Source organism: Phodopus roborovskii, unplaced genomic scaffold, assembly GCF_943737965.1.
Source record: "Phodopus roborovskii unplaced genomic scaffold, PHOROB, whole genome shotgun sequence".
NCBI lineage: Eukaryota > Metazoa > Chordata > Mammalia > Rodentia > Cricetidae > Phodopus > Phodopus roborovskii.
Genome location: NW_026125397.1, coordinates 10,618,873 through 10,690,961, shown reverse-complemented (window position 1 = coordinate 10,690,961; position 72,089 = coordinate 10,618,873). Strand labels below are relative to the sequence as shown.

Below are 72,089 nucleotides of genomic sequence, written 5' to 3'. Positions count from 1 at the left end.
TCTGAGTTTTGATGCTATTGCTTCACTCCTTTGGGGATCAAGGAGAGTCTGCTCTTAATGTTCTTCATGGTGTGATTCCTTCTCTGACTGTTGTTAGGAATTTTTAAACAGTTGAATAGTGATGCTCGTACATATTTTTAGTGATTTCTTATTAAATGTCCTGGATCTTTGGATTTATAGATTTTGTTAAATGTGGTGGGCCATGTTTATGACTGTTTTTCTAATCCCTCTTCCTTCACCTCTTTCCTCTAAAATTTCAAGTGAATGCACTTTCAATTACTGGATGCTGTGCTACTAGACACTGCCCTCTGATGAAGTTTCAAATCATTTTGCTTGCTCTGTGCTTCCTTTGTAGATCGTGTCCATACTGTTTGCATGCCTGTCAGGTTTCCTTCCAAGGTGCCTAATGGTCTTAATTCCATGTAGCATATTTTCCATCTCAGTTGAAATTTTCACCTGTAGAAATTCCATGTGGGTTGATCATACATAATTTATTTTACCAATCTTTACATGGCATGTTCCACCTCCATAAACATACAGGTCAGATTTGCAAGAGTAGTGCCTACATGATTACTGATCTTATAGGCGATCTTTCTGGATTCATTTCAATTAATTCATTTTCCCCTTAGCTATCCTCTTTGTGATAAAATTTTTCTCTTGATTGGAAATAAATACGGTGGGTTTTATACTATTGGTTATTCTCAGCTTTGACATTTCCTAAAATTGTGGTGGCTTTGTTCTGAAATGTAACTGGTAATGTGTAAACTATAAAACAGTTCAGATTCTGCTATCAATTGGGTATGTGCATAGAGTAAAATCTACACTTTCACATTGTGCGTCTGAGCCTCACAGTGCCCCAAGAATCAAGCAGCAAGTTCCACTTGTTCTCATCAGCAAAACTTCTACCAGTGAAAACCGAGTTTCCCTGCCGGCTGCACCCACACTGTCTTCAATTTAACATGTCTTCCCTCACTGTCAACCCAAGAATCATTCCAAGTAACCAATCACAATCTGCCTTGGGAACTAATAGGCACTGCCCCTCCAGCTGCCTGCATTTACAGTCCTTTTCATTGTCCTTATTCCCCATGTGACCCTTCTGTCATCCTCCATGGCATTCAGTGTGCACTCTGGGTATGCAGACATGTGACCAGCAAACTGCTACTCGCATCTTCTGCCTAATATCAGAATCAGTGTTTGGGGGGGGTGTCCCTCTTTCACCAACATAGTAGGTAAGAGGTGTTGTGTGAAAACTTAAAGACCCAGAGACTGATATCAGGGTTCAAGCTTCAAGCTGAAGATCAGAGAAGCAAAGCAGCCAAGCCAGTAGATCTTAAGTCTACCCAGCTGAAATGGCAATTCTGGTCCCCACATGTCCTCAGAGGCAAAAAAAAAAAAAAAAAAAAAAAAAAAAAAAAAAAAAAACAAAACCTCTCAGATCCTGGATCCTTGTGTCCTCCTTATATCCCTTTCTCCACCCAGCCATATCACTCCTGTCCTCCTGTCTCCACCACCCTGCTGGGATTAAAGGCCTGTGATAGCACGTGCTGAGATCACCTTTGTGCAGTTGTTTCTTTTAGGACTGGATCAATTTACATGGCCTTGACCTAACAGAGATCTGTCTAACTCTTAATCCTGAGTCCTGGGATTAAAGGTGTGTGCCTGGCTTCTATGGCTAACTAGTATGACTGCTTTGCTATTTTGAGCTCCAGTGGCTTTAATAAATCATAAGCAATATCCCCATGAAGAGGTCATAAGAATAGCAGCCAAGCCTGGCTGTCATGGCAAAGTCCTTTAATCCCAGCACTCAGGAAGCTGGCAGATCTCTGAGTTCAAGGCCAGCCTTGTCCACACAGTGAATTTCAGGGCAGCCAGGGCTATACAGAGCTCTCTCAACACAGCAAATAAATAAATAGCAGTCAAAGCATCTTCATTATATGCCCCACCCCACTTATATGGCACTCTTCTGAGAATTCTACCCCAGTGTATGTTGGCTATCGGGGTTTCATGTATCTGCTTCTAGGAATGAAGAAAATATCCATTCCTCGGCAATACCAGGAATTGTTCTGACAGCTCCCTGGTACTGCTTCACACTGTGGTGTTTTCCTTTCAAGGCAGCAGCTGCACTTTAAGCGACCAGTGTCCCAGTTGGCAACTGCAACTCCGCAGGTACCTGCCATGGTTGGGCTGCAAGGGACGCAGCCCTATCATGGCCACTAAAGGAAACTTTATCTAAATCTCAAACTTTCTATAGACTTAAGACTCAAAGGTTGAGGTGAAATTCTGCTAGCCCAGAAAGGCTAAGTAGCTATTAGCTAATCTCTCCTTGTTCTGTCCCCCCCCCCCAAAGGGCCATCCTTCTGCTCAGCCCCAACTTAAGAACCCTCACAATACTTAGTTCCTCCCCACCCCACTTCCTGTCAGCTAGTTGCTCACGCAACCTTCTGATCTCAGGTTAATCTTATTTAATCAAACAAATGTAACAAGTCTTTGCATCTTTAACAAAAGCAGTAAAATCAAATGTAACACACCTTTACACATTTAAAATAGTATCCAACAGCACTATGATCCTTAGGAAGCTATCCACTCACGGTGGGTAGCAGGTCACTTTTCAGCTCAAGACAAAGGATTCTGAAGAATATGCCACTCACTTTCTGTGACCTCTTCTCGTTAACCTATTGTAGAGGCTCTGATTAATGTAGTTTAGATTCTCCCATTGCTACTGATTCTGATTCTACAATTGATGCCACTGTCCACTGATGGGCCACTAATACACAGACATTTGGCTCTGGACAGCGGGAACCAGGCAGCTCCCACGTATCACTGGAGAGGTCCAAAAGTACATAATAATAAAATTAGAATTATGTGCTTATAATGCAATAGAGATTTAAAGCATTGTAGGGGATGATTGCCCATTGAAATGAAAAGTGAGACAAAATGGACAAGTTCTTTATAACATATCTATAACATACCCAAACAGACACCAAATGTAATAGGAGAGGAAATGAAGCATGAAGACAGAGACTAGTTTAAAATCTATGTGTTATTTATCAAAACAAAATAAACAGGCCTACGTGATCTGTAAGTAAATTTTACCAAGTTTTAAATAGGTCCTTAAAGTCTAGATCCCAGCACAGAAGCATCAGTATCACCTGGGTGTGTGTCATAAGCATTCTCGAGGCCTGATTTATACCTACTAAATTAGAAACCCTGAGTGTGCAGCTGATGAATATGCATAAGGATTCAGGCTGGAATCTGAGGATTACTATTTCAAGGAATGTATCAACCCAAATTTATACAAGCTATTTTAAAGGATAGAAAATAAAAGAAACCACCCTAGAGTTGTCTCATTTTAAGAAAATATAGCATCCATTCCAGAAACAGTCATAAAATACTATAAGGGAAAATAGTAAGCTGATGTTATACAGGTTATGAACCTTCTAAACCAAATATTAGCAAACATGGCCTCTAATGTTGTTGTGTGTTTATGAGTCTGCTTGCCTCTCTGTCAGTGTGCACCGCGACTGTTAGAAATGTCATAGGGAGTTTACTCATAAATCAGATTGGAGCTGTATGTATGAAAAGATATTTCTGTATCAGAAAATAAAGTACTGGTACAATAACCAATTAGAAGTGAAAAAAATCACCTAATAATCTTCATAAATACAAAAAACACTTTTATTCTGCAATGACCCATTTGTGATAGTAATATCAAACTCAGCAAATTAGTTCTATTCCAGTCATGCAGGGCTGCATAGTGAGACTCTGCCTCAAAATAAATTAATTCAGTAACTAAACAAAAGCTTTTTAGAGTAAACAAATGATATTAGTGGAAGAGGTGGCTTGATGGTTAAAAGCACATGCTGCTTTTACAGAGGACATGAGTAGGATTCCCAGCATCCAAGCTGGGAGGTCCACAATTGCCTGTAAATCCTTCTCCAGGGGACCCAATGCTCTCTATTGTCCTCCAGAAGCACCGAACTCATCCAAACCCACACATAACACACACACATGTAAACATAATTAAAAATAAAAATAAGCCTGTCATGGTGAAACACATCTTTAATCCCTGCACTTGGAAAGCAGAGTCAGGTGGATCTCATGAGTTCCAGACCAACCACTATACATAGTGCAATCCTGTGTAAATAATAATAATATAACTATTATTATTATTATTATTATTATTATTATTATTATTATAACACAGCCTTGAAACAAATAACAATTAGCATTGAAGATACAGACAAAAGAATACACTAACACACTAATTATGGGAATGTAATTTAGTCCAGAAATTATGGAAGTTGGTGTGGAGGTTTCTCACAAACCCAACAATAGATTTTCCATGTTCCCAAACTATAATATTCTTGGGGATTTATCTAAAGGATTCTAAATTAACATGTCACAGAGACATTTGTGTATCAAAGTTTATTTCAGTAGTTATGAAGCCAACCTAAGTATATAACAACAGAGGAATAATTTTAGCAAATGTGATGTATAAACAAATACTGGAAAGCTTTCAACCCTAAAAAAGAATGAATTTGTGTCATTTGCAGAAAAATGGATGCAACCAGAGGTAACCATACACTGCACAAATTAATTCAGTCTCAGAAAGACAAACATATGTGTTCTCTTGTTTGTGGCTCCTAGATTTATATAGATACAAAATGACATGTGTGTACATGAAGGGTGGCAGAAGCAAAACTCTGTAGGACAAAAAGGAAAGTGATGACCTAGAGCAGCAGAAAGAAGAGGCTTGGACAAAGGCTATGCTCAGTAAATTACACACCAGCATGAGAATGTTCTGTGTGACAAAGTACCGGGTACATTAAACGTACCCGATAAAGACTGAAAAGCTGTAAATTACAGTAATTTTGTAAAGAAGAGGCCACAAACATGAGAGAGGGGAGAATCACAGAAACAATTGTAGCAGAAAGAGAGAAGGATTGAAATGATATAAATACAATAATCATGTATGAAATTCTAAAACAAAAATTTTATTTAAAAAATAAATAGGATAAAAGCACCTATCATGAAGCAGGATGATATGAGTTTGATCCCTAGGATCCACAAGGTAGAAGGAGAAAACTCACATACACACACACACACACACACACACACACACACACACACACACACACACACACACACACACACACACACAAAATTAATTAATTAAATTATCAAAAATCAAAATATAAAGCCAGCAGGAAGTGTCTGCAATAACAGCAGATCTTTTCATAGTACATTTCATCTTCTTAAATTGCTTGGGAATACATCTAACAAAATGCAGTAGCATATGCACCCCAGTGACTTGGTATAATATGAATCCTAGGAAGGAACACAGGATGTTTGTGAAGAGAGTGACTCAACATAAAACTCTCATTTATTATAACAGATTTGGAAAAAAAAATACAGTAGGGGTGGCAGTGCAAATCTGTTACTCTGACACTTGGGAGGTGGTAAGAGGTGACTGTCATGTATATAAGGAAAAGTAGAATCACCATAACCCATCCTCAAAGCCACAAAATACGGCCCCCCTTCCACAAATGCACCCACCCAACTAAAAAACAAACAGCAGAAACCCAACCCAGACAATGGGGGATGGGAATAAGACAAACAAAAGGAAAAAAATCAGTCAAATTTACATTTTAACTCAGTGAGATTCTGCGCTAGATAGTTCAGGCACTTGCCAGCAAGCCTGATGACCTTTCAACCCAGAACCTGGACTCTGATGGTGGAAGGAAAGAACTAACTCTTCCACGTTATCATTAGATCTCCATGGAAACACAGTAGCACCACCCACACAAACCCCAAACATAAACACACACACACACACACACACACACACACACACACACATTAAAAACAAATGTAAAAACATTTAATTGAATTTCAAGTGAACTAAGAATAAATTTTCAGCATTTCTATCTCCCCGATGGAAATAGTTCCTCCTGGAAGAGGGAAGTGAGCCAGGAAGTAAGATCACTAAGAGGCTCAGGAAACTCACCAAACTTACAGGACTCACCAAGCTCACAATGTGATGTGACTCACAAAACCACTTCCCAAGGAGATGATAGCACTAAAAGGTTGATGGGACAGGTGCGATTCCATTCATTTACATTTGCAGATTCTGTTGAGTAACTTATGACTAACCCTCACCCCTGTTGCCCCTCACCCCTGCTCTTGTAAGTGTTACCTTCACCCATGCCCCTGGGAGTGGCCCCTCACCACCACCCTTGTAGGTGACCCCTCATCCACGCCCCTGTGAATGGCCCCTCACCACCGCCCTTGTAGGTGACCCTCATCCATGCCCCCTATACACAGTCACAGTGAACTCACTGATTCACAAAGGCAGACTTGGGTAGAATTGTTCCCTAAATTTATTTTTATTACTCTACCCAGAGCAAACAGACATTAATTTCCATCTTCCCAGGAAAAGTCACATAACATTAATGTATAATTCTATCTTGGTAGAGAACTAAAATTCAGCAACAGGAAATGTGGGGAAAGAATATATTTATATAAAATAAACTATCATTGGGATAAATTGTATCAGTTAGGATTTCTTAGGTGCAAAAGACAGAAATCAATCTAGGCCAAGAAGCAGAAAAAATAGGTAAAACTGAAGAATTTAGGCCCCTATATACAATCAGGAGCCGACATGTGTCTAGAGAGAAAAACCAGAGGACAATTACAACAGGCTGGAATAAATGCCAACTGTTTCTATACCATTCTCCACATTCCTTGTAAAATCTAGATTAGAGGGGAAAAAAATAGCACTGAATTGGTATAGTTAGGGCTATGTGTCCATTCCCTGACTGGAGAAAATGGGAACATTGTGTTTAACAATTTCATGCCTGTATTCGTAGGGAAGGGGCAGCCTTCCCAGTGTGAGTTTGGGGCACGATTTCAAAAGAAAGGGAAATGGATTTTTGGCAGACATAAACAGCAGATGTCCACTGCGTGACTGAAAAATACAGATTATATGAATCGTGCCAATGTACCACAGAGTTGCGATTGCATGTTTGGTGCAAGATCTTTGGTTTTTATTTATTTATTTATTTATTTATGATCTTTTGAAGTGAAAAGTTCTGTCAAGATGAGTCATTCTTGGAAATCATTAAAGGTGTGACACAAGATAAAGTAGGCACACGTCTTGATGAGGAAGATTTTCTTCCTCTTTGTGGTTGGAATAATTCTACTGAGATCAAGGTACTTATCGTTCTCAAGCTAACCCTGCTTGTAGTAACTTCTAAGAACTGTTCTGGAAAATGGTAACAACTAAGCCTCTAAAGCTTGCAATATCCATGACTGATTGTCATGTCTACTCAAGTCGAAGAAGGTACCTTCTCCTGAGTAGTCAGTATTTGGTTCACAGCTAAACAATGTCCATCCTTCCAAAACAAGAGGAAACATGTCCTCTCTGCCAAATGTATAGGCTACAACAATTAAACAAATAAAAAGTGACCCTGAATTAGGAAGGGGGGGCACATGGGAGGGTTTGGAAGAAGGAAAGGAAAGGGGGAAATTAGATAATTATATTTTAATATCAAAAACAAACAAAACAAAGTACTTTAAAAAATAAAAGCAAAAAAAAAAAAAAAAAAAGCAATAAAATGTCATTTGGCCTGCAGATGAAAGAGTTGCTTTGCTCAAGATCAAAATGTGTTTCTCCAGAGTGACCACAAAAGGATGTGTGCCCAACAAAAAAAACTGTCACAACAATCAACAGCTAAGATAGCAATGAGAAAACTACAGCTTCAGCGTGTTTATGCCTGTGACCCATGTGCACATTGAGTCTACCCTGGTTGCTTGCCTTTTTTTTAGTAGTGGGGGCTGGATCTGGGGCTCATGCGTTTTAGGCAAGCACTCTACTACTGAGCTATATTCTCTAAGCGCCCTTAGCTATGTTGCGGCAAGGCCGTACCACTGAGTCAGCCAGGCTGGAATTAGTAAGGCGTTCTCTAAAATTGTTAGCTGTCCCACAGCAATATCACTCTCTTGTCACTCTTACACAATGCTTCTTTCTATTATACACGCTCTTCTCGATGAAATTTACCCAAGAGTTCCTGAGATATTGTACATTTATTTTTAAATATATTGTGTTTATTAGGGTGTGTATGTGCACATGTGCCCCAGTGTCATTGTGGAAGTCAGAGAAAAACTCTGGGGAACTGATTCTCTTCCTTCACTGTATATTTGGGAGAGCCTACTTTCAATGTCCTTCCCTGATAATGAGATTGTAACTACCTTATACGTCATCCTAGAGCCCTCATCCAGTAGCTGATGGAAGCAGAAGCAGGCACCCACAGCTACACACTGAGCTGAACTCCTGGAATCCAGTTGCAGAGAAGGAGAAGTGATGAGCAAATGGGGTCAAGACCAGGCTGGAGAAACCCACAGAAACAGCTGACCTGAACAAGGGGGAGCTCATGGACCCCAGACTGATAGCTGGGAAACCAGCATAGGACTGACCCAGACATGGGAGGATGGGAGGGAAGGGAACTGGGATTGATAAGTAAAAGAAGAAAAAATATTAAATAAAAAGTTAAAAATAATAATGGGTTCTGGTGATCTGAACTTGAGTTCTTACACTTGTGCAAGCCTTAAGCCACTTAGGCATCTCTGAGCCTAGTTCCCTCTTGTAACAATGCTCTTGGTAGCTTGGTTTCTTCACTGGCACATACTGCGCACACAAACATCTCCCCAGAGAACTTACCTATTTACTTTGGACCTCCACTTGCAGGCAGCTGCATATTTCTCTGCCGCTAGTAACAAACAAATTTAGATACTTTCTAATCATATATATTCCCAGTGTCTGGTAGGAAGATTGGAAAGGTGTATAGGCCCATCTGGATTTGGTTTTTGTGGGTTTGTTTGTTTGTTTGTTTGTTTTTGCTCTTGTACTGCAAGGCAAAACTGTCCTCAAAAAGAACCTTTATTTACCACCCTCTGCCTGAATAATGGACATACATGTGATTAAAGTCATGGAAGAGACATCTGAAGCAGAGAAATGACAGGGAGAAGAACTATATGCCCTAATCTGCCCAACATAGAGCACTATACCAACTATGCCCCTTAGCAACTTAACTCTTCCCTTTGAACACAAATGGGGCCTGGACAATAGTTAGGGCTCTTGAGATACCTCCACTCATGTGTCATGTCAATCAGCCTTGGCAGACTTGTCTCTAGTCAGAATTAGACCTCAGTTCCAAATAAAGTTATCACGCTGATTTGCAACTGTGTAGGTCCTTATTTTCAACTCCTTGGATAAGTCATGAAGGGCCTGCAAGAACTCAAACCACATATACCACTTCTATGTGCTAAGACCAGTACCTGCGTTTATACATCTGAATAAAAGTATTCAGGTTTTCAAATATTTTTATTTTTCTACTGATGTCTATATTCAGGTTTTTGTTCCTCTGTTCTTTTTCTCTTTGTTTTTTGTTTTTTTTTTTTTTTTTTTGTAACTTTCATCATTTTTAGTAATAGTTATAACACTACAACCTTTTACTTGAGGTTAACTTTTGCCCCCATTTTAAAACTGTTAACGCAGTCTCTTCTTGCTCTTCCTGTTTTACTGTCATCCAAAACTATAATTGTGACGCGATGGTCGGCTCACAGTTTGACTTTAAACTTTGAAATAATAACTCTTTTCCTGTCAATACCTTGTGATTAATAACTAACTAGGTAAGATACACTGTGCTCAGACCGTCTGACCTGACAAACGTTTGATTTGCAAAATCTTTGTGCTTGAATTCCCTCCCTACCTCCCCGCTTCCCTCCCTGGATCACTCCTGCTTCTGTCTGTTTGGAGTGATTATTTCATGAACATGTAAATATATATTGTTCTATTGGTAACAGAACAGAGAGAGAGAGAGAGAGACAGAGAGAGACAGAGACAGAGACAGAGACAGAGAGAGAGGCCAGTGTCTCACGGTTCTTTGCATAACAGGCCCCTAATGACCTAAATCCTGCTACTAGCCAGCTATTGTAAAGGTTTCTACAACCTTTCAATCATACCAACCTAAAGCCTCAGCTTTAACACATGATGCTTAGAGGGACATTCCATATCTGAATTGTAGCACAGATGGCATGACCTCACATAACTGAGACACAAGATAAACAGCCTTTAAGAAGCTACAGCGAGGCCTCTTTTTTTGGTATGAGTTTCACCTTTAAGCTGGTTTTCCTCAGAGTTGAGATGTGAAGGAGTGAGCGGCAGATGTAACATACCAACTGAGAGTTTGTGTCGTACATTCTTGTTAAACGTTCTGCGGTTTCACTGTCAGCCCTTTCTTATCTCAAATGCTCGTGTCTTAACAATTATTAGCACATTGGGGAACACTCACTGGCTTTATTCATTTTATATGCTCCACTTTGAAATTCTTAGAATTTCAAAGATTCCCTAACAGAAATAAAGAAGGAAGATGTCACAGGATTCTACAGAGAAAAGAACCAGTGGGCATCCATTGCTGCAGAGAAAGAGATATGTTATGCAGCAATAGCTCATTGTGTTTGGGGACTAGAAAATTATACAATCTGTCATTTGCAAGCTGGAAGCCCAGGAAAATGTCATCTTAACCCAAGTGTCTGTGAACCAGAGAGTCCAGTGGTATCATAATATAAACATAAAAGCTAGAACTGTCCACCTGTTTGACAAAGTAATGAGTAGAGGTAATAGCTTACCTCTGGTTTATGGTAACAGGAAGGAAAAGTGAAGTTTGCATGTTTTAAGTGATCAAACTGCTGTGTTCATTAACAACAGCTCTTGTCCCAGGATACTTCATGTCCTTAGTGCCTTATGGTTGACTCATGCACATCCCTCTGCTGCCCTGGATTCTTCACTCAGCCATATTTGAACATAGATTCCCGTGTTGAATTTCAGATGTTCTCCAATGAAATTATTACCATGAGCACTTCTATGACTGGGTAAGAAAAAAGGCAAAAGACAATTATCACATTAGGTAAAAGAAAAATATGCTGGTTAATTATTACTGACAACAGACTAATATCATTTGATGACTATAAAGCAAGCAGCATCAAGCCATTGGGGTGGGGACCATGTTATGTATTGTCTTTGAGAGTAATACTTCAATTAAAAATGGAAAAGTTTGCTTTCCAAAATTCCCTCTTGCTTTGTTCCTTTTCATCTGCTAGCTCTAATGACTGGTGCATTCCTAAAACTGTTTTGTTCTGCTTCCAGACAAATGAGAAAGCCATGTCCACAGCTATCAGAGAATTGCTTGCATGTGTAACGGCATCTAGCTCACAGTTACTTGGTAATTGAAAGAGTTCCAGATCAGCACTCCTTTCAATAGTTAAAAGTTACAAAGGACCCTAAAGACATTTTATATGTGTGTCAATATTTACCATATAAGAAATCAAAATAAGCATGGTTTAAAATGTATTAGTTCACTTAAAATTCATGTTATTGCCATAAGTATATAAATAGTGTGTTGTGAAAGGCAAGTATATTTCCGAAACAAAGATAATTGAATAAGAAAAGTGGCACTATTTAACATTTTCCAAATCCTTTTATGCCTCACTTAATAGACACAGTCAAATTCTCACATCTGCTTCTGCATGTACTATTTTGCTACAACCCACATTATGTAAGTTCTGGGAAACCCTAGATACGTGACAGAACTGAACAAGGCCACTACAGTCTTCATATTATTAAACAAATGATTTTCCCCTTGTACACTCTCTACAGGTGTCAGAAGGAGTTCCAGGGTTCATTAGATAAAGTTTCTAAAACCATTGCTTTCCACAGGCACATACATCATTTTCTCCTGCACATTTTATATGTCTTTCAGGAAATAAGGTAGATTTTATTTTTATTTATTTATTTATTTATTTTTGGTTTTTTGAGACAGGGTTTCTCTGTATTGCTTTGGAGTCTGTCCTGAAACTTGCTCTGTAGACCAGGGTGGACTCAGACTTACAGAGATCCACCTGCCTCTGCCTCCTGAGCACTGAGTTTAAAGTCATGCACCACCAACATCAGGCTTTAAATTTTATTCTTAAATTGAACAATGTGAAAAAATGTGGCATTCAGGGGGAATATTATGGTGAAGAATGGTAACCAGGAGATGTGTGGTACTTATGAAAATCCTTCATGAACTGGTATGACGAAGTAAATTACAAATACAGGAGCTTCCTAGAAGCCAGCTGCATCTCCTTTATCTTTAATTCAGTGACACAAAACAGAATGCCAATGACAGGAACATTATCATAGAGATGTTTTCAACCTGTTAGGCTCTAATTTTATTCTTCAAGTAACTAATTTGAATGCTTCAGCCTTTAATAATGACTGGGAGCTAAATACATTAAAACACACTTCTGATGATGCTGGAAGATGCCATCTTGCATAATACAAAGACAGAAACTCACTGATATCCTTCAGAAAGTTGGAGATGTGGTAAATAGTATTTAATTAATTCAATGTTTGTAACTACAATAATTGATAAAGATAAGCTCCCTTTTTTCTGTTATGTATGCATGTATACCCACTCATAGGTATGTTTTCTCACATGAATACATGCATTTATTCACCCACTAGGCATTTTTGTGGGGAACTTCTCTAAACAATGGTAGGCATTATTCCTGGCAATTGGCATATGTGTTTGTTATGTCTCCTATTGATGAGATAACGTTTCCTAATAAAAAAAGGAACTTAAGGGAAAAAAAGGAGGATTGGCTCCCCGTGCTAGGGTAGAGTCCATCAGGCAGGGAAGTCATGGCAGCTGGAGCCAGTCCCATTGTATCCACAGTCAGGAGGCAGAAAAGGCTGATGCTTGGATCTCTCTCTTTTATTCAGACCAAGGCAGGCACCAGCTCATGAAATGGTACCACCCACATTTAGGACAGATCTTCCCACTTTAATTGTTTCCATGATGACTCAAAGTCCCAGATTAACCAGTATACCATACAAATCAAACAGATTCTTGCCCTTGTGAGTTCTATGCTGTGGCTCAGAGAAGAACTTAATAAGCATGGATAGGCTCAAGAACACATTTCTACTGAGGTGTGTGCTAAATGGTTGCCCTGGCCATGAGGTACATTGTAGGTACTTAAAAATGTTTCTGAATAAAATAGTTACATATAAGACAGCCAAGGTTTTCTCTATAGCTGCTACCTTTTTGTTTGTTTGTTTAAATGACTCCATTTTTAGCTTTATTCCATACTAGGAATGTTCTCAAGAAAATGTGATGGAGAGCATAAAGACCCACACACAGGATTTGGCTTTGGGGGGGTGTCTATTCACCTGCTTCCCTAGGTGATTTGTTCTAGAGCAACACCCCCAAATAATAGTGCCTTACATCCATTACATTAGTTGTACACATATTGCTGTGAGTATGAAAGGGGAAATGAAAGAGGATAGGGAATGTTAGTAAATAAATGATATGATTATTTAAAAGGAAGAGAGAGAACTGCAAAGATATTTTAGCAGAGAGGGCAAGAGCAAGAAATTATGGGAACTAGGGATCAAAGTGTGGGGAAGGAAGGTGGACCAGCCAGCAAAGAATGTGGCTGAGAATTTGTGTAGGGTATCAAGGGAGCAGGAAGCTGATTGAGAGGTCTGGGGGCTAATAAAGGAGGGTGAACACACAAAAGAAGGGTTTTTCATTTTGCTTTGTGTTGATAAGCCAAGGGGGATTGTGATCAGAAGAATAGTGTGACCTCACTTCTTTTCAATAGGGTTCGTTTAGAGATGATGTGATTAAAGTCGACATAATGAATAATAGGATATTGGGTGTATTTTGAAGGCACAAAGTGAATAATCTTGCGCACCGTTAAGATTTGTCACTCGAACTGGTTTAATTAACACTGATTGGCCAGTAGCCAGGCAAGAAGTATAGACTGGGCAGCCAAACTAACAATGATAGAAAGAAGGAGGGCAGAGTCAGGAGTTGCTAGCCAGATGCAGAGGAAGGAAGAGGTGAACATGCCTTGCTAGTAAAGGTATGGCCACATGACCGAGCATGAATAAGAAATACGGGCTAATTTAAAATGTAAGCATTAGCTATTAACAAGCCTGAGCTATTGGCTGGCATTTATAACTTATGTTCAGCCCCCAAGTGGTTATTTGGGAACTGTCCGGCGAGAGAAACATCCACTTACAGGAAAGAACCAGCAAATTGCAAGGAAAGAAAGACACTAAAGATGGGTTGGGACACAGATACATAGAAGCATTTATTGAAATGACAATGATTGTGGGCATGGGAGGAGTCTTAATTTGAAAGAGTATTTTAGATAGTTTCTGATGCTTCATTTCTGTCTCATGTGTTTCAGTAGGCCAACAGAACAGATCTCATTTGTAACATGAAAAATAAAAGACCCAGACACTGATATTGGGGTTGGAACTGAATATCAGAAAAGCAAAGCAGCTAGCCACTAGCCCTCATTTCTAGCTCAGGCTGAAAGGGCTGATCCATACACAGGCTCTTCACCAAGTCTCAGACTGTTGCCTCTCCTCAGTGTGGCTGGAGAATGAATGCCTCTCTGAGACTTTGCTTCTGTCTTATATACTTCCCTAATGTTGGGATTAAAGATGTGAGCTATAATTCTCTTTTAGACAGATTCACTCTTGTGTAGATCTGGGTGGCCTTGGACTCACAGAGGCATGTCTATCTCTTAATCCTGAGTCCTAAGATTAAAGGTGTGCACCACCACCTCCTAGCTTCTGGCTGCTGGGATTAAAGGTGAGTGTTTATGCCTGGCTTCTATGGTTTGTGGTTGACTTTGCTTTCTGAATCTTCAGTCAAGTTTTAATAAATCACAAATAACACATCACTATACCCCTGCCACTTGGATAATTTGTGCCTCACACATACCAAGGATGCTGAGACAGTATAAATAGTCCTTTTCCTAAGAGATGTAGGGACCAGGTGACATATGTATGTCCCGATTCTAGCTCTCTCAAACAAGAAGGATTTCTTTGTGGAAGTCATTTCCTAATCCAGAAAATGAGGAGCATGCATCCTCATGGAGTTTCTACCTCAATTCAAATCCCAGCTATGTGCCAGTTCTGTAAAATGGCAACAGCAAAAGGACCTAAGCAGATGATTGTGGGAGTGGAAGACTGTCGGAGTGGATGGCTGTAAAGCATGCAACCCAGAATGATGGGTAGTACTGCTTGCTACTGCTTCCTTCAAGCTTGGATCTTGAAGTAAGTAAGCATCGTTAACATTGCTATTCCTTTGCTATTCCTACATACATGGATTACAGTACCACAGGGATTAAAAATGATAGGATATGACAAGGAACTTAAAGCTTAAAGTTAGATGACATGTCTCTTAATATCTGTACAGTAAAGTTATAAGAAAAATAGTATTACTTAGAAGAAAACTTATTGAAGTAGTTCACACCAAAAGACTTTCACAGGTGTATGTGTTTCCCTAAAGAACCATAGTTATATGGAAAATCATGTAAACTGATTGGCTGACAAAAGTTTGTAATAGTGGTATAGGAAAATGCTTCAAACAAGAGCCAAATATTTGTCCCACCCCGACACAGACGCCATTTGCTCTTAATCCCTGAGTCATCTGATCTAATGTTTTCCTGACTGGAATATACAGTTGAAACCTAGCTGGCCAGTAACTTCTTTTATTTCCCCCATACCCAGTATGGTACTAGAGATTGGATCCAGATCCTCAAGCATGATAAGTAAACATCCTATCACTAGATAACTAGCTTGGTTTCAGTTATAAAAGCCAATGTTATAGCATCCAAACCTGTACAATACAGTTGCCCACCTACCCGATGTCCTATCCCTACCAAAATAACCTTCTCTTTTTGTGGCTATAAAAAGTTCATGTAACCAGGCGCTGATGGCTCACTCCTTTAACACCAACATTCGGGAGGCAGAGGCAGGCAGAATCTTTGAGTTCGAGACCAGACTGGGCTGCAGAGTGAGTGCCAGGATAGGCTGCTGCAAAGCTACACAGAGAAACCCTGTCTCGAAAAACCAAAAATAAATAAGTAAATAAATAAATGAAAGTTCATGTAATAATATTTCCTAGAACAACAGATTGAGTAGCCCCAATCCATGCTTGGGATTCACAGTTATTCACGGTTGTCTCTGTATGAATTCTTCCACGCTTCAGAGCAGAGGCTGTGCTTTGCAGCTATCACATAAACAACCCAAAACATTTTCAGCCCTGAGTTGAAACAGTTAATAAAATCTAAAAATGCAACATTGTTTCAAGCCCAATGCAACAGTTACAGGATGTAGAAATACTTTCAAAGATGAAGAGGCCCTGCTAATCTACCTTGTTTAACTACAAGTTGAGAATATTGTAAAAGACCATGTGAGGGTTGGAAATGAGCGATTAGATTCTGATGTTTAAAACTATATGCTTGCCATAAAACGAATCTGCAAAACTTACTCTATTCTTAAGTCGACTGATTTCTTCTAGCTTCCTGTGCTATTAGGGTACAAAAGACTTGTTGAGACCCCCCCCCCTACACGCCCCCTTCCCCATTTCCTAGCCATTTATGAATGAATAAATTGGAGCATTCCAGGGGACACTCCAGTCCACGCCGCGCCTTTGCTGATGTCTTCTTGACAAGGAACAAGCAGTTAAGGACACTTCAGAAGGAAACTTAAGGCTTGGCCCAAGGGGTTTCTTGGGGTCAGAAGGATGGATTTCGGGAGAGCGCCTCTTCCTGGTCCCAGACGTCTAGCTTCCTCCCGCGGGGCTCTCTGGTGGCACCCCACAATGTCAGAGCCAGGTGGTGACAAGGCACGCCACGCAACGGGCCCGGGGAGGACCGGCGACCAGAGGGCCGCCCCAGCGCAGCGCAGGGCGAAGCGAGGCGCGCGAGCAGAGCGCGGACTGCGGGCCGCGGGCGCCGCGCGCGCTCGCCCGGGGGGCGTGGCTTCCGCCGGCGCAGCCCCGCCCCTCGAGCGCCGGGCGGTCACGTGGCGGCCGCGCGCGTCCCCGTCCGCTGCGGGCTCGGAAGCCGAGGAGAAAAGGCTGCGAGGCGGCTGCGGCGGCGGCGGCGGCCGAGAGGTGGGCGCCGGGCGCCACCGGGGGGAAGCGCGGGTGTCCGAGGGCTGCGGGGCCTCGGCGGGCGGCGCTGCGACCGCGCCGGCTGCGGGGCGGCGCCTGGAGGCGGCGGCGGGCCGGGGCCGGTAGGACCGGGACGCCCTTGGCCAGCGCGGCCCGGACGGGCGCGCGGAGGGAGGCCGAGCTGGCGCAGCCCGGACCGTGACGGGCGCGGCCCCGGCCATTACTGCGCAGGCTGCCCGGCTCGGCCGGGCCTCGGTCGGCCACGGGCTGCATCCTGCCGGCCGCCCGGTGCTGCTGCTGCTGCTGCTCCTGCTGTTGCTGCGGCTGCTGCTCCTGCGAGCCTCTGGCTGCGTCTTGCCCAGCGCCCCGACCAGTCCCCTCCTCCTTTGCGCTGGCGGAAGCCGCCGAGTGTTCTTGTTTTGATGGCTACCAAAACCTGAAACTACCGGGAGGTGTCGGAGTACACGTCGGGGCCTCCCTGCCCGGGTGCATCTTGAGAGCCCCGGCTGTCGCTTTGTTCTGGTTGCTGGGTGTGGAGGTCTCTCCCTTACCCCCCACCCCATCGGAGAGCGCACGGGATCCTCGTTGTTGTGGCTGTCTTGTTTTCCTGAACGTGTGTTGTTTTTTTTTGTTTTGTTTTGTTTTGTTTTTTTTAAGAGAGAAAAGCTGGGTTGCGTTGTTTTTGGAGGATGTGGAAAAGGAACTATCCTCTAATTAGGTAAGAGATTCAGGACTGTAAGTTAGCCCATGCATTCTGACACTGTATTTTGGCTTTTCTCCGGGTGCTGTTTAAGCACTTCCTCGAGTTTTCAAAAATTTGGGTGTACTTTATTTCATTTTTAACAACAACAACAAAATACTAGAGAACTTAGGGAAGAAAGTCAAAGGAGATAGAAAAGGCTTTGTTCATTGATTGACATTTCAGGTGCCAGGGAGTGTTCACCCCCTCCTCTGTGTGTGTGTGTGTGTGTGTGTGTGTGTGTGTGTGTGTGTGTGTGTGTTGTGTGTGTCCTGTGTGCCTCTGTGTCTGCCTTGTTTTGCAAACGGGATATGTACCTGGAACTTGGGTATTGCAAGTCATTATATTGTCATCGAATTTGAGTGTATAGAACATTTCATTAAATGACCTGAATCAGACTTTTTAAAGGACATGGCATGTTGAAAACAAATGGGGAAAAAAAAAAAAAAAAGGCTCATATAAGCTATCAGCCACACTCCTGGGCGCTGTAAAAACACACGAAACTAGGTCATGTAAATCTCATTTTTTAAGAGAAAACTCAAGAGTTACTGTCGCACTAAAGAAGGACTTTTGGATGTGTTTGGGTCTCGGATATGGTAGACTGGATTTATGTCTCAAATGGGCCTGTGTGATGTAGGTGGAATGAAAACCCTTGTGCTTAAACGTTTGAAGGTTTCTGTGTTTTGCTGCTGAAGAACTGAGTAGAGTTGTAATCATGGGTAAACATTCCAAATAACTGGTCATTAGCCAAGAGGAATGCAAAAAGAAAAAGAAATTTCTTTTAGGAGACATGGCAAGTCATAAAGAGTCACTTTTGCTTTGTGTTGTTTTTTGTTTTTAAAGGAAGAAAATAATAGAAAGAATGTTTTCATGCTCATCTGTTTCTGACACATTTTCTGTTAGCCATATATGTGCTTGAAGGATTTAAGCAGTTGTTCCTTGTTCTTAAACATATTTTTCTGCAAGTATTAGAGATGGAAGGTACTGAATCTTTTTCTATCCTCCTGCCCAATTGGATTCTTGAGTGAATTTGTGGAACTGTTGACTGGTTTGGAAATGGTCATGTTGACAGTATAGGTTTACACTGGTGTACAACCTTCTTTGCTAATTTGTACATTCTCATTTACCTTGGTTAATTAATACAAAGCCTGTTGTTAAAGGCCTGGTAATTAAAACATTTAAAATTGTAGAATCACAGAGGGGAGGGTGTAGTAACAAAAGCAGATGGGTAGGGATGACTTGACCAAGGTCACACATCTAATTCATAAGAGGACTTTCTTATTTACATAATGGTTGCTGGCCATGGGGCATGTGCTTGATGAGATTAAAGTACCTGTCAGTATTTACATCTCATGAGTTATTGAAATAAATGCAAAACCTACTTCACAGAAGAGAAATTTAAACATTTACACTTAAATATGAAGACTGGATGATGCTGTTTACATTTAACTGAAGTGAGTTTTGACACAACATTTGTTTCCAAGTTCACTTAGACTTTTTTGAAAGCTGATTTGATGAAGTGCAAAAATTGATACATTATAATTGTTACATGACTGTGAATTTGGGAATCTTCCTTAAGAAATTTTAAGATGTGTATGTTAAATCCCGCCTTGACCTCTGCTCTCTTTTCTTGTGTTTATGATAGAAACCTATGTAGGTAAATGTGTGTAGAGAGCAAGGTTTGAAATAGTCTTCCTATCACTGACACCTTTTCTATACAGGATATCCTGTTTTGTGTATTTTGAATAAAGAGTAAATTCTGTTTCATTAAATCTCTACTAGGAAAAACAGAAAATGTTCAAGCATATATAATTTGATATTTATACTTTTAATTATAATGCTTTATATGCTCATGTTTTTCTTTTATTTTTTTTTAAAGGTCAGTATTTTATTCAAGTAAGTTATCTAGAGACAGTGGACTTTTAAAAAGTTTAATTGACTTGATATATGGAATTGCTATTAATCCTAAATCTTTACATCAGGAATTAACAGTGTATCCAAGTAATTGTAGTTTGAATTTCTTTAGTGGTAACACTTTTTAAATAATACAGTATGTCTTTATTTTTCAGTTTTTTTAATTAACTGGGATAATTGGTAAAGATCTACATTCATTACTTATCTGTAAACCTCTTTATAAATAAATTTATTTTACTACTTTTTTTCTCCACAATTGCTAAGGGGCAGATAACCTTGTTTCTCTTCTGTTTTCATGCTACTTTCTTAATTTGTATAAAGTTTGGTGTGTAAGTCAAAAATTATTGTAGGAGGGATTGTATATTTAAATCATAGGTTTGCTAAATTATTTCAAGCACATAGTTTAAAATCACCTGTTTCCTCCTTAAGAAATCCTCTTGATTAAAATAAAAACCTCTTTCTAACTTTAAATATACCTTGTTTGAAATAATGTGAAGTTGTTTTTTGCTGTCTTTATATGCCTCTTATGAGTGTTACTTGTATGCCCTGTTTTTTGCCTTTGACATTGTCGATTGCAAGATGGTAGTTGAGGGTCAGTTTTGCATTGTCACCCAAACCTGTCAAATTTGATCACAACAGAATATATACAGTTTGGTTTTTGTTGTTGTTGTTGTTTTAATCTGTGTTCAACAAAGTAAGCTGTCATATAGAGTTCATCCCTTCTGTTCATTGATTATTTTAACAGTTTGTCAGCTTCATCTTTTAAGGGAGGTTTGTTAATACTTATGGCGTTGTAGGTTCAATGTGGTGAGGATGGGAAAGACTCATGAGCCACTTAATACGTAGCAGCTCTGAGTTGTGCTGAATATAAACTCTGTATGGATTTCAGAGGATACACATGCAAATGTAAAGGATCTCATTAGTGATTTTATTGTGAACATATATTAAAGTGGTAGTACTATAGATATATTGATTATATAAAATAGATTTTAAAAATTAATTTAACCTGTTTCTTTTTATTGGCTTTAATGTAACTAGTAGAAAATTTGAAATTAGGTACTGGCTTGTTACAAGTCCTTTTTAGATAATGTAATTTTCCTAAGAGAAAGTTGTTTCTTTGTGGTACTTCCTTTTTCATTTTTCTTTGTCTTCTTAGAGAGAGGGTTGTTTGTTGTTTGTTTTCAGATAAAGCCTCATTATGTAGCTCAAGCTGGCCTGGAACTCCTGGCAGTCTTCCTGCTTTTGCCTTTCCAGGGCTAGGACAGCTTTTTTAAAAAGAAGATAGAGCATGCTTGAGTTTGAATCCCATTTCAATAGCTTTTAGACTTTGAGTAAGCCATATGCATTCTGAGTTTGTTGTTTCTTTGTAAGTTGTATAGTCCCAAGTCCAAGGCTGCTTTGGGGATGCATTGACAGAACCGATCTCCCAGTGCTTCACACACGAGTGTGCACACAAGGAACCAGGAGATCTGACTCTACTCTGGGATTCACATTGTCATTTGCAAGGAACCTTCTGGTAGTGCCAGTACTGGTCCTTTGGGACCTAGATTTCAGTAGGCATTTTAGTTCACTTTCCTCCTCCCAAATTTTACTATCCATTTGTCTCAATTTGTATCTGTGATATATAGAAATTGGAATAGTCATTATAACCTGCAAGGTTTTAGAAAAATATATGTACTGTGAATTCATATGGATACTATGGAAGACCTGTTTACATCTGTAAAGTTACCACATTTGGCTGAGGTCATGTTTGTTGATGGGATACTTGGACATAGTGTGTCTATGAGAGCCAAGGATTTTGAAAATAAAGGCATAATAGGAAGTAAAATAATTTTAATGATGCACTGAATAAATAAGGGTAATATTTTTGTTTATCTTATTGTTAAAGATCTGTGAAGCAAGATTGAGAATTGGTGAAAAGAATTCCTAAGAGTTGTATCCTCTATTCTTTAGGGCAGAATACAAATGAAAAAAGTATAAAAGTAAATGTATTTTAACTGTTTTGAAGAACAAGCACATTAATTTGTGGGAAATCATACTGGACTGCTCATTGTGGTCTCTTAGAAATACTTTTTCACTGCTAATCACTAGTACAGTAGATAGGTGTGGGAAAGGTGAGTGTCTTAGTAAAGGAAGGGATAGGATTGGGATGAGAAAGGGGCTTTGCCCATGGTGTTACTGAGTGGCTAGCTCTGTAAAAGACTACAACCTATTTAGTTGTCCAAATGGAGGAATTCTTGAAGATTTATTATGAGTTATTTTGAAGCTTCTTTGTTTTGGTTTACTTAAAGTACAGACCAGTCATAGAGATAAAATATTTATGGATAAGACTGTAATAGGTAAGTGAATAGACAGGAAGAGTTGTGATTTATTAAAGAGAAAATAAATAAATAAATACACAGAAAAAGTAAAGCATTGGAAATAGGAGCAAAATTTTTCTCTATCTCATTAGTAGGAAAAAAGTACTTTCAGTGACCTGCCAAGACTTTTATAAGAAATTTAACACCAAATGTTACACATGAGAATTTTACCATTCAGTCATGTATGTGTCCGGAATGTATGATTAAGATGACTCAGGTGATCCGTTCTGGTTTACACACTTGTAAGAAGGGAAGGACAGACAGCAAATATCCAGCAGTGGTTTTTGTACAGACACACAAATGTTAGAACGTAGGCAAAGTGAGTCATGGTCCAAAAACAAGAAGAGTGAGTGAGGCACAGAGTATCTGTGTCCTTTATTTTCCAAACTGAAGAAAGCACTCTTTCTCAGTAGACAAAGGACATAGATAGATCGCTGCCCCCTCCGGTCATCCCTACCTCTATTCCAAATCTTTGTCAGGAAAGGGCTCTTTGTTGCTGTTTGGCTGTCTGTTGTTGGGATTTACCTACATTCTGGAGAATCCTGCAGTAGGCATTAGCCAGGTGAATCATGTGCTTGTCAAATGATAGGAAGATGACAGGTTCTAGAGCTGGAGCTGTAGGACTAAGTTACACTGTAAGTTCTTTAAGGAAGTGTGCCTTCTTCTCAGATGAAACACAGTTATTTATGTGAACAAATGACTTAAGTATTATGGTCTTTAAACTAATTCCAGTTGAAGTCAACATTAAGTTAATTGGCAACTTACTAACCACTTGAGACATAAACTCTGTCCTGTCTTCATGATTCAGCAGGAAGTCTGTGCATACATTAATATTGCCAATCCTCATGATAAGTCCAATAGTAAAAGAATATATAAAATGCAGGAGAAAGAAGTGGTTTAGGTGTTCATTCCTGTGTAGTGCAGTGAACTTTGTCAAGCATTTTATAAGTTGGAGAAGAGGGAGACTCTTAAAGGCAGGACGATGAACAGAATTGCCAAGGACTGATTTTGTGTAACTACAGTAGGAATGTGGAAGGCTGGTTGTCATGGATAAATCTGAGGCAGTTATGTATTTAGGGCTCAGAGACCTAAAGTCTGTGTTTTCCTAAGCTTTGCCTTTATTGTATAGACTGGGACACTAAACTTGGGCTTCTAGTATCCGAGGAGCATGGCCAGTTCACTCAGAGGCATAGTGAATGTAAGGCCAGTTACATAGAAGTAGATCCCAGAATGTTCAGGATAGAAGTTGACAGACTTAGGCCTGACAGAATGTAGGACCAGAGAAGGTGTTAAGCATGTTTTCTTTTTCTCTGTGACCTTTAAGTGGCTAAGATGTGGAAACTGAAATGGCATAGTCCAAGGTTCATCTGAGATAGGTGTTTGTGTGGACCACAGAGGTGAATAAAAACGTGATGTTGCCAAACAAGGGTTCTGTTAAACAAGAACTTTCAGATGATTCTAGATTGGGCAGGAAAGGAAATGACATCAGGAATTGTATAAAGGAAAGAAGATGAGGAAGTGGCCAGAGGTCTCGTCTCCATTACTAAGAGCAGCTGTGGAAATGAGCAGTGACAGGGAGGACCAGCACTAGGGGTCTGAGAATGGGATTATGACTTCTGACTTTAGGTGACAATGCCAAGTGGTATTTTATTGCTAATAGGAAGTAAAGTTACTTAAATTTAGGAATTCAAATGTTAAAAATAAAGGTCAGTTTTATATTTTTTCAGACTCAGGTCATCAGCTTCTCTAGCCTAGAATCTACAGTGGGAGGGTCCCCTCAAGATGCTATGTACTTATTTCTGATGAAGGTATATTGGAGCAAGATTTAAGGACATCTGGGAAGGTGGGTTCTCGGGGATACTCTGGTAGGTCGGTGGTGCTGCCAGGAGCTAGCATGAAGAACATGCTTGTGGTGAAGTCACCACAGCCAACGGTAGACATCTCAAAACCAGCGGTGCTGGGACGGGAAGAAGTTTACCCTGACCTGCAGATGGGAGCTGATGGCACTGTGCGAAAATGGACAGTGTGTGTTTGTGTAGGCTGTGAGAGGGAAGCACACTGAGGACCCTACCATACCACTGAACATTTTGGCACCCGTGAAAGGCTGGTAGGAAGAATGGAAGAGTGGTACCCATGTTAGCTAAAGCCAGAGCAGAAGGAAGCACACAGTTCTTAGGAGTGCTGTTTAGCTAGTCACTTAGAAAATTCTTTGGCTTTGAAAGCACTTCTTTGTTTTCTTAAACTTGGTGAGGAAAGCTGGCTTCTATTTACATTTAACTTTGGCCACGAGAATCTTCGATAGGTTGTCACCTGTGAGAGGCTTAGGGAGCATAGAGACAGGATCCAAGTCTCCCCTCTCTTAGCGTTCTCACTGTGCACTTGCTCATTTCATCAGCAGTCACTGCGTGATTGTAAGGAAGCTTACCTTTGGAGTGGGCATTTTTCTATATGAGAGTTAGAGGCTGATGGTGTTTGTGGATTCCCTGGACAAGCAGCAGCTTGAGAGAACGTTGGCATAAAGGTTGTAAAGTTGGGTGTGCTTGTACATATAAATAGACCCTTTGGCTAATGTGCTAATACTGCCTGTGTAGGAAGGCACTGATGCTAACTCACTCTGGATTAAGGATGGCCTGTTGCCATTTTGACTTATTCATACAGAACTTGTTTATTTTACTTAAAGTATTTATTGTAATAGAATATAAAGAATTATCACATACTCCACTTTAACCATTTTTAAATGTAAAACTCAATATAGCTAGTTTTATTTGCAATGTTGTATAGCCATCCTTATATGTATTTTTAGAAATATTTCATGAATAATCCAGACACAAAATAATGTACTTTTGAGGCAGTAGCTGCCTATTTTCTCTTCCACCTGGTCATTAAGAACCCTTAAGTTGATCTCTATGAAGTTTGCTATTCATCCAGGACTGTAAAGAGTACTTCTCTCTTTGTGTCCAGCTTATATTCTTTCCAGGCTACATCCATATTGGATGAACATTATTTTTCTTTTATTCTGAATAGAACACTGTTAAATGCCATGTTTCCTTTATCCATTCATCTCCAAAGACACTTTGTGTCCACCTTTTGATTTATAATTCTATTATGAACTTTGCTATATGAATCTCTATGTGAGTCCTGGTTTTCTTTTGATTTGTATCTGGCAGTGGGATTACAGGGGTGTGTTATAATTATCAAACTTCTATAGGAGCGATATTCTCAAAGGTCTAATTTTTCTGTGTCCTCACCCACTCGTATTTCTTCTCTCCCTGTAGACACATGACTGTGGATATGATTTATATTCTACTAAGGACTACCAGTACTAAGCACCTTCCCATGTGCTCATTACTCCTCCCCCCCCCCAGTAAATTTTTTTTTTAATACCTGGTACTTATTTATTTTTTTCATTGAGATGTAAGAGTTCTTTAAGTAGTCTGAAAATTATGTCTTAATTTTCAAAATGGTCTTCTATAAGTTATCTATTTGTTTTGCTTTTTTACTGATAAGGTCTAATTTTTATATTCCTCTTGTTCCCTGTGCTGTTGGTGCTATGTTCTAATGCTTGAAGAATTTCCCTTCTGGTAACTTCCAAGACTTTGAGGATTTGATTATGATATTTTGGTCATGGATACACTTGGGGTTAAATTTTATATATTCTATGAAGTATGACTTGTAAATCTGGTTGTCCCAACATTTATTGAGGAATATTCTTTCCCTATTGAACAGGCTTGATACACTTTCTCAAAGGTCATTTGGCTATGTCTTTGTTTCTGCATTTAGTGAAAAGATTTATTTACATATTTTAATGTGTATGTATATCTGTGTACCAGTATGTGTATCATATACATGTAATGGCCTGTGGAGGTCAGAAGTGGGTATTGGGTGTCCTGGGAAGTGACATTATAGGTGGCTGTGAGCTGCTGTGTGGGTACTCAGATCCCAAAGCTGTGTCCTCTGCAAGTGCATTAAGTGCTCTTAATTGCCAAGCCATCTCTCCAGGATCATTTCTGGACCTTAATTTTATTTTATTGACATATTTCTGTGTATGTATCTTAGTGTCCAGATATATAGTAAGTTGTATAATTTGGAGGTGGTAGTTGTTGAATTTCTTTCATATTTTTCAAGATTCTGCTAATTCCATGGGGATTTAAGGACTAAATTTTTGTTTATGCAAAAGGGCTGTTAAGATTTTTAATAGGAACTACATTGAATCTATAAGTCACACTAATGAGAATTATTTGTCTTCTCACATTCTTTAGGTTATGAACACTGGGTTCCCTTGTTACTTATTCAGGCCTATTTTATTGACTTCAATAGTATTTTATCTTTTTCAACCAAGTCTTGGTTAATTTAAATAAATTCAAAACTAGTATACTTTTTTAGATATTGTTATAAATGGATAAATATATAAATATATGTGTGTGTGTGTGTGTCCTGTGTCCTTTGATTTCCATTTTGTTGACTGCTATTATACACTACTGGGGTTTTGTTTTATTTTTGGTTGAGGTGTGTGTGTGTATAACTTATAATCTACAGCTTTGTTCGAATGGTTTTTCAATTTCTTAGGATTGCATAAAGAGCAAATAGTTTTTTTTTTCTCTCAATACGAGTGAAAAGTGTACAATTTAAAAATGTATTCTCTATTAATTGGTACATATTTATTAACTTTTAATTATAAAATAAAATTTACCACATGTTTTGTTGTTGTTGTTTTATTTTTTTGAGACAGGGTTTCTCTGTGTAGCTTTGGAATCTGTCCTGGAACTTGCTCTTAGACCAGGCTGGCCTTGAACTCACAGAGATCCGCTTGCCTCTGCCTCCTGAGTGCTGGGGTTAAAGGCATAAGCCACCACCACCTGGCTCAAGAATCATACTTAATTGATTAATTCTGCTAATCTCAGTTTGTAAAGCTATTGCTGTTAATACATTTTTTTTTTTTTCTTTTCCAGTACAGAATGAACCAGCAGTGGAAGAGAAACCCCTACAAGTTGGCTGACAGCTGGTAAAGAAGATGTTTTATTTTTATGACAGGTGCCTGTGGGAACTGTACTAGAAATGTAAGTAAAGCATCCAGAGTGCCATGACTTTCCTAAAGCTCGAGTGGATTGATGAGGATAAATGAAGAGAACCATACTTGTGTTTAGTTTTAGTTATGCAAAATGAAAAATTTTATTGAATCACCAATAGAATTTGCAATCCTATTTACGCTAAATGATTATAATCAAAATTTCTAACAGTTTTCACACGGGGAAACTATGGTAAATGAAGGCTGAAAAGCTGGAAGCCTGTGTTTCCCATCTTTACATTGCATAGTAATTCAAGTGAGAAAGGTTTCTGGATTTTAGAACTAATTACTAAAAGTTTGTTTCATGAAATGTAAGGGCTTTTCATACAATACCTGATTTAAAAATTAGTACACTATACTTTTATTCATATCAATTGACTCTAATTTGTATTTTGATTAGTTATGTTTTCCTGCCATTTAGGCTTTGTGTAATATGCCTGCGGGTATTTCGCAATTTGAACTTGTTCATATTAAATTTCATTATAGTTTGATGAAACATATTCTACAATCAATACAATAGTTCTAGGTCGTAGAAAAATGAAAATCTTGTTGACTTTCAGTCTTGATCATTACAGTGTTCAAATGCCTGTACCCAAAGGACTCTTGCATATACTATTTTTGACACAGAAACTAGTTTGTTACCTCCCTTTTCAGTATGGTAATGCTGCCATTAAAAGTATGACTATATCATTCAAAGTCAATATTGAGTATTTGGTAAGAAAAAAATGATACCATGACACTGTCATTAAAATTAGAGCCAGTGAATCTTGTATATTTTGTATTAGCCCCCCCCCCCCACACACACACACACAGACACAGCTAGTGGTGAAATTCAAGGTCTTGGCCTTGTGCTTGCTAGGCAAACTCTCTACCACTGAGACAGATCACCAGCAATAACACACACACACACACACTTTGATGTGATGTGATGGAGTGGGTTAATCTTGATCATCAAGGAATGTACTATGGCCCAGTAAATGAGAGGAGACAAATATGTTACCAATTAAGAGGCAGTATAGATACTATATTGAGATAACAGTAAGATGTTTTTAGAATTGAGAGGAAGAAGAAATTAATGGCATGTAAAGGATAGATAGTGGAGAGAACAAAAAAGGGGTACAGATACTTAACATCAAGGTATTTTAGAGCATCAGGAACTGATAGTATATACAAAATAGAGTGGAAGAAAGAGCCATCAAAATTAAAGGAGTGGATGTTTATGCAGTACTTAGCATATTACCAGGTGATGAATTTAACCATTAAGTATGAGCAGCCTTACTGTTGAAGAAGCAGAATTAGAGAAATTAAGTTATCTCCTAGGACAGTGTTTATCAAGTTTCTGGGGGAATAATCCTTTGGAGGTCACTTATTTAAAAACACAGATTATTGGAGCCAAATCCAGACCTTGGATTCAGATTTCTAGGAAAGTGCACACTAGCTAATGTCTGTCTTTAGGCAAGTGTAGGGAGGGTTAACATAAAGAAAAATGGTATGGCTAAGATTTTAAGTGTTTTAATGAGAAGTCTATATCAATGATCTTGAAATTCTATGCTTGGGAACCTCTATTGGATTGTGTATACAGTAGGAAACTATTAAAGGTTGAGAGATGACTAATATATGAAGCCTATTGGTAGGTTAGTATTTTGTGTAAGGAGTATGTATCTAAGGGTTTGGAATTAAGAGGCACACTCTAAAGGAGTTGTGGCCAGGGGTTGGATGAGTACTGAGAATGGTGATTTATCCAAGGTGGAGAGCAAAGAGAAAGATACAGCATTTAGGGAGTAGACACATTTGTTCTCAGTTGTGTTTATCTCAGCTATCTAGAGTGTTGAGGTGGAATTTTGGAATACGGAAACAGAAATACAGGCTTGAGGTGTGAGGAGTCACATAGATCCATACATGTAAGATACTCATAATACTGGCTAAGCATAATGTGAACAACAAGGGATATGTGCAGTCTTCAGGGAGTGCTGACTTGAAGGGTACTAGAGAAAAGGAAAGAAAAGAAAGAGATGAATTGAGAATGTGCTAAAATCCAAATGAAAATCGTGAGGGTTGAGAAAGAATGGGTTCATGTATATTAAGGCTAAAGGAGGTCATTAAATTGATTTTGACATGCTAATCAGAGTTCTAGAGGAGTTAAATCATGGTTCCTATTACAAAATTTAAGGGGCTTTTCAAATAGCTGGCAGAAGCCCATCCTGAACCAGGAAGAATGTCAATAAGGCAGAGTGCAAGTACAGCTGTGTTTTGCTGACGATTCATTGGCTTGTGTAAGTGATCGGTGGTAGCAGGAGTCAGAGTGTTTCATAACCCTCTTGGGGCAATAGGAAATAAAGATGTCTTGGTTGAGTTACTGGGAGCAAGCTTGCTGGTCTCTGGCAGTCAGAGCAGCAAGGCTGTGTGTAGAGCTGCAGCTTCTGCTTTAACCTGCTTTGGTAGACCTCTCCCCCATGCCTTTTGTGGGAATATTGTCAGTTTCCTGTCTTCCTCTGAGCATTTTTTAAATTCCTTACAGGCTGCTTATCATTTGTAAGTTGGGTAACCCAAGGTTTTGTGCCACCCGTTTTCATGGCTTTATGAACCATGTATATGTTGATTTCTCATAACTGGATGATTATATATGTGGACCAGTTTTATTAAGATCCTTAACCTTTTAAATAAGGTTACTTCACGTTTCTTAATAAGAAGACTGTGACCTAACATCTGTTTTAAGAGCCATTAGCACCGAGAGTAAACATCTGAAATCATATGTCCCCTCCACTCTTCAGTCTTTGTTCCCATCTCTATTCAGGTCTATTGTCTTCCTTTTTATCTGTGGTTTCCAGTCTGGAAATTTATGGAGTAACAATTAAGTTGTGTTTCTTTAGAGTAGTAAATATTGCTTTTATGATGTTTTCTGGCTGACCTTTTAGCTCCACTCCTGTTATTCATTGCTTACTTGTTGAGAACCTTGTGTATGCTTGAAATCTGCACCATCCAGCCTACCTGCCCATCTCAAACTTCGTACATTCCTCTCCACTCATTGCTTTTATATATCTTTACACATTTTTAGTACTTCATACTGTGATTCTTCTACTTGCATATACATTTCCTTGTTTAACAGACTACACATGTATCCAATTTGTCATTAGATTACAGCACTGTTAATGCTGTAGGTCTTTAGTGGGTCCTTATCTTAATAAAGCAAAAGTTCTAAGTGTCCAGCCTGGAGAGACGGCCAGCAGTTAAGAGTTCTTGCTGCACTTGTAGAGGGACAAGAAGAGGTCAGTTCCCAAGAGTCACATCTGACAGTTCACAGCTTCCAGGTGATCAGGAGCCCTCTTATGACCCATGCAGGCACCCACAAACACATGTATGCACGTGCATTTACATTAATAAAAGTAAAATCACTTTTCAAAATCCTGAAAGTTTTATGTGTGTTAAGCTCACTACATCCAAGTTGGGGAATCTTTCCTTCTCCCTCCTCACAGCAAATTTTATAGCATTTTCTTTCATGATTATGTGGAACTTTCATAGGACTTTAGAAACTAATTTTTTTTGGTTATTATTATTATTATTAATTTTTACCCAAACCTGGTAATTTTTTCAAGTAATGAAATTTAAGCTACTAGTTTACCTGGATGACTGAAAACATGTACTAATAGAGGGAACTGAAACTTGGATTATTAGATTTCTTGTTTAATATGTGCCTGACTTCATACTATGCTTTCTCCGTGAGTACTTGCAACTTTCTGTTATCCGGCCCTTTGTTGTGCTTTCTCAGCACTAAATATAAGTACAACGACAACTTTTTCATACTGACAAGCTGTATGTATATATCTTGTATTAAAAATGTCGACTTAGATATTTAAGCTTAATTAAAATAAAATGAAATTTAAATATGTATTTTACAATATGATAACATCGGGGGGTTTGCTTTTAACAGTGTGTTTTCTTTTCACAAATATTTGCAAGGTCCTATATGGAAATACATAAATCACAATGGATGATAGTATACAGGATGGCTAGATGATTAGAGGGAATTTTGATAGGAGATGAAGATGGTGTGAAAATTTGCATTTGAGGCATCCTTAGAGACTTTGGATTATACTAAAGTCAACCTTTTTAAGGAAGGAGTGTGGCTGAATTAAGAGGCATATGCAGTGATTTAATGATTGCTGTCTGATGACTTGGAAAAGGTAGGATAAGTAGTGGCTCATGGACTTGGCAGATGGGAGATGATATTAATATGATCTATTGATGTTTTTGCATGCAGCGAGGCAGAAGGACAGTGTAGGAGCTAAATTTCTGACTTGTACAAACACCTGGGACCATAAGCTAATTGCTAATTAAAACAAAGGTTCCAGATTGCTGTTGTCTAGAGTCACAGTTTGAAGGACAGAGCTGTGCTCCTGCTTCTTCATACTGATGCAGAAGTCATTTTGGAGTAGGCTTCATGTTTTTAAATGCTACATTTAGTTCTGGCTTACAAATTCTGTGGCTGAGTAGAAACAATGTTTAAATTATACTCTATTTGCCTCACATTATATTTCTTTTTTGTTTAATAACTATTCATTGGTTCCTGTAAATAAAAACTGATGAGTTACAACTACGGTTGAAAAAGGATGTTTACAAATATTGAGTTTTTCCTGTTTTCTTTCACTTTCCTGTCTTTTGTTTGAAATAGTGCATGGAGCCCATGGTGGCTTGGAGTTTCTGGTCTCCATTTTTATATCTTCCGCCTATAGCGTGTGGCTTGCATGGAGTAGGTGTTTTCTGAACTAGTGAAGTAAGACATCAGAAGTTTAACCTGGTCTCACTTTTTTCATTTTCCTAGGATGGCTGGCTGTGGTGAAATTGATCACTCAATAAATATGCTTCCTACAAGTAAGAAGGCGAGCGAGTCCCGTTCTAATGCTGCCCCTTCCCTAACAGTTCCCGAGTGTGCCATTTGTCTGCAAACATGTGTTCATCCAGTCAGTCTGCCCTGTAAGCATGTTTTCTGTTACCTGTGTGTAAAGGGCGCTTCATGGCTTGGGAAGCGATGTGCTCTTTGTCGACAAGAGATTCCTGAGGACTTCCTTGACAAGCCAACCTTGTTGTCACCAGAAGAACTTAAGGCCGCAAGTAGAGGAAATGGTGAATATGCGTGGTATTATGAAGGAAGAAACGGCTGGTGGCAGTATGATGAGCGCACTAGTCGGGAACTGGAAGATGCTTTTTCCAAAGGTAAAAAGAACACGGAAATGTTAATTGCTGGGTTTCTGTATGTTGCTGATCTTGAAAACATGGTTCAGTATAGGAGAAATGAACATGGACGTCGCAGGAAGATTAAGCGAGATATAATAGATATACCAAAGAAGGGAGTAGCTGGACTTAGGCTGGACTGTGACGCTAACACTGTAAATGTAGCAAGAGAGAGTTCTGCGGATGGTGCGGACAGTGTATCCGCACAGACTGGAGCTTCTGTCCAGATGACAGTGCCGCCTTCATCAAGGCCCCTGACATCCGTTGATGGTCAGCTAACCAGCCCTGTGACACCGTCCCCCGATGCAGGCACTTCTCTGGAAGACTCTTTTGCTCATTTACAACTCAGTGGGGACAGCATAGCTGAAAGGAGCCCCAGAGGCGAAGGAGAAGAAGACCGTGAATCACCACCATCTTCTGGCAGAGTACCAGACACTTCTGTTGAAGAAACTGAGTCGGATGCCAGTAGTGATAGTGAGGGTACCCCTGTGGTGGCTACACAGCACTCCTTGGCCCAACAGAGACTTTTGGTTTCAAATGCAAACCAGACAGTAGCTGACCGATCGGACCGATCCGGGACTGGATCAGCAGCAGGGGCTGGAGCCATGAGTGTCAATGTCAGGTCTAGAAGGCCGGATGGACAGTGCACAGTGACAGAGGTTTAAGTAAACATCTTCAGGGCCACACAAGGGTGAAATGGATACCTGTAAATTTCTGCCCCATAACATTATACTCATCCTTAGTGCATTGTGGGAGCTGGGGTGGGAAGGGATGTGGGAAGGACAGACCTGAAATTAAAGTGTTTAACATGTCTCTGTTGAAATTTATTTTATGTGAGGAATTGGGGTGTTGATATTTGAGAGCTGTTCAGTAATAACACAGGTTTCTTGACATCTATTTACTTCATAGTGTATTTTTTTAAGTCTTACTTCTTTTGGCCAGTGTGTACCTGCATATTAATGGTCCTCGTCTGACTCTTGCTCTGCCTTGTTTTTCTGCATGGAAAATCATTACTAAAATTTGGCACCCGTGAGATATTTGATATCATTATGAGCAGGAAGCTTAATGTGGAAAATAGATGTGAATTTGGGATTTAAAAATAGGTGACTAACAACTGCTTCATAGTTGGTCTCACGGAGATGGAAATGTAAAGCAAAAGCTGGTAAGTTGTTTCACAATCTAACACTTCATGGCCTTCCTTTCCATAGGATTTGCTGTCTTGTCCTTGTATTTGGAGGTTTCTCTTAGTCTGCATTTTTCTTTTCCATTAAAAAGAAACTTTATAATTTAATAAATACTAGAGTTTATCAAAAATAATTGTTTCTTGTTTGAGTCTGGAAAAGGGACGGGGGCACTTTGCTACTTGTGGTTGAAGAGCTTTTTTTAAAAGGTTGGGTTTGAATTGATTGTATTCTGCTCAATTGTCCCCCATCAGAAGTTTGATTTCTTCATAAGAGACTGTACAGAGAAGCTATCTGTGCCATTGTGTTTGGAATAAACAGATGTGGAAAAAGACTCAAAAGCTGTGAGATTTAAATTTCTCAAGCAGCTAGTAGTTTTATATTTCCTTTAGCAGTTTCTATCAGTGGTATTACTGTAAACTTGCAAGAATGATGGTTATAGATCAAATATATGACTTGGTAAGGTAGAATGTATTGGTGAGCACAAACCTGAGAATTTGTCTCTAGAAAAATCATGCCTATCCTTACTTCCTTCAGAAAGTGGGATTGTGTGGGTACATACCTCTAAATTCTCTTGATTAAGTTTATCAAGTTAACCGAATACTAAAACAAAACATAGTCACCATTTTGAGTGTCTTTTACCTCTTACTGAGACAGGTCAGGACAGCTGAATTCTTAGATAAACATTTTAAAGAAATATTCTGAGATGAACATAACATTTCAATTATGTGTGTTTATTAAATTTAGTTTTAAAAGACAGCCACGGAAGAATTAAAGTTAAATATTATTCAAAAAACCTGGTAAAAAAGAAAATGTTTAAGGATGCTTCACAAATCTTTAATAGTTTCAATTATTAAACCCCATCAACAGTAGAATTCCAGGGAACAATGCAAAGCTGCTTTGTACAGCTAGTCAGTGCTCTTGTGTAGTGGCTTTCACTGTTTAGTAGGTCATATGAAATACGCTTAAAAAGGCCAACTAAAGCTCCCAAGTTCAGCAAAGATGCATTTTTTTTTTTTTAATGAAAGACCATTTCCCATCAGTATTCCAAGTGTACAAAGCAGAAAAAGCAACTAGTATTTCTTACACACCTCTAATCCTCCCTTCTGTTTGCTTCATAAGAAAAATTTACTGAGGTCTTTTGTTTTTAATTTTGCTTTTGTAAATTACATCAACTTAAGAAAGAATAAAATGACCAGAAACAATAGCATATACCAGCATTTGGGAGATGGTGGCATAGTAAGTTTAAGACTTTGCCTTAAAATTTAAATTAACATATTACAAAAGATAAGCCCAAGAATAGATTTGCTGTTTGAATATTGATCTTTGGCTCTAGGACAAGAATTACTGTAGGAATGTAGAAATTGGTAGAAGTGATTTAAGCAAATGTTAAAAAAAGAACAAACTGAGATATGAAAAATATCATCCAAACCAAATAAGCACTTTAGCAGTCAGCTCAAATGAATTCTGCTGCTCAGGGGAATATCATTTCACTTCCATCCATGTTCTTACTGCAGCGTCAACTTGTAGTCCACCCACACTTAGTTAACTACTTAGTGTGCTTCCCTCTCTTAGCAACAGCCTCCAAATTTGCAGGACCGCCCCACAGTGTTCCTAAAACATCTCTTTCATTCTGTAATGCTTCCTCTAAAAGTAGCTCTCTGCCTGAACAAACGGACTTTTTTAACCCTCTAATGACTTCCGGAGGCCCACTGACAAATTGCTCTAGCCACTCTTGTGCCTCCTGTAGAGCCTTAGCCTCCTCAAAGCACTGTAAGACCTCATCAGCTAAGCCCATGTTTAAAGCTTTCTCGGAATCCAGTTTGAGGCTGCCACTTAACACTTTGAGCGCTTGTCTGCTGCCAATGATTTCAATCAGCCGGCTGGCACCACCCCAGCTTGGAACTATACCCATATCCTTGTGGACAAATCTGATCACACTCTCCACAGTCATTAACCTGTAAAAACAGAGAAAAAGCTGTAAGTACATGTGTATACTATAACCATAAAGGAGTAAATGCCCCTGCGCTAACAGAAAATTAATTGGTCTTTTTAGGCATATGTAAAAACAATGGTGGAGAATGTTCCTAACTAGAATTTGATTCCACAAACATTTGCTTTTGAAAATAACATTTTGTTTTAGCTTTGTCAAACTTGGAAAACGAGAACCCAGCCTTCCAATAAAAAGAACTTCATGTTAACAAATTCTTAGAGCAACTGACATAAATACTCTCATTTTATGGTTGAATAAGCATGCGATGGAATCACAAGGACTTGACCGCAGCATAATTAATAATTGGTAGGTATAAAAAAGCATTGCACCTGCTAGTTATTTGAATACTCTCAGCATACTATAAAGTTCTACTTTATAGTGTATGTTTTTGTTGCATGTATCAACAGAAGACTTACTATGTTAAAACCTAATTTGACTAAATTTCAAATTGCAACTTAATTTTTTCCTTAGGAGTAACTGTTTTCAAAACTACTCACTGTAAGAAAAAAAGCTGAAGTGATTTCTCTTCCCAACACATTGTACATTCAACTGTGGATGACTTATTTCTCTTAGTACCAAGTTTCTCAAAACTGCAGCCTGACCTTTAATCATGAAACACTGCAGAGAATTTCTGCAAAAGCCTACTAACCAACTGGGAAACTTTCTCCTCAGAGAGATGAAATTTCCGTCAAGAGTATGCCACAATCATGAACAATACTACGGAAATGGCTTCAATAAACAGCTTGTAAATGGGTACGAGGCAGAGCAAGTCTAATTGTTAAAAGAATCTAATCTAATTCTATAACAGGAACCTGCTAAAAGTTTGGGAAGGAATTAAATTTGTAAAATATAATATCCAATAGTTGTAGAAATAGAAATGATTGTTACTCTTGAGCCTAGACTCGGAACAACTTAATATGCCAGTTTTTAAATCGAATTCTGGAATTGGCATGTGTTGGTTTAGCTATTAGCACAGCTGAGAAAGTGATTCTATCAGGAATAAACTCATTTAGAACTGAACATAAATTAGTGAGACACTGAATGTCAGTACAATGTAGAGGATGCTATATGAGTTATTACAGTGGCCATCTATGAGTTGTTATAATCCAGGAAACCATTCTTACATATGTTTTGTCTCCTCGTTACTTTGCAAGATCAATTACATAAAGTTTTATCACATTCATTTTTCATGTACATGTGTGTGCACACATTCCATGGCATACTTATGGAGGTCATCTGGTTCTCTTTTTTACCCCATGAGAATTGGGGATGGGATTGTGTTGGGATGCCAGACTTGGAAGTACCTTTACCCAACGAGCCATCTTACTGTCCCACATATGCCCACTTGAATCCTATTTTACAACTAACAAATCCTTAAGTCATCTTTGTAAAAGCATGCATTATAATCTGATATATATTCTTTATAAATTACGTAGCTAGTAGTATATTGTATTGGCATACCTTTTAGTATACATTAAGCATAATTTTAAAAGTCCATTGATACAGGAAAACAAGGTCTCTACAGTTAGAAGCATACAAAGCTCTCAGGAAGAAACATTTCATAAGATACTTCATTAGCCTCATAGAAGTAAACTTAAAATTTTCTTTTTCTTTCTTTCTTTTTTTTTTGAGGCAGGCTTAGGGTTTCTTTGTATTGCTTTGGAGCTCATCCGAGAACTAGCTCTGTAGACTAGGCTGGCCTCAAGCTCCAGAGATCCATCTGCCTCTGCCTCCCAAGTGCTGGGATTAAAGGCATGTGCCAACATTGCCCAAACTTTAAATTTTCAAGTGGTGGAAAATATAATCAAGAGGAAATGATCCAATAATCAATAAGATACACCTCAAAATGGGAACTGCTGCTTCATCTTCCAGGATTATATAGTAATTCCTGAGTTCCTCTCAGTTACCTACTATCACCTGGATGCTTATTGGAAGGAAAATCTAAGACCCTATTTAGAATCTTCTAATTATAAAGTCATAATATTCGATTTATAAAGCTATTAAACTCCCTAACTTTGATAGAAAAGAGCTCTAAGTGCATCTGACATATTGACAAGGAAGAGAGGAAATTCATCAGATGTTGGTATGCGTCTTACTATTTGGATGGAAGTAGTACAGGAAAAAACTACCCACAACTGGGCGAAGACTGTGTGTGTGTGTGTGCGCACGTGTGTACATTCACCACACCACACATGCACAGGTCTTCAGATAGTTTGTGGGAGGCAACTTCTGCCATGTGGGACCCAGGGATTGAATTCAGGTGCTTCCTGCTGAGCCATCTCTGTGGCCTGACTGTTACTTTGACAGAGTTGCAAGATCAGATGCCGAGTGCAGAAAAGGCTATTCTATGGTGCTACTGTCTACTGATGTGGGAACCCTCATCAGGGTTAGCAAACATTCAAGAATGTTTTGGAATGAACTGAAACTTTACTGAACAGGAAGTTTTTTATAAAATGTATACAAGAAAGTTGGAGTTTAGTGTATTAATGAAAAAAAAAAAAAGGTACGTTTAGTGACCTGTAAGAAAATACAGAATATGTATTGAAATGGAAGATGGCAGAGATCTCCTGAGCAGTACATGGAGCCACAGCCAGACCATGTAGCTGGAAACCCTAACATGACGTCTCTAGGGAGAGTATCCTCCAGTTTCTTCATGTGAGCACTCAATGCTATGAACTCTTCTCTTAGCACTGCTTTCAATATCCCATAAGTTTGTGTCTTCATTTACATTTAATTCTCGGAAGTCTTTAATTTCTTATTTCCTCCTTGACCAAGGAGTCATTCAATTGAGCATTGTTCAGTTTCCATGAATTCGTAGGGTTTCTGCAATTTGTGTTGTTGAATTCTAATTTTAAGCCATGGGAATCCGATATGATATAGAGAGTTATTCCAATTTTGTATGTGTCTGTGTCTGTTGAGGTTTGCGTTGTTGCTGAGTATGTGGTTGATTTCTCAGAGGGTTCCATGTGGTGTTGAGAAGATGGAATGTTCTATAGATATGTATTAAACTCAACTGAGTCATAACTTCTGTTAATTCCTTTATTTCTTTGTTAAGTTTCTGTCTGGTACTCCTGGAACATCTATAAATTCTTAACCTGTGCTCGTCATATGGAAGAATATTAAGTGTATCAGTATCTGTTTGCATATAGCTTAGACCTCTTTGAATATATTTTGTATTTATATAATTACATACTTGAGTTATATACTCTGTACTGGTATTTCTGGTTAAAATAAAGAAAACAAGCATTTTTAAGCTTATACATAAAGCATTTCCTGTGTAGTCTCACACACCAGCAAAGCCAATGGGACTGCTTCCTCAAAGAACAAAACCAAGCAGAAAGAACCTAGTGCAATCTGAAGTCCTGACAGCAGAGGGCACTATGATAGAATGGTTTTATTTTGTTTGTTTTTCTCCATTGTATCCAGGAATCCACTCACTTATACTGGTTTTCAAAGAGGCTGAGATCTTTGTAAATTTTCTCCTACATCAAAACAATTTTAAATTTCCCAAGTAATAAACGTTTAACTAAAACAAGTACTTAATTAACAATGAAAAATGAAATTTTCTTATTCTAGAGTTTGTTGAATCTTCTCTCACATTATTTCTATTCTATGTCATCTATAAGAAGTTAAAATGGGAAAAAAATTATTACAGAACATTTAGTTTATAGGATTGGAAATCATGAAAAGCATCATGATAATATTCAATGTATTACATTAACCCTGCGTGGAAGTGAGAGGTTGTGATGAAGAGAGGAAGTAGCAGGATCCCAAGGTGTTGCCACTCACCTACTGAGTCATGGTTTCCCGGGTTCTGATTCTGTAATAGTCATGGAACTGAACATTTGTGTTTGATATACATAGAATCAAAATCTTAGACTGCCTTATCAAAACTTAGTTTCTAAACTAGTCAAGTAATATACAACAAAATAAATAAACCTTATATCACAAAAAATCCTTGTTAGGGAAATTTTCATCTTCATTTTTTACGTTAAAAAATACTATACAAAACTCCATAAAATGACTGTGGAAACTGACAGTTACTGTTCTCACTGCGATGTCAAAATTCCTGACAAACAAGTTAAGGAAGGGAGGCTTTATTCCAGCTCACGGTACACAAGAGTGCCATCATAGCAAGGAAGGTAGGACATCAGTAGTGCAAGGGTGAATTCCACCGTGACAAGGAAGGTCTGGCACTGGGAATGGGAGGGTGCATTTCATCCTGGTGAGGAAGGTAAGGCATCAGCAGTGGGAGGGCAGCTCTGCACACTACACGAACACTTTGGAAATAGAGCTATACATCCTGATGCATTCCCTTTTTAATACAGTCCAGAACCCAGCCCATGAGATGGGGCTGTCCATAGTTAGGGTGGATTTTCCAACCTCAAGTAACCTAATTTAGGCAATCCCTCATGGATATGCCCAGTGATTTCTCTCTGAAATGTCTGTAGATCCTGTCAATCTGTATAAACCAGCATAATATACCCAAATGTTCTTTCTGATGAAAATATAATTACCATGGCAATTTACTTTTACTATGTGCATTTATTTAAATGATAATTGACTAAAGCAAAAATATGGTAATTGTGCCATTGTAATGTACAGAAACAAAATAAATATTAATATACCCAAGGAACAGAACACAAGAAATAGATGTATATAGTGTAATATCCTAACATCTTACATGAATTAGTTTATTATTTGATGGGAGGGTGTGACAACTTTAAGATGCATACTGTTAATTCAAAACTAGAAGAAACCAGTTTCTCTCTGTCCCCACTTTCTCTCACTGTGTGTGTTGGGAGGAGGTCAATAGAAGTAAAATGTTATTACACAATCTACAATGAGGCAAGAAAACAGAGTAAGGGAACAAACAGAATCAGGTCATTAGAAAAAAATATTAAGATGGTAGACTGAGCGGACAGGAGAGAGAGTTCACTGGTTAAGAGCAGTTTCTCCTTTTGGAGAGGACCCAGGCTCAGTTCCGAGCACTGACATGGTGTCTTACAATTACTAGTAAATCTAGGTCCAGGGGATCCAATAACTTCCTTTGCCCTCTTGAGAACACCATGTTACACATATATACATGTAGGCAACCACTAATGCTTATAAAAAAATAACTTTCTAAAGAGATGGTAGACAGAAATGAAATCATATCAATAACAATGAGTATAAACTACAAATATACCAATTAAATGGTAGATATTTGCAACACTGGATAAAAAAAGTATGCTTCTAGTCTGGCCTGGAGTGCAGATCAGAAGGGCCATGTCCTTAGCTTCAGAAACTGGGCCAGAATTTGGCTGAAACACAGTTCTTTGCTATGACTCAAGGCTCCAGGGACTTCTTAAAAGAACCGTTCAATGTGATATTGTCTAACTCCATGTTTATGAATCCCAGAACAAGTATACAACACAACAGAGGTTTCCTCCTCAGGTTCCTTGGGACAGTACTAAGAAGGCAGCCTCAAGCCTGTGCAGAGCATCAGATTTTCTAGGCTCTCTACCCATGCAGCTACTGAAACCTGGGCATCATTCTAAGGCAGAGGAATTCCCAGAATTTCCTGCAACTTCGTTCTCTTATTTATAAACATGCTATGAATCACAGATGGTGGAGACATGGATCTCAGCAAATCTTTCCTGAAGACAGGCACAGGGAAATCTTTGTGTCCTTTTCTCTTTATCTTACATTCTTTAGTTGTTAACTCCTTCTGAATAATTTTCTTGGATTTTTAAAAAATAATTATTTATTTATTATGTATGCAGTGTTATGTCTGAATGTTTGCCTGCATCAAATCTCATTATAGATGGTTGTGAGCCATCACGTGGTTGCTGGGAACTGAACTCAGGACCTCTGGAAGAGCAGTGTTCTTAACCTCTGAGCCATCTAAGATTTTAGAGTTTCATATGTTTCCTTGACTTACCTTCTTAGGAACTTTGCTAATATGGAATTGATTGTCTTTTGTTGTTGTTTTTTTAAAAAATGCATTATATTGAACAATAGTAACTGTACAAAACTAAAAATTATCTACTTTAATCATTGATAAAAAGAATATATTATTCAATTAATAATCTTGTTTAAGAATATATCAAATATTGAAATTAAGGCAAAACTACATTCAAACATGTGCTAATTGTGTTTATGCCTGCAGCAATTTTTATCTTACCTGAAATCACATGCTGTAGTAAATTCTGCTCCTCCACCCATTGCCCAGCCTTGAACCAGAGCAACGCTTATTAATGGTAGTCTGTATATGGAAGGAAAATGGATGTGAATAACTCTAACTTTAATGTTCACTTACATGCATCATTTTAAGGTCTTCAACATTTCTCAGTTAAAAACAGGAGCCATCAAGGGTAGTGAATCCTTGCACCATCAGAAGTAAAAAACCAGGAGGCCAAGCACACAGCAGCTCACACTAGTGATCAGAAATGGTGTATGTATTGTAACTGGAGCTAAAATGGGAGGGCAGAGGGTTAGCAAACCCCCTGCCTGAAGCCTATGTGCCTGTAGTGCCAGGGTCTCTCCACAGCTGTCAGGACACTCACTGTCACTGCTCTATAGTCAGGGTTGGGGTATTATGGTCATATTCAAAGAGATAAACCTGGTCTAAAACACAGAGCTACAAAATCAAGTATTGAACAGTCCCATCAAAGGATGCATCATTACTGCCGAAATGACCATAGACTATTCCTGTACCTAAGTATTACTTAGTGCTCAAAAGAAATCTTATTGTTTCTGTTTATAAAGCACCATTCATAGCAGACATTAGTAAACCCCTTTAATCCCAGCACTTGAGAGACAGAGACAAGTGGATATACAAGGACACCCTGGTCTAGTTCCTGCACAGCCAGGGCTACATAGCAAGACCTTATCTTTTAAAAACTAATAATAAAAGTAAATTCTGTCACAACAGAATGAGAATACTATCTGGTATATCTAAAATGTTTCCCATATATACATTTCTTTTTTTTTTTTAGGCTCTAACCAAAATGTAAATCTATTGGCCTAATGTGACTAAATATTTCCTAATAAGCTCTACTTCCACATAGAAAAGATTACTTCAAGGAGAATAACTTTAGCCAGGGGTGGTGTGGGCACACTGATAATCTAGGCACTCAGAAGATAGAAGCAGGAGTCAGGAGTTTAAGGCCAGCCTTGATTATTAGTAATGGTGTGTGTGTGTGTGTGAGAGAGAGAGAGAGAGGCCAAACTGGGCTACATAATACCCTCCCTCAAAAATAAATTGATTAATTAATAAAAATTAAAGAATATAGAAAGAAGGCTGATGGCTCAGTGGTCGTAGTGCTTGTTGCTTTTGTAGAGGACCATTGTTCAGTCCCCAGCACCCACTCAGTAGTTAATAGTCATACCTAACTCCACTTCGAGGGGACGAGGCCTCCCTCTGGTCTCTGAAGGCACCAGACACATATGTGACACCCAGACAAAATACTCATACATAGAAAAGTAAAATAATCTAAAATAAAAAAGTTTTAAACTAGTAAAAAAAAAAAAAAAAGTTAAGATCAGTGTGGTGTGAGAAAGAGTTAAGGCAATGGTATTTAGAACAGTACTGTTATGATCTTATTATCTTTTCTAGATTCTCTGATGAGTACCAAAAATACAGAAATGTATAATTAATAATGCTTAAACATGAATTTTCTTAGTTTTCATAATTTTAAACTGCTTATATTTAGAATAAAAATCAGAAAGAGATTCCAAGCATGTCCAAATTTGTAATCTGAAATGTAAATTTTTTTCTCCCTTTTCCTTTATCTGGATGTAAAGTAAACCCATTCTTGTCAGAAGCTGTAGAAGTATTCTCCAATCCACAGTTCTTCATCTGGATGCAGGACACTTCACTCTAATTCTACCACCCTCCACCCTGGAGGGATCTCTGCCTGGTGTCAGGTTGACTTTCACGATAGCTGTTCTCTGTGGTAGCTGATTATATGGGCAATTAAGTTTTCCTCTTTCACCTTCTTTACAAACTGTTCATAACTCACTGACATTTCATTCTGATGACTGTTCCCTATGGCATAAAGAAATCGTCCATCATGATAACAGGCACAGTTTGAAGCTGGGTAACTTCTTTGTCTTGTCTTTTCCTTATTTCCTTCCTTCCTTCCTTCCTTCCTTCCTTCCTTCCTTCCTTCCTTCCTTCCTTCCTTCCTTCCTTTCTTTCTTTCTTTCTTTCTGGTTTTTTGAGGCAGGGTTTCTCTGTATTGCTTTGGAGCCTGTCCTAGAACTAGCTCTGTAGACCAGGTTGGCCTCAAACTCACAAAGATCTGCCTGCCTCTGCCTCTCGAGTGCTGGGCCTGCTAACTTTTGTAAATGTACAAATAATGGAATAAGGGAATAATAAATTATTAATCTGGGTATTTTAAAAATCCTATTTTTTAAAAAAGATACATTACCTCATAAATCTTGTTAAGGTGTTCTGCATGAACATAGATAAGGCCACTCCTTTCTTTAAAAAAAAATAAACACAAAAATGAGCATATTACATGAGAAATACTTTTAAAATTCAGATTTTGAAAAGAAACAAAGCACTGCTTTCAATAAGTTTGGGCATGTTGAGTATTCATTGACATTGAATTCTCAGAAGTCTTTAATTTCTTTCTTATTTCCTCCTTGACCCAGGAGTGACACAACTGAACATTGTTCAGTTTCCTAGATTTTTCACAAACTACACTTTTCTCATGAGCCATACCTTCTTTAATCCAGTATAACCTGACGTTCAGCCTTATCCCAAAACATTTTAATACTGTTTGCCAAATGAAATGACTTTCCTTATTCTGTATCATCTTCTCTTCGACCTAGCACAGTTCCTTCACTCTGGGCCCCTCTTTCTAGGGGCAGTTTTCTGTTTGTCTGTTGCTGTGACTGTTCTCCAGTATCCCCTTCACTCATCCCTCTCAGCCAAGCCCTAAAGGCAAGAGCTCACCCACCCACCCCACAGCTCTTTCTCTTCTTCATCTGTATTCTTTTCTTTGAAAGTTTAAACCACTCTCACTGTTGGTTTCTGGGAAGCGTCAGAACCTACTGGATATTTCCACATTCTGGACTTTACTGTACGGCCAGCAGTGTCTCAAAACTCAGCACTGCAACACTTAGGAGGAGTAAAGGACAGTTTGAGTTCTTGTTTCTACCACTCAGCAATAGCATGCACTTGAGCAAATCATGAATATGAGCTCAGTTTCCTCATCCGTAGGAATGGGGAATAAAACAAGAATCTGGTAGATTTACAGGATGATGGGAAAGGTAGAAATCTGCATGTTCTATAGGTGACACACATGCACGCACATGCAAGCACACATATGTGGACATGCACACTGCTTAGGTACTAGAAAAGCCACAATGATCAGCAGGCTCACAATGCTGGTGTTATTACTAGTTCATAGCATCCTTATCACCAGGACCAACATGCATCTTCTCAGCTCCTCTTCTGAAATATTTCCAACATTTCTTTTCTCTTTTTATTCCAACTGAACTAGTCTAGACCTGTTCATTGGTTCATGGATTGATTAGTATAAAAACAAAAATAAAAACAGCTTTATTTCCTACCTAATATTTCTGTATTTATTTTCTTTTTCTTAGATATACTTTCCATCATGCTGCTTGGTAACTCTTCCTGTAGGATAGCAATTTCCTATCAGCCACAAAATCGTCTAAGATCTTGGAAAAACAAAATCCCAAATAATCCTAAAGTACCTTACTGACATTAACTCCCATATCTTCAACCAAGAATCTTAACTGCAGATGCAAAATATCTGGCAATCTTCTAAATACCATATACCTAGTATAATATTATGTATGACATAACACACACACACACACACACACACACACACACTGTGTTTTGCTCACACAAGCCCACCATTTCCATAGTTGTAGCAGCTTGTTCTTGTTCTATTCCAAGGAATAATGTGATTCCATCACAAGTTTCCAAATGACACAATGGTTTTCTCTTGTGTTTCACAGTACTATCTTTTTATTCTTGTACCTTAAATACAGTACTTACAAACTGTTTGCTGTGAACTATGTGTTTCAATTCATTACTTGACATATTGCCTCTCCAAGATAGGGGCTAAGAAATACAACACGTCCTCAATAATCTTGGTGGAGCAACCATTAAGGTCCTGTGTACTGGTTTTCTGTGGCCGCTGCTTGAACCCATGGAGAAAGGTGCCAATGAAGAAACAATTAATTTAACTGAGGTGCAGAGACATGAGGCAGCAGAAAATTTGAAACTACATGATACCTTCCTTGAGGCTGATGGCATACTATCAATACTAATGACAATCCTATAATGGGATGAATGTGTTTCCAGGAGGAAGAATTATTATTATTGATTCATTACCCAAAGCTACAGAGTCAAACACTTATTTAGTTCCCTGAGTTGAGAGAGGAAAAGAAGTCAAGGAGCTGGAGACAATACTCAGCAGTTAAGAGCTATTCCTCTAGGCACCAGGGTTCAATTTTCAGCATTTACACTGTCACTCACCACATCTGTAACTCCTGTTCCAGGAGATCAAACACCCTGTTCCGTCCTCCCTGGACATGCAGTAGATACATAGGCAAAGATAGAATAAAACAAAATTTAAAAAGAAAGGAAGAAAGACAGACAGACAGAGAAAGAAGTCAGCAAAATGGAAGACCCTACCTGCAGAAAAAACTATGGAAAAGACAGAAAGACAAACCTAACAATGTTTGGGTACAGACAAAGGACTTACAGATGCTGTTTCCTCTGTCTGTATCCTGAGATCCAACCTCACCTGTCTAGCTCTCCCTGATATCAACCATCACAAAACATGTGCAGTATTCGATGCCCACAAAGAACCACAGGCACCGCCCTCTGCACTTGGGCCCATCTTAACTACAGTAACTCCCTTCCTGCAAAGTGTCTTGTTCTATGACCATATGAACCAGCTGTATGGATTAATGAATTTCTTCCAAATACACTGGAAGATTTTTTGGAAAATAAGTAATTTGTATATTACTATGGCTAAAATGAAATTGTACAAGAGCAGCAACAAGCCCAAAGAAGCTAGACAGAAACTGAGGTGTGTGTTGGGGTGGGTGGGTGGGGGCTCCCTATAGACATTTAAGCAACAAAGACCCAAGCAATACACTGTCAAAAGAGTAACAAATGAGGTCAAGGACAAAGGAAGACAACATCTTCAAGCTAGGCTAAAACTGTGAAACTTTCTAAGTCCCAAACCTTTCCTTGACAGATCCCCTCCACTTGTAAAGTAAGCAATTCTGTGTTTCCTTATATACTGAAGTTTACTACTGTGGACTTTGATGCCTTCTTACTTCTAAAAAGAGACTTCACAGGGCCTCTAAACATCCATAGCATAAAACCTTACTCTTATAGCTGAATAATATTTATACCCCTTTTTCTATATTTTGCTTTTCTTTCTTACATAACTCTTCAGAGCTAACCCTTAGTCACATTAGGCTTCCACATTCTTGACTAAGAACCAACTGTGTAATTTTCAAATAGATGGACTTTAGAGAGGGAAAAAAAAAAGGGTTTAGAATTGTGGAGTTATTTGTACTTCATTTACCATGAGAAAATTTTATTGTTCTTTGATTGAACTGAAATTATGAGAATTGTAATTTAGTCAATTATGCATCGATTGTTAATAAGCATACTGGAATCATTAATGTTTACAACCTCTGCTGTACTAGATATGTTATGAATGAAAAAGTCAGCTCATTCTGTTAAGATTTAGACATGATGCTTATGAATCATTAGATACAATACAATAGAATAGGCAGATTTAGATTTTGATTTAGCAAAAGCCACTCAAGACGTCTCAGATCAATTTTAAAGGCTGTTTTATCTTGATTCATCCACTCCTTTTGCAGGAGATGCTGTAGCCACAAAAGCATATACATTATTGAGCTTGCTTATGAACTCTCGATGAAAAGTTGGCTCAGGTGTGTGGGCATCGAGCTATGCACTGTCCCCTAATGTTCTTTATTACAGAGGCTGGTAGTCAGAGACGGGCAAAGTCGTTTTGCCTCCAAGCTACCTAAGGCAGGACACACATGATGGAGTGTGTGCTTCCCATGACAGGTAAGGCTGGAAGGTTAAAGATGACTACCTAAGACAGACACAGTCATCTGTCCTGTAGCAGAAGCACAGGTATTTTTTAATTATGTTAAGAAGGGGGACTTTGTGGGTGCCCATAAAGATGGCTCACTCCATCTTGGCACAAGGACAGAGTTCAAAGCTGTCAGCAAGTCATAAGACTTAAAGGACAAAGGTATGGCTACAGAAGGATGTTTTTGTCTGTCTTAGTCTAAATAACAACAGACCTGAATCTGAGGATGGCTACTCCTGCCTGTCAAGGCTAAGGAAGGAGAAGTTGAATCTGAGGTGTGGGTACTCCTGACCTCAAGGCTAGGGAACAAGAAGTTTAGAACTAAGGTGTGGTTACTGAACCCATAGAATAAGGGAGGAAGAAAAGTCTGTTTGCTCCACATACATGATACTGTGTTCCATTTTTTGGTTATGGTATATAAGAGTGTCGAAAAATAAACTTGTGGCATTTCAAAAAAACAAAAACAAAACAAAACAAAAAACCAGCTTAAGGGGTCAGTTACACACCGAAGGCAAACAACTAAGGAAGCTTAGTACACAACAGCGCCAGTGTTGACACCGCCATGGGTACATGAGGGTTTCACTGGATTTGTCTGCTTTTGTGGGCACTTGGAAATTTTCTTCAGTTTTTTTTTTTTTTTTTTTTTAAAGACTGGGTTGTTTCTCTGTGTAGCTTTGTAGACCAGGCTGTCCTCGAACTCACAGAGAGCTGCCTGCCTCTGCCTCCCTGAGTGCTGGGACTAAAGTTGCTCAGTACCACTGCCCAGGCTTCTTCAAAAATTTTAATTGAAATATTATAGTGGCAAAACACCTTTTAAAGACAAGTCCTTTAATAGTCACACTAAAGCATTTTATTATATTTAGAGGACAATGTGATTCACTTATTAACTTGTCATATATTTCAGTTACTTCATGATTTCCAGAGAGCAAATTCACCAAACGTGCGGATAGATACTGACACATCTGAGACAGTCTGAGTGCTGGACCAGAAGAGCTTCACTGAGAGAAAACACCAGGTCATGATAGGACTCTCGGGCTCAGCTGCAAGTGTCTGATGCATTCACTCCGACTGCAACTCGTTAATTTGTTAATTGTGTAAATTTAGTATTACAGAAACATAAATAGAAGATTACAGACTATCTGAAAAAAACCATGGTTCAGGAATTTTATATACACCATTTCTTCTTGTCAGTTTTCAAATAATCATGTAATAAATATACCCTATACTTTACAAATGTCACTTTAAACCTGAATATTACCTACAATGAAGCTGTAGTGCTTCATAGCTATGAGATGACAATAAGCCTGGCTCTCAGGAGGCTGGGGCGGGAGGATTTAAGTGACTTTTAATCCAATCAAGAACACTAGGACAATCTGAGCTACAGAGTAAGACTACACGCACACGCACAGTCTGAAGAACTGTCACGGATGAGAGATCTAAGGAATCATGAAGACTCCTATATAAGATTCCAAAGCAGAAAAAGGACACAACAGAACTACCAATCCCAATATTTTATGGAATTTCTTTTTCTCTCTTTTACTTCCAATACCAATAATTCATGGAATTTCCCTTTATCTCTTTTATACCAGTCTGACATGTAAAACTAAGTATATATCTAATGTGCACAACTTGAATTTGCAGATAATCATCAGTTCAACAATCAGCACCCATTCAGGCTGCAGATACACCCATCACTTCTAGTATTTTTTATCATCCCCTTTATCATCAATGTAGAGTGTGTGTATAAGAACATTCAATTTAAGATCCACCATCTTAGAAAAACTTATGGATATATTGTAGCATTGCTCATTATAGACACTATGCTAGAGAACTAATTTCTAGCACTAATTTACCTGTGTAGCGGAAACTCTGTTTCCCATATTCTGCCCTTAGTGCCTGTCAAACACCATTCTACTCTGTGCTCCAATGAGCTCCATCATTGAGACCCCACATGTGAGATCAGAGTGGAGTTTCACTATCAGTAAAATACCAGTGTTGGTGCATAAGTTTTTGACAAATCTTTATACCGAATAAATATGCCAAAACAAAGGGCATAGGGAACACACATGGAGGACTCTATACGATTCTTCCAACTTTTTCACAACCTTAAAATTATTCTAAAATTTCATTTTTTTTCTTTAAAATACTCAATCAAATTAGAAATGAGAGAGACATGGGGGGGCACTACAGGAGGGGAAGGAGAGTGTCAGGAGCAATACTGACAGCAAGAGGCACTCAGTCTCCAAAAACACCAGCACAACCAAGAGCGCGCCTCTTGGACCACAAAGATGAGACATTTCATTCTGTCAATCAAAATGTCTTTTATAGATACCCGGTAAGACCTTAACACTTGTTTGTGTTCCAGTATTAATTCCCGGGTAAATCTTCATAATTTCCCTTAAAAAATAAAAAAGAAACCATCCAAACAAAACAAAGCTATTGTTTGAAGGCTACTAAGGGACGCGAGCTCTGACAACAACCACGTAGGTTAAAATATGACTTTCTCCGCTGTGTCTGATGGGAGCAGCCTCGGGTGTACAGCCCACATACTTGCCTCTGGAGTGGAGAGTGCCTTCACAGCATTCAGATCAGATCCTGAGCAAAAGGTATTTTTTGCACCATGGACAATGAGGCCTTTCCCTTCTGTCCAATTTTCCAATTCAATTACCCTTTCCAAAAGTTGTAGCATCATGACACCTGCCAGGTGAGAGTTAAAACAAGAACACATGTAAGAGACTGATAAAAACAGAAATAGCAAAGTGCCCAGGAAGAACACTAGGACACATACTTTAGAAATATCTACAGCTACCAAATGCCTATTGTGCTAATACAATGGAATATACAAACAAGGCATATAAAACAGCCCCTGCCTTACAATCTCAAATTCATTAGCTTATGTATTTTAAGAAATCAAACAAACAGAAAGAAAAATAAGAATATATCATCCTAGACATGGAAAAACTGGGATATGTAATATTGGATACAGTGATAAGCAAAAATTATTTCTTATGGTAAATATATCAAATACATGTCAGTGAACAAGCTCAACAAGTTTTATAATCATGAGACGAGTACGATATTATATAATAAACAGGCTATAAAAAATAGAGGACAGAGTGAGTCTAACTCTCTTCCTAGCAAAACTGGCAAGATCGTACTTAGGTCTGGAAAAGATAATAAATACACAATAAATTAATGCCATGGTTAACAAACTAACATGCCTGAGGCACACTTGTGAAAGCACTTCACAGGTCTACCAGCAGTCAAGGCAATGGTTTAGATATTAGATGATAGTGGAGATATGATTACAAACTTTGGCAAAGCTTCCTTTAGCAATTAATTTAAAACTGGAAACCTCAGAGAATGCCATTTGAAGTTCTAATAAATAATCTGTATCTATGCACATCTTTGGTTATCTTCCAAGGTCATAATACCCTTAATATCCAAGGTAAAGGAAATCAAAATTAGAAGCCAAAGTAATTATCAAAACTGAAGGTTATAACTTCCAGAGAATCTACTGTTTCCAAGCCTGACTACACGGATACCATTACAATATTCAGACTTATTTTGGGGGGAAAAATACTACAAGGTCAATAATCACTACTCTTGTCATTTTTTAAGTAACCAGTGGGATGGGGTTCTACAATAAATGTTAGATCAGTGTTATGTACTCATAAATAACTAATAAAACCATCCTTTCTAAGTAATACCTACTTAAAATGGAAACTTCTCAAGAATGTCCTGCATACTTGAACAATACTACTGGATGCAAATTATTTATAGTTTGGGAGAAACCAAAGATCCACACATTTAGTGTAAGAATAAATCATCATATACAAATTACATCTTCAACCATGCATGATAATTAAGTGCCCAAACAGTAATAGTGGCCATAAATATAAAGAATTGTACTGCTAATGAATTTTAAACTCACTCTTTTGAGGTAGTGCAGTAAGGGCTGGGAGAGGCCTTATACACTAAAGGGTCTTGGAGTATCTGCAATAGGATTCATTCATCTTCCCCACCCAAGCTAACAAAACACCATTACTAAAAACAGCTCTGCTTTTAATTGTTTTGCACATTATGCAACAAATTAATATTACAGACATAATTGAATATATGGAGCTAGTACCATTAGTTTCATGCAAATTTTGAATACTTGAAATGTGGGCAGTCAACTGAGATGTGAACTAAAAGTAATAACAGATTTCAAAGACATGCTATGAAAATAAAAAGTATCTCACATGTAATTACGTATATGAATTATTTCCTTTAAGGATATTTTGAAGCATTTATGTTTAATGTACACAGAACCAAAATCTTTAGGCTGCCTTATCAAAACTTAGTTTCTAAGCTAGCTGAATAACACACAACAAAATAAATAAATAAATCTGGTGTCACAAAAATTCCTTGTTAAGGAAATTTTCATCTTCATTTACGGTGTTAAAAAATACTTTACAAAAATACACACAGTGACTGGGTGGGATCTGGGATAGTTACTTTTCTCCTGTGATGTCAAAATTCCTGACAAGAAACACATTAAAGGAAGGCCTTATTCCAGCTCAGTTTACAAGGGTACAGCCTTCCTGGCAAGGGAGGTCTCACATGAGGAGTATGAGGGTACATTCCATCACGGCGAGGAAGGCGTGGCATCAGAGGTGGGAAGGCAGCTCCATTAGGGTTTGCTTTCGAAATGATGGCTGCTAGAATATTCACCATTACAAATGAATCTCATTTTACCAAGATTTGTACTCATGATTTAAAAAATAAAATAAAAATATGCACATATATGTATACATGCATATATATATATAGTATATGTATATATATACACATATATATATATATATATATATTCATATTCTACAAGGAAGAGCAAGACTTTGAAGAATTTTTTCACCAGGGCAAGGCCAGAAAAACTATGCTGGCAAGCTATGATTTAGTGTCCTTCTTTACGTGCAGAAGGCAGACCTCTCGTACCTGAGAAGGCATTCATTTTACTGGGGTTGTTCAGAGTCAGTATACCAATGCCGTTCTGGTTCTTCTGAAGATCAATGGATCCACCAGGAAACTGTTCCAGTATCTTTTTCACTTCCTCCTCATGGAAGCCATGAGAGGTGTTATAAAGCGACACCCCTGTTTGTAAGAGTTTTGTCCTTGCAGACACAGTCAAAATATTCTTTGCCATTTCTAGAAAAGAAACAAGTAGGCAGATGCCCCAATAAAAAGAGTCATTTTTCTTTCTTCTACTGTTATGTCTGGACATAATAATAGACCTTTCTCTTGAACTGTAAAAACCTCTCCAATAAAGGTAAGCTCCATTAAAAAAAAAAAAAAAAAAAAAAAAAAAAAAGACATGGTCAGGTCAAACAGGCCAGGCTAGCCTACAGCTCATTTTCCTTCAAGGTTCCAGCTTTCACGGGTGTTGGCCCGTGCTGGGGTGCACTTTCAAAGATGCAGCTCCCTCTGAGTCATTCTGTAAGTAAATGCACCAGTTCACCAAGGTGGAATTTAGAGGACTGTTACTGTGGTCTGTCATTGGTTCTCAATGTGGACTGAACAGACATTTGTGTTGTATCTCCATCCTGAACAGTGTCTTGCAACACTGTGTGTGTGTGTGTGACCTTTTTATCAGCTATCACAGATTTTTTTATTCTACTGCCCACAGCTTTACAAATGTGTATAAGATGACAAATCTCACATTCATGGCTCTGATTCAGACCTCGTTTATAGCTGGTTGTCCCTTTAATTTAACTGGAATATTCTGAAATTGAGGGTTTTTTTTGTTTTGTTTTTTTATATGCCTCTCTACTAACAAAAGTTATGTCTAAAGCTTTCCTTGATATGGCCATCACTTAAAACTTGCATGTCTTCCTTCATGATCACTCCTCACACATACACATGCATATACAAATGCATATGCATACACATACATGCATGGAACCAAATAACCAGTCTCACAAATGTAATATGCTATATTATTTCCCCCCTTAAATTATTTTTTCTCCCTTTTTTGACCTGGTTCTTCGAAGACAGGATTCTAAGTTTCCACCTAAGAGTGATTACTAATATTAACCCATGTTAACATGTTACACATATCAGTAATTTTTGCTTCCTCTCACAGGGCAAATGGATGTTATAGGTTAGGACTAATACATTCTTTTAGAGGTAATTTACCAGTAAAGAGCCAAATAAATAAATAAATGATTAGCCAACTTAATTGAGGGGACCCAGTCAGTACCTGTGTCATCCTATTCATTTCCATTCCCAGAGAAAGACTGAATTTGAGCTCTCTGTAGGAGCAACACAGTGTGCCTACTTCTACTGGTACTGCTGTTTTGACTTTGCAATTCTATTCTCCTTCATTTCCTCTCGACTGGCCAGTTTTATTCACCACGATATTCCTTCATGTTTTGGGAGAAGACAACTGGAGATAGCTACCTTTATTCTCTCACATTAAGAACACCACACAGAGCAGGTGTCACACTTCTGCTGGATCTGCTTATGGTATAGAAAAACATAAGCTTTCAAGATCACAAACTCAATTGAAAAGTTGAGTGGCCTACATAGCCACTAATGAGTTCATCACTTGTACGTGGGCTATGTGTGCTCTGTAAAGGTTTGGTTTCCTCCTGAATCTGATCATGTATAAGGAGATAACTCAACTAAGAAATGAATTTGGAACAAAAGTTCTGATCTTCCCCACAATGGTCATAACTCCAAATGAAAACCTGATTAGGATTAGATGGCTATTTAAGGAATATTAATTTGTCTGCATTTGTACAATACTTTGTTTAGGAAAAGAACAAAACAATAATGTATAAAATACAGAGAAGCGGCTTAAAAATCTTTGTCCTTTAATTCAGCACTAGGGAGGCAGAAGCAATCGGATCTCTGTGAGTTTCAGGCCAGAGCTAATTCTAGGACAGGCTCCAAAACAATACAGAAAAACCCTGTCTCCAAAAACCAAAATAAATAAATAAATAAATATTGGTATTTTAATTGTTATTATACGCTAGTAGAATCGGTTTTTTTGTTTGTTAAGGGGTCTGCCTACTTTACATAGTTATATTGTCTCCTTCTCCAACATCTGGCGACTCTAACATGATTAGTATTATTGCTATCAGATCATGCCTTCTGACCTTCAAATTACTGAACACTTAAAATATTATGTAATACATTGCTTTGTGTCCTAAAAAAAAAAAAAAAAAAAAAAAAAACTGATTGTGAAATGGACACTTTCCCAAGAAAGGGTTCTACTATGACAGGTACCCACCCATTTTACTAATTCCATATCTTTCTCTTCTTTCTGTATTCTAAGCCTCTTCCAATACAGACCCTTGTTTCCTGTACTTCTTGCAGATTCCATTTATCTGTACCAGAGTAAATCAAGCCTGCCTGTTAGACTCACTGACCCAAACGCTGGGGACTCCAATTCTAACAACAGCTTGTTGTGCATACTTTCATCCCAATTCCAAACTCACAAACTAAAATACATAATGGGCTGGGCTGGATAGATGGTCCAGTAGTTACAGTCATTTACCCCCCCACTTCCAGAGAACCTGAGTTTGGTTCCCAGCTGGTAACTCCTACTCCAGGAGATCCAGTCCCAGTCTGACCTCCCATTCTTGTGCATATAGCCTGGCCACTCCCCCATATACGTAATTAAAAATAAGTCCTTTTTAGAGATACATGGTGCCTGTGCTGCTAAGATGGTAAAGTGTCAGACATTAGTGAATTAGAGTAATATCTGAAAATACAATTAAAAAAGAGGTTAAGATTCAGGTGCTGCCATAGACTAGACACACATATATTTGTTTTACTATTGGGAACATAAGGCAATGAGAAGGTTCTGGGGCGGTTATAAATAAAACTTTCTTCAGTGCAAAAAAAAAAATATATATATATATTTGTTTTTCCCCAAACTGTGTCATGTGGGCTGCTTTGCTCTCCTACAAGGAACAGATTGTCCCAGCTGAGAAATGAGAAAGCTGGCCGCCAAACCACTGGGAAGCTGAAAAGGGTCCCACTCTGGCCATCTGGGACCAAGGGTTTTTCCTCTCCAATTCTTATGTTAGTCCTTAAATTAAAAGTCCTTTTCTATTTAACACCACACTGGAATCATTAACTAGTGCCAGAAAATTAACATAACTCCACATTTAAGACAAGGAAGTAAACAATAAAAAATCAGAATCAAATGCATAGCCTTTTGCTCAGGTTTTCAATTTTATACTCCTTAACTCTCAAGTTCCACACACACCCAAGAAAGTAATTTTCAATTCCGCAAACCTCGTTTTCTGTCACCCCAAATTTTAGCACATTTGAAGTTACAGTTTTTGCCTTTCAGACAATAATTCCAAGTTATCCTAACTCCCTAGTCTACATAAAACCCCATCTTTATCACCAATATTTGAGGTCGAATCAAACACTATCCTAACTATTCCTTTTGACAAATTGTCCTATTAAATTTAGTTGCCAAGAGGGCATCTGGAATGTTAAGAATAAATAGTTGCTGGCAGACAAGTAATTTCCAATAATTTTCTTAAAACAAAATTCGTAGGCCTTAAGGACCTGAGCACAGCTAACTCAGCATCTATCTAGTTCGTTACTGGAACTCACCCTGCTGCAACTTAGTCTCTCCACAAGCCGGTTTGTCTTTCTGGAAGGATGATCCTTGCTCTATGCACCCCAGCTAACAATCAGCTAATCAGCTGTCAAGTCATAGTCCAATAAGCTGTCCAAAAACAAAACAAAACCAATCCGCTTTGGGGCCATGCCCCTTCTTCCTCCATCCCAGAGATTTCGCAATTCTCTCTGCCAGTGCCCCCAAGACAGTGGTATTCCTTCATAACAAGTCTTCGATTAGATTTGCTCATATCTCTAAATCTGTTGCACCCAGAACAGAAGCAACTTGTTATAGAATCCGACGTGAAAGTTCGAATAAGTACTGACTTTTACGTCCTTCACAAAGCCTTTCCAGGTAATGACTCCTCGGGATTTTGGACAAGAGTGGGGAGGGGTTAGATACCTTTCGTACCACCCACCAAAGTTGGATTGCTCCTCTTTTATTGTTTAAAAAAAAAAAAAAATTGCTTCGCGAAACAAACATGTAGTCAATGTTCAAAATAAGCAAGATAATTAAGTTCACCAGTAGACATTGTAGAGAGCCAACGGAACATCACCTAAGTTCTCCCGGGGATTCCAAAGCACTCAGAAATCAACTTGGGGAGCCGAACTCCGATCTCCTCATCCTCTGAAACTGCTAGCGTCGCTGTTTTCCCGCGATCTCCGCAGCAAGCCAGGAATCTTCCCGGAGACCTCCGAGCCTCACGAGACCCACCTGAGCGGCCTGCACTGCCTCCACCGGCCGGCAGAGGGCAGCGCGCCTGCGCGGACGCTCGGTGCGCAGCCGCGCGCCCCTGCGCTCGGGGTCCGCCGGAAAAGGCGCTCCTCCGCGATCACGCCACACCAGGTTCCGGCGTCCTCCGGGCACCGGCACGCGGGCGCACCCCGAGAGCCGCACCGCTCTCCATGCTTGCCGCTCTACAGCCCCTGGCGCTGACTTCCCCTTCCGCTTTCCCAACAGCGGCTTCCGGGACTCTCGCCCGCTGTCCTGCTTCCGCTCCTGGTGCCCGGTCCCTGCTCACGCTCAGGCCCTTCGCAGGCCCGAGCCCCTCGGCCCGCCGTTCCGGAAGTCCCACCCCTGCCCATCCGACTGCCCCCTTCCGGACCTTTGTCCCTGAAAGGTCGCGAGCTGGAGGACCGGCTTGCATTTTTCTGCGCTTGCCCGTTCTTTGGCGTAGGGTTCACCCTTCCACCAGGAAGGGAGAGAAAGGTAAAGGACACGGTTCCTGTGGTCAGGGTTAGGTCATCCACTCCACCCATCAGAAGTTAAATACTCAGCCCTTGCTTCTCACGTGACTGGCGTGCGCTCTTTAAAGGCCTCAAGCTAAAAGCCAGGGCAGACCTCTGTATGGCACAGGCTGTAAAGAAGTTTGGAAGACAACCAAAAGGAGAGGCCCTTCTGCTCCAATATTGGAATCACTGTCACAGAGAAAGGACTCCGATCAAGTCCTAGGTAGATGATAACAAAGATAGATTAAAGCGGTCGAAACATTTTAATCAGTTGCTTTGAGCAGGTGCAGTTTGGGTGTTTTAAGAGGACAGTCCCAGCTCAATCATCAGAGGCCTGGAAAGTACAACCTATTGGTCAGTGTAGAGGTGGTTAGTCCAGCAGCATTTGCGATTACCAAGAGATCTAACCTACAGGAACTGAGGGGACAAAAGGCTTTGCTTTCTTGTAAGATGTGTTCCTTGGTCCTTGAAGGGGTCCAGTGTGTGTGGGGGGGGCATTGATTTAAAACTAAAGGTTTTTCGTTTTTGTTGTTGTTCATAACTGGCTTTACAGAAGGTTCAGGGTTCTCTATGGCTCTTTCCAGAAAGTTGTTCATAGTTCCCCCTGTTGATCTTTTAGCAATGGAGATGTCACATAGTAATTTTCCTTTGTTGATGGGAAGGCACATTTCTAGAATAAGATGTAAATTAGGTTGAGTAGTAGGCAAGATCTTGAGGAAAAAGGAGTAGCTAGGGAAACCACTGAGGAGAGACTTTTGGAGTGTATCATCAGAATCTACTGGTCATTACGATTTATATCTGATTTACTTTTGCCTCTGTATTTGCATAATGCGGCATATAATAGGACTGACACACCTAACATTAAATCAAAACACTGGCCTAATAAAGTGAAGGTAGCAGATGTCGGGAAACAAATAGTATAATCAATGAAAATAGTTCTTGTAAAAACTAGATTGACTATGTGTTTTCTCATGTGTGTAGTTAGTTGTATTCTATGAATAATATTATATTTGGAGTATTTAAACACATTTCCTGTTCTTTAGTTTCAGTTTTCTTTTGGCCAGCCTGGTCTCCAGTTTATTATGTTGTAAGCAACTGAAGCTGTTACTCTATTGAGCAGAAACACCTCTTGACAATAGGAGACTTGACACTCATTTGTCTTTTTGCACCTTGACTGGTTGTATTCATTGTGCCCAAGGCAGCCTGGCAAGATTGATAGCCTTTGTTCTTTTTTGTGTACTCTATGATACTATCTTTATTAAGTAAGTAGAAACCTATGCAATTTGGATACAATACTATCCCATCCTTTGTCAGATTTCTAAGTGTTCCACGCATTGCCATTTCTCAAAAAATTTACTAGCCAATTGACATGGAAAGAGTAAAAGGTGGGGGAAAATGTTCAGGAGATCATAAAAGCATCTTAGGAATTTGTAGTAGAGGAAAAAAATGAACAATTTGTGTTAGTGAACAGAAGTAGCCAAATCATTGTTTATATTTCATATACAGTCTCATCTGTATCCATATGTATGATGTAAACATTGTCTTGAATAAATTGAAATAAACTTTGAGACTAAACCACGTGAAATGAGTTTTTAAGTCCCTTGAGAAAACAGGAAGGTGAGAGACAAAAAGTTGAACCAAAATACCTAAATGATACTTGCTATAGCCTTGTAGAAAGCCAGAAAGCTTGCCATTACTCTTCCCCCCCTCCTTTTTTTTATCCTAGTTGTCATCTGCTTTTCGCTATGTATGCCATATCACTGTAGGTGTACATCTTAGGATGAAGACAGTTTCTACTCTAGTAACTTCTATGCAAAACAAACAAATGCTGGGGGACATTTCATTTAGTCAAAAGTGCTTACCTTACAAGCATGAAGACCTAAGTCTTCTAGACTTCTAGAACTCAAATAAAAAAAAATACTGTTAATGGTGTTGTGTGCTTGTAATCCCATCAGTGGAGAAACTGGCCAGCCAATCTAGCTTAACATGAACTCCAGGCCAATGGGAGGCTGTTTCATGTGTACCTGCACACTTGAACATGCATGTACATGTGCATAAAAAGAATTCAAAGCACACTTATAACTATAGTATCCAGCTCTTGATCCACTGTTAAATTTGTTTTTGCCCCTCACCTACACACTTTTTTGTGTTTAGAATTATATTTTTTCAGAACTGTGAATTCATTCCAGGGTTTCAAGCATGCTAGATAAGTGCTGTTTTATTAACCTACACTCCCTATCATATTCTCAGACTTTTTCAATACCTACTCTTCTTAAGAAACTGACTCAAAATAATCTTGAATCATTTATTAATATGTGTTTTTAAACTTTTTGTGCCTTTGCTAAACCATATCTTTCATTTTGACCATCCCTTTCTTTCTATAGTAATAAAAGGCCGTTGGTAGCCTATTACGAAAAGCATATGATTCTCCACTGCTTTGGCTTTTTTTTTTTTCTATTTAAAATATAATGTGATGCTATTTACAATAGCTAAATTATACAATTCACCAAGATATGATTCAGCAGATGAATAAAATGCATAGATACACAGTGAAGTTTTGCTTAGCTCTAATAAAGAATGTGATTATGTCATTTGAAGAAAAAACAGAACTAGAGGTCATCATATGATGTAAAAATCCACACACACCATAGAAGGATGAAAACAACATGTTTTCTTTCATTATTCTCTAGAGGATAAAAAGACATGAAACTATAAGGGGATGTCCTGGGAATTAGAAAGAGGGTTAAGAATGAGTGGTAGCTTTATATAATGAAAGGATTTTATATGTACATATGGAAATGTCATGAAGAAATATATATGCAATAAGATATATGCAATAAAAAAGTTTAAAAACAAAAAACATTCAAAATGCATCAGTAGCCATTAATGCTTGTGTATTTGATAATGTAGTTTGAAATATTCTGCCCATAGCAATCTACATACCTTCTGCTTCACCATGCTCTTCCAGTATGATGTTTCACATCAGTATAGGCTCAGAAACATGGAGCCAAGCAATTATGGACTGAAACATCAGAACTTCTATGACAGTAATCAAGGCTTTGCACTGCTCTGTGTCAGCTGAAAGGCTAAGAACAGAAACTGAAATTATACTGCCTTGGCCTTGTTGTGGATAGTGTGTCACTGTGAGGGTGGGCTTTGAGGTCTCTTTTTCTCAAGCTTCCCTCAGTGTGACATCAACTTCCTGTTGCCTATAATATGTAACACTCAGCTTCAGCACCACATCTGCCTGCGTGTCACCATGCTCTCTTTCATCCCTTTTGAAATGATAATGGACTGAACTTCTGAAACTGTAAATAAGCCACCCTCGATTAAAATGTTTTCTCTATAAAAACAAGGGAAAAACCTGTATGACAAGAACTTTAAGTCTCTAAAGAAAGAGATTGAAGAAGACAACAGAAAAGGGAAAGGTCTCCCATGCTCTTTAATAGGTAGGATCAACATAATGAAAATACCAACATTGCCAAAAGCAATCTACAGATTCAGTGCAATCCCCATCAAATTCCCAGCACAATTCTTCACAGATCTTGAAAGAATATAACTTAACTTCATATGGATAAACAAAAAAACCCAGAATAGCTAAAACAATCCTGTACAATAAAGGAACTGCCAGAAGCATCACCATCTCTGACTTCAAACTCTACTATAGAGCTATAGTAATAAAAACAGCTTGGTACTGACATAAAAGTAGACATATGGAGCAATGGAATTAAGAGTCTGACATTAATCTACACATGTATGAACACCAGATTTTTGACAAAGAAGCCAAAAAGGTACAATGGAAAAAGGAACCCTTGCCAGAATTTAACATGCATGGCCTCTTGTCTACTTCCTAACGAAATGGGCATTTCTACCTAGACCTTTGTGAATTTGCCCATTACTCTTCAAATTCCTATCAGTATCCTGGACTTCTCAGCTGTTACCACTGATCTTTTCTTGTAGCATTCCAGAGTTGCTTTGACCAAATACCCACAAGTTACTTAAAAATTTTCCAGGTATGGTTGCATATACCCTAAACCCAGCACTACAGAGGCAGAGGCAGGCATATTTCTGGGAGTTTGAGGGCATCCTGATCTATATAGTTTCAGGACAGTCAGAGCCATGTCCAGAGACTGTCTCAGAGAGAGAGAGAGAGAGAGAGAGAGAGAGAGAGAGAGAGAGAGAGAGAGAGAAATGCAAATGTTATCTTGCATTTCAATTCAGAGGTTTTAGTTCGCAGTCACCTGGCATCACTATTTCTGGGTCTGCATTGAAGTAGAATATCATTGTCTAAAGAACATGATAGAACAAACTCATGAATGGTAGCTGGACAATAAAGAGAATAAGAACAGAGGAACTGGGAACAAAGCATGTTCTTAAACATTGGGTATATTAGCTTTCTTGTCTCTGTGACAAAATTACCTACTAGATAGTACTTGAAATATTTATGTTGACTCATGGTGTCATGAGGCACAGTCATTTGACCTCAAGTGTTTGGGCAGAACTTGCCAGTGGGAACAAGTGGCTAAGAAGAGCTATTAATGACCAACCAGGAAGCCCAGGGAGCGGATGTCAGTACTTTCCTCAGCTTTCTCCTTATCTACTGCTTGCATCCTGACTTCCTGGCCTACAGTAATAATTTACCACCCACATTCAGTAGAAGGCTTCGCTCCTCTGTTAATACTTTCTAGAAATACCCTCAGAGGCACAAACACATCCAGAGGAAAGCTACAATCTCATAGGTGATTCTGAATCCAGTGAAGATGACAATATAGTTCAATTGAACAAAAGTACATCTCAAAGTTTCTGGTACATTCCAATCACCCATTAAACTATAACTATAGTCAGCATTTCAACCACTGATAACTCAGGGCCCAAACATCTTGCTACTCATTCAAATTGCTTCCTCTGAACATTGTTGCACTGGGCACTTAAGTTTCAACACATGAGCTTTGTCCATTTGGGGCAAGAGTAGTCTCTCCCATGAATGTAGTCAAAATTTAACCTTTTCTAACTACAGGTTGAGTACTTAATTATTATTACTCCACGTCCTAGACTGGTGTCCTGCTTTTAATGCAATTGAATTTGAACTTCGCTTTAAAAGTAGAGGTGAGAGGGCCCTCCCTGGTCCAGAAGTGGCTTTCCTCGTAAGTAAGTCTATCCTGTCCTCTTTGGGCAAATTGCTGTAAGCACTACCTTGATGTCTTTCACTGCCTACAAAAAAAAAAACTGTATTGGTTATAAGACCACTCGGCTTAAGTTCTTCCACAATTCCTTTCAAATAAAGTTAGTACTTTGGTAGAGATCAGTGGCTATCCTGTAGATGAGACACTTATTTTCTTTAGATGGAGTGTTGGGAGGAGGTGAGAGCCTACTGGCCTTGGCTTGCTATTCCGAGTGGAACCTCTGTCCTATGAATGAAGTGGGATGAGAGTATCCATAGCATCAGTGTCCTTAACCAAGTACACACTTCTGTTATGCCTCTGTGATAAATAAGGGTGGGCAGAAGAAGGAATGAGTTAGTGCAGATTATAGATACCTATAATAGTCAAAACTTATAGTTAAGTTAGTTAGGTTTTCTAGATGTACAGAGATGTATTTGAGATAAATAGGAATTCTTCAAACCTTTCAAAGACCTATAGAAAATGGCATTTAAAATGGTTTAAGGTTTTCTTGACAGTGAGACATAAATGCTCCTGGCAACACCACCTGCATCAGAAAGGAAGATGGACATCGAAGAAACGCGTTATGAAGTTACTTCCAATATGGCAAGACACAGCCATTTGGACAAGGTACTGCTTTTGTCTGGACTGTTTGACTTTATGCTGTATAAACTGGACATGCAGGACCCACAGAAAAGTGACTGCTGATTCAAGATGGACATTACTACAGAGTTCCTGCTTCATGGAAGAGTCTGCCAGACAGTAGGCAGGACACAGAGAAAAATGACTGACAAGCTGCCAATACAAGAAGACAGTTTAAAGTTTCCTGCTTTGCTGAAGAGTCTGCCAGACACCCTATGGCCTATTGGCTGAAGATGAAAGATTACAGAAGAACTTTGGTTGACTAACCAGGCAATGAGTTGTCTCTGTCATTTCTAGAGTTTATATAATATCCTTCTGTGGTCGTTGAAGGAGTTGAAGACAGATAGTTATGGTTATAGTTTTCCTTAGTTAACTGCGGGTTGAGTGGTTAATTATTATTACTCCACATCCTAGACTGGCGTCCCTAACTTTCTGTAGGGCTGGATTTGTAGATTCGTATTGTGAAAATCTGGCTTTGTCATTAAATATCTTTTATTCTCCATCTATAGTGATTCAGAGTTTTGCTGGGTACAGTAGCCTGGGCTGGCATCCAAAGACTCTTAGTACTTATAGAACGTCTATCCAGGACCTTCTGGCCCTGAGAGTTTCCATGGAGAAGTCAGGTATAATTTTGATAGGTCTGCCTTTATATGTTACCTGGCCCTTTTTCTTTGCTGCTCTTAATATTCTTTATTCTGTATGTTCGGTTTTTTTTGATAATTATATGTCGAGGGGTCTTTTTTCTTTGGTCCAGTCTATTTGGTGTTCAGTAAGCTTCTTGTACTTTCATGAGCATGTCCTTCTTCATATTAGGAAAGTTTTCCTCAATGATTTTGTTGAATATGTTTTTTGCACCTTTGAGCTGGGCTTCTTCCCCTTTCTCTATGCCTATTATTCTTAGGTTTGGCCTTTTCACAGTGACCCACATTTCCTGGATGTTTTGTGTGAAGGATTTGTTGGATTTATGATTTTCTTTGGTTGGTGAATCTATTCCCTCTAGTTTATCTTCAGCACCTGATATTCTCTCTTCTATCTCTTGTATTCTGTTAGTTATGCTTGTGTCTGTAGTTCCCGATCGTTTGCCCAGTTTTTCTATTTCCTTCAGTTTATGTTTTCTTTATTGTCTCTATTTCAGTTTTCATGTCTTGTACAGTTTCCTTCACATGTTTAATTGTTTTTTCTTGGCTTTCCTTACTTTCTTTAAGAAATTTGTTCATTTCTTCCAATTTTTTTTCTTCCATTTCTTTAAGGAATTTTCTCACATCATCTTTAAAAGCCTCTATCATTTTTATTAAGATGTTTTTTAAGTTGTTCTCTTCTGCTTCATCTGCTTTGGGGTGTTCAATTCTAGTTGGTGTAGAATCCCTACATTCTGGTGGTGTCATGTTTGTCTTTCTATTGTTAGGTGTTTTCTTGTATTGCTGTCTTCCTGTCACTTCTTCCAGTGGGTGCAGGTGGGGCCTATCTCTATGCTACTCCCCCGATGGGCTTAGGTGGGTCAGAAGTTTGATGTCTGTAGCTCTGGGTGGTCTAAACTCTCTAAGAGGTCTCTCCTCAGGCAGGGTCCCGGCGATGGGGGTCAAAGATCTGTCTGGCAAGGACTCAGGATGGTCCCTTGGGGATAGGTGGATCTTTGACCTGGCCTGGAACGCTGGTGGGAGTTAGAGACCAGGCAGGTAGGGATTCAGGGTGGTCATGCATGGATAGGAGGGTCTAGGGTGTTCATAGCAGCTCCAGGAAGTTGCCGGAAGGTGGAGCAATTGTTGGATCCACCCTCTGTCCCAGTGCTCAACCAGAGAGGTGGGACAGTGGACAGGTATGATACAGGGTTGGGGGAGGGCAGGCTCTTCATGTGTGTGGGGGTGGGTGTGTATCAGAGCGCCAGGAGTGATTTTGCTGGGGACAGGACACGGGGGGGGGGGGGGCAAGATTCAGGATCAATCCAAGGAGTTCCCAGGGAAGGGTGTTGGGGGGATTCAACCCAAACTGGTCAGACTCACTTCCAACAGAGGCCTGATGATGGGGGTCAAAGATCCCGCAGGCAGGGACTCAGGAAGTTCCCCTCCAGCAAAGCTGTTGTGGTAATTTTCATACACACTTGTTGATTGTGTTTTTAAAAAAATAATCTGTACCATGGATATCTGGTTCTTCTGTGGGGTAAGTCTCATGCTATCACTTCAGGAGTGAATTCTTAAAATATGTTACATTTGAGAAAATAGCTATAATCAAGGTGGAAAGAATACAAATATTTAATAATAATAATGCAAAAGAAGAGTAGAGAGATGGCTTAGTGGTTAAGACTGCTTGTTACTCTTCTAGAAGAATTGAGTTCACTTCCCAGCACTCGTGTCTGACAGCTCACAACTGCCTATAACTCGAACTCCAGGTATCCAATGCTCCTTGCAAAGGAAACTTATCAGCTCAGGAGCCCCAAGGCCAAGTTCTCAGCACAAAGGAGATGTATTTGCCCCAGGGGAACAAAGGGCAGAGAATAAGAGACAAAACAGGAGACAGAGGATAAGGGAGAAGGGGAAGGGAACAAGGGAAAAGAGGCAGGAGTATTTGTCCGAGAGGGACAAAAGGTGGCCTCTGGATAGAGGGAGACAGACATGGCAAATAGGAGGCAGTTTATAAAGGTACAAAAGGAAACTCTGTTAGGATGAGGTCTTCATTTTAACTGGGCATGTTAATTAGGTGAGATGAAGGTGGCTTCTGATTGGTGGACCTTAGGACCTTTGTCATTGGTTTCAGGAGGAGGAAGTGACCAAATAATGGTATAGGCTTCAGTGGCTAGCTTTATGATTGTGATATAATGGTCTTAAGAGGAAATGGGGGAGAAGGGCAATGCCTGCCAGAGCTATGATCACCACACTGAAGCTGGCCAGAGTCCCTTCATTCTGGCCTTCAAGGGCACCTGTACAAATATTGTGTACATAAGTTCACCCAGGCACACATAAGTAAATAGTTAGAAAGTTAACCAGGTGTTGGTGGCACACACCTTTAATCCCAGCACTCAGGAAGCAGAAGCACAGTCAGTCGGATCTCTGTGAGTTCCAGGCCAGCCTGATCTACAGAGCGAGTTCCAGGACAGGCTCCAAAGCAATACAGAGAAACCCTGTCTCAAAAAAAACAAAAACCAAAAAACCCAAACCAAAACAAAACAAAAAAGAAGTAAAAGATGTCACTATGAATTATGTTTTTGAGACAAGTTTTCAAACTTGGTTGTTGAAGAGGCTGGCTAGGGTCAAGGGTAGGTACTGTAGATGTATCCCACAGAATTGGCCATAGTAGGACAGTGTTTTCCAGGAAAGGGACAATAGAAGAAATGGGATCAATTTAAACTGGAGATGCTGTCTTGCTAAAGTATTAATCCCCAGCAGTATGTCTGAGCAAATTATACATTAGAATGTCCTCATTGTCTTCTCCCCAAAATCTAGATCTCAGTGCAGTGACTCAATTGTCTTGAAAGTTTCCAGGAACATGGCCAAGGTGATTGTGGGAAGGCAAGAAGTTATGACTAGCCACACAATAGAAAATGGAGTGCAGTTCCCACTGGCAGCTCTAGGAAGCCATATATAACATGTGCAAAGCATTTTATCAAGACAGTGTTGAGAGCCAACTATACATTGGTGTCCACAGAAAGGAGTTGCGCATGGCCTGTCACTAGGAACTGTCAACATCTGGGCACATCTGGCTTGTTGAGCTTTCTATGACTGAGAATGGCTTTCTGACAAGGATGTAGTGACTAGTTATGTGAAATCATAATACTACAGGTGAATGTTATGGCTCTGAGGAGTATATTGCCAGAGCCTGCTTCCTTACAGAGATTTATCAACAGATACCAGACTGAATCCTGCTCTTCTCCCTACGCCTGATGTCAAGCTATGATCATCCTTGCTTACTGGAATATAAAGAAGAGGGAACAGATGCTTCTAATGACAAGCTCCAGCTTGTTGATGAGAGACAATAGAAATTAAATGAATAAACAATTTCTACTTAACCTAAAACAGGCTACTATGGAACTAGGAGACAGAAGACAAGGGAAAAATAAACTTCCAGGTCTCTTTGGAAGAAACAAGAAACAAAAATGAAGAAATGGAAGCAAAAAATTACAAGGATCTTACACAAGGGTGGAGCAGTGACCTTTAACAAGGGAAGAAAAGAGCAGGAAGAACGTGATTAGGTACTGATAGAGACTTGCAAGTCATTGTTGAACTTGAGTAGTACTGAGTGGTCAGGACAAGATGAAATGGAAACCAAAGGTTTTAAAGATAAGGAGTTTACAAAATGCTGATGAGACCTTTGACAACTGATAACAAAATGAAAAGAAATTTCTGGCATTAGCATTGAAAAACAAACAGAAATAGCACTTTAGTCTAAATATAAGGCATTAGTGTGTGTAACTAGTAAATTGAAAACCTCTGAGTCTTCCTGATTTCCAGCCTGTTTACAGCTTTCAGACTGTGACAGGTCTGGGATCGATCAGAGATTCATCAGCCTGACAATGAATAAATAGTAAACAAGAAATACTGGCCTGGTCCATACATGAGACTCATGCTCCAGAGTATAGCTCTAAATTCGTTAGTAGGAAGGCAAAATTCACAAGGCTACATGTTTCGTGCCTTCCTGCAATTAGTTCAATTTCAACATTTTAATTTGTTTCTTGTTTCTTCCAAAGAGACCTTAAAGTTTACTTTTCTTTCATCTTCTGTCTCCTAGTTTGACAGAGAAAGATAAAGGGAAAAAGTCAAAAGGCTATGTGTTCCCTGCTTACATGTAATGAAGCACGCGCGCATACACACACACACACCACAATTCAGGACAACCAAACTTGTTTACAGAAGCATAAGTGCACGTGTGTGTTGTGTTACATGAACACAGTCCCCAGCATGCCAGGAAGTTATCTGTCCTTGGATTAAGTGGGGCTTGCATGGTAGAGATATTTCTAATTTATAGATCCCTTAAGCATAGTAATTTAAACTTAAGACCTAATGTCAGACATCACACAGACCAGAAGAAACGACATGTGAAAATATTACACACTGAAAGTTTTACTGTACCATCAACACATGATCTGTGAGTTCTTTCTAGAGAAAAGAATATATCAGAGATTTAAGTAAAGTGCTTTTCTCTATAGGGTTGTGTGTGTGTGTGTGTGTGTGTGTGTGTGTGTGTGTGAGAGAGAGAGAGAGAGAGAGAGAGAGAGAGAGAGATCTAAAGGAGCAAGCTGTTTTTAATTTTCCCTTTGCAGAGCCTCCTATATGAAGTTCTAAAGCACAAAGAAGAAAAGGGAAGAGGGCAGTACTATTCCAACAGCAATACTCTTTTCTTCTTTTAAGGCCCTGCTCCTCTGCTCTTCCATATTTAGTAACACCAAGGAACTATCCTGAGATGCATTAATAATCCTGGCAGGTTTATATAGCAGTGCCTAAAGGTAGAAAGTAAAAGGGATAGAACAAGCAAGCATTTTAGTGAAGCCAAGGGAGATTTTAAACTTTTATCTGAAATATTTAGACAGCATTTTCTAATGTTAATAAAGTGTTAATTTCCATTTTATGAAACCTGTGACTTGATCTGCTTCTGGAGAGAGTGGCAGACATGGCTTGAGTTCAGTTTGGCATCTTTGGCTGGTACCAGCAAATGGAGAGGGAGATGCTTGGCTTCATTTTAATGATGCACACACCATTCACATCCTCTTGACTGGGTAACAAGTCCTGTAGCTGCTATACAAACAGTATATGTGTGAGTTCAAGGGAATGTAGAGGAGTTGGGTAAGTACCAAGCCTGGAGATAGAGCAGCAACTCCTGCTATTCAGGTATTTACCTACCCAGGAAGGAAGGTTCTGGTCCTCGAGCCTCTAGCATACAGAGTGTATTTTAAATACACATAGTGTTTTTCTTAAATAGAAATAAATTATTATTTGGTGATTCACAGATTCATGAATACCCTTAAATCTCTAAGATGAGAAAAAAAATTCTGTACTAATATTAATATTTGACAATCTATTTGACATCAGAAGTGAGACCTGAACTCTTCCTCCATACTGCAAATGTTTTTCCCCAGTATGTGGTTTATTTTAAACTGCTTAAATAGGTTAAAACCTTTTGGGTATGGGTATTATGCCTCCGTATGCCTACGTATGTGCACTACAAGAGTACTGGGAAGGTCAGGAGAAAGGGTCAGGTCCCCTGGGACAGGAGTGACAGGCAGCTGTGAGCAGCTATGTGAGTGCTAGGGATCAATCTTTGTTCTTAGCAAGAGCAGAAGAAATTCTTAACCACTGGCACATTGTTTCAGCCCCTGAAACGGGTTAAAACCTGATGCATTCTTGTTCAGCTCACATTTAGACAATACTGTTGATGAGACTTTAGGGGTGTAGCTTCTGACATTTCAAGGAGACATAATCTCATAGCAAACTCACTTCTCTGCCTTTTATAGTCTTTCTGATCCTCTTCTGTGGTGACCCCTGTCCCTTAGGTGCAGGAGTTGTATTCTACATGTGTCCATTGAAAATAAGCTCTCAACTGTGTATTTTGATTGGTTGTGGCTTTCTGTAATGGTCCCTGTCTATTGCAAAGTGATGTTTCCTTGATGAGGGGTGAGGATTACTTTTATCTGGGCTATAAGGACAAATACTTAGAATATAGTTAGGGATTATGCTGGTTTAGTAAAGTGGTGACTATAGATTCTCCTCCAAGATCCATAGCTTCACTGGTCCTAGGTATCCATTAGGTTTCCAATAGTGGACATGAGGTGCCCCTTGTTGAGCAGTTCTTTTGTTTGTTTGTTTGTTTTTGAGACAGGGTTTCTCTGTATTGCTTTGGAGGTTGTCCTGGAACTCACTCTTTGGACCTGGCTGGCCTTGAACTCACAGAGATCTGGCTGCCTCTGCCTCCCGAGTGCTGGGATTAAAGGCGTTAGCCACCAACACCCAGCTTGAGCAGGTCTTAAGTCCCATTACAGCTATTGGTTATCAGCAAGGCATGTGTGCACTATGGCACCTTTAGGGTTTCTGTACCATGCTGGCCATTGTTGTAGTTCATAGGCAGAATATGTGGGTAGGACTATTGGTTACATCCATCCTTTGAAAGCTTGCATGATGCCTTCTGGAACCATGAAATCTGGTCGTCAGGGAGGAGGCTGTCAGGTCTCTTCCAGGTCAGGGGTCTCTGGACCCTGTGTCTAAAGTACATAGTCTCTTTACCAATAGACACACCAAAATGAATGGGGGAAAGTCCATGAGGCCACAACCCTACTAACAACTAAAGAACCTACTAAAGAACCAGGGCAACTAAGAAATTCCAAGAGTAGAAGAAATCGTCTCCCCCGGAGAAGAGCACACCAATTGGACAGCCCTAAGAATATATGGACATATGTACAAGTAATTATTCAGACTTAGAAGGTTCTATTCAATTATATATATATATATATATGTATATATATATACATATATATATATGCATTTAAGAACCATTAATGAAAAAGAAAGATGAATTTGAAAGAGTGCAAGGAATAATTTATGGGAGGGTGTGGAGGGAGGGAAGGGAGAAAGGATGTAATTATATTAATCTCAAAAAATGGGAGAAAAAAAATGTCCCCATGATCCCACCATCCTGCATGTCTGTTCTGAGGAGCAGTAGGAAGTTTCCTCCATGGACCTCCATTGACTTCTCTCACACCCAAGTGCGCCTCCACCTCATGGAAGTCTCGTTGGACATGGACAAGAGCCCTCTTAGGCCTCACAACGACCTTTTTGGTTGTGAACTAAAAGCTGACAAAGATTGTCGCTTTAAGGTGGATAATGATGAGAATGAACAGCAGTTATCACTAAGAATGGTTAGCTTAGGGGCAGGGGCAAAAGAGGAATTACACATCGTAGAGGCAGAAGCAATGAACTATGAAAGCAGTCCAGTTAAAGTAACACTGGCTACTTTGAAAATGCCTGTACAACCAACAGTTTCCCTTGAGGGCTTTGAAATTACACTACCTGTGGTCCTATGGCTGAGGTGTGGTTCGGGGCCCATGCACATTAGTGGACAGCACCTAGTAGCTGTAAAGGAAGATGCAGTCGAGGGTGTAAAACTCTTATGTCTGGCATGCGATCTGCTCCTGGAGGTGGTAGCAAAGTTCCACAGAAAAAAGTAAAAAGTGATGAAGATAAGGATGATGATGAAGATGATGATAATTCTGATGATGAAGAAACTGAAGAAAATGTTCCAGTGAAGAAATCTGTACAAGATACCCCAGCCAAATATGCACAAAAATCAAACCAGAATGGAAAAGACTTAAAACCGTCAACACCGAGATCAAATGCTCAAGAGTCCTTTAAAAATCAGGAAAAGACTCCTAAAACCCCAAAGGACCTAGTGCTGTAGGAGACATGAAGGCAAAAATGCAAGCAAGTACAGAAAAAGGTGGTTCTCTTCCCAAAGTGGAAGCCAAGTTCATTGTGTGAAGAATTGCTTCCGGATGACTGACCAGGAGGCTGTTTAAGATCTCTGGCAGTGGAGGAAGTCTCTTTAAGAAGATGGTTTAAACAGTTTGAAACATTCCATCTTACTTAATTTCAGTAACAGTTGATATATTTTGCTATCCTTTCTATAATGCAAAGTGAGAACTTCCCCTACTTTGTTTGATAAATGTTGTCAGGGTGTCATTGTCAAGAATGTGTTATCTAAAATGCCTGTTTAGTTTTTAAGGATGGAACTCCACCCTTTGCTTGGTTTTAAGTATGTGTGGAATGTTATGATAGGACATTGTAATAGTTGTGGTCAGCTGTAGAAATGGTAGGAAGACAAAAATATACATGTGAAA

General features: G+C 39.1%; 2 protein-coding genes and 1 pseudogene across 2 annotated transcripts; 2 read left to right on the top strand and 1 right to left on the bottom strand.

Moving 5' to 3' along the window:
- Positions 1-26,975: 26,975 nt before the first annotated feature.
- On the top strand, positions 26,976-33,843 carry Rnf146 (ring finger protein 146). Its single transcript, XM_051175478.1, has 2 exons — positions 26,976-27,091; positions 31,919-33,843. Coding segments are annotated over exons 1-2 (1,077 nt in total). The 5' UTR covers positions 26,976-27,089; the 3' UTR covers positions 32,994-33,843.
- A 385-nt stretch (positions 33,844-34,228) lies between these two features.
- On the bottom strand, positions 34,229-56,878 carry Echdc1 (ethylmalonyl-CoA decarboxylase 1). Its single transcript, XM_051175477.1, has 6 exons — positions 56,767-56,878; positions 52,599-52,808; positions 50,173-50,315; positions 43,920-43,972; positions 41,669-41,749; positions 34,229-35,467 (listed from the first exon to the last, which is right to left on the bottom strand). Exons 1-6 carry the CDS (start codon positions 56,795-56,797, stop codon positions 35,059-35,061), a joined length of 927 nt encoding a protein of 308 aa, XP_051031434.1. The 5' UTR covers positions 56,798-56,878; the 3' UTR covers positions 34,229-35,058.
- A 14,095-nt stretch (positions 56,879-70,973) lies between these two features.
- LOC127215213 (nucleophosmin-like) lies at positions 70,974-71,798 on the top strand (annotated as a pseudogene).
- The last annotated feature ends 291 nt before the right edge of the window (positions 71,799-72,089 follow it).

Excerpts from the sequence above, each read along its gene's own strand:
- Echdc1 (XM_051175477.1), bottom strand. The coding sequence starts at position 56,797 with ATGTTCCGTTGGCTCTCTACAATGTCTACTG. Across the intron at positions 43,973-50,172 it reads AGGCACTCTCCACTCCAGAG|AAAGGAGTGGCCTTATCTAT; the intron begins GCAAGTATGTGG and ends TTTTTTTTAAAG. Across the intron at positions 35,468-41,668 it reads ACTACAGCATGTGATTTCAG|GTTAATGACTGTGGAGAGTG; the intron begins GTAAGATAAAAA and ends CTGTTTTTACAG.